At 42.4% G+C, this 72,089-nt stretch overlaps 1 pseudogene; it reads left to right on the top strand.

Annotated features, from left to right (window-relative positions):
- Positions 1-23,287: 23,287 nt before the first annotated feature.
- On the top strand, positions 23,288-23,639 carry LOC147449020 (uncharacterized; annotated as a pseudogene).
- The last annotated feature ends 48,450 nt before the right edge of the window (positions 23,640-72,089 follow it).

Genomic DNA, 72,089 nt, shown 5'->3' with positions numbered 1-72,089 from the left:
ATTTTAGCCTAAAATCAATTTTTTCCAAAATTGTCCGGGGAGGCACCGGGGGCTCGAGGCTGTGTGGGAGCAGGTTCCAGGACACTCCATATCAGCTTTAGCAGCTAGGGGGTGCCTTTTGTCCTTGTGGGACTCTTGGGAGAGTTTCCAAGCTTGCAACTAAGTGTGAGAGCCAATTAACCAAGCCAACTAGACACTTGGTGGGTAGGCAACTGGACTTGCCATGCTTAACTGGAGTAGCTCCCAGATGCAAATAGCAAGCAGGTTCGATTTTCAGCTTGAGGAGGCCTATTTAAAGGTGTGCTCACACACACACACACACACACACACACACACACACACACACACACACACACACACACACACACATGCTCACACACACACCCAGTACACACACACACACCTACACGCACCTTGGGGAGGTCCTTCCGGTACACACACAGTTTTTAAAGGAGAAGCAAGGAGGGAGGTGCTGCCAAAATTCTCATCTTGAGGATTCATTGGATCAGAAAAATCAGAGGATTCTCAGCCCCTAATCACGGTAATTATGGTTTAATTCATGCTCTTCTTAATTCTCTTCATTATTCTCCAAATTCCTCATCTACTATGCTTAATCTTTGCTATAATCCCCAATAGCTGCTCTCTAATTTTACTTAGCTATACTCCATTACATAATCATCATTCAATTAGCTAATTTATGCAGCCATTCATCATTCTCAATCAATGATTAATACATGATTATGATAGATTCTCTCTCTAGGCAGCATAGTTAATAAATTGTCAGTTGGTAATAATGTAGATTTGATGGAATTCATTCTTTTATCATTCAATAGTATTGTAATTAAATTAGACTCAATATTATCCCACATTAAGATGTGATTCAAGCTAAAAATTAAATCGTCATTAGGCCATTAGGAAGAGAATTTTCTATCACACATGCCTGCGGTAATTCTGCATCTTCAAATTGCTCTAGGAAGGTGATCGAGCTTGCTTACTTCATCTCTCTTGTAAACCAATTAGTAAAATTCTGAATTTCTTAATCATCTAAGCCAAGTGATTAACTTTAGAGCGGGTTCCCATGGGGCAAGTAAAGAATTACCCATAAAATTTCTAGGTCTTGAAGGAAAAATCTAACCCTCTTGCATAAGGAGGATTCTTTAATGATTCTAATCTGCCATTTGGTTTGTTATGATGCTCTCGAACCTTAGCTTTTTTCTTCAAGTTTATCATTTAAAGTAGTGAGTGTAAAATGGCCCCGGTTAAGAGAACTCGCTTTGGTGGTGCCCATGACCGCGAGGCGGGAACAAGCAATGTGAATGGAAAGGGAAAAGCTCCCATGGACGAACAAGCACCGGCCATCTCACGGGCCATTGACAAAGAAATGGAAGAGGTAGGTCATAATTTCATTCAAGTTGTTTAATTTAACATTGCACACATTCATCTAGGAATGAACATATCCCCAAACATGTTGGAGAAATCCGACGGAAACCTCGGCATTGAATTCATTTGTACATTAAAGTCTAAAGTAGGAAAGAAATGATTGATGGGTATGCTGTTTGCAATAGGAAAGAATGTGTGCTAGAAAAAAATTAGCTCGACATGTTCATTCTATTTCGAATGTTGAATCAGTCCTGACCCCCCTACTAATCACAGGGGGCAGAGTTCCTCATTAAGGGCTCTTGAATCCACGACTTGCTTTCTATACGGTGGATACCCACGACTTTCTTTCTATGCGGTGGGAACCAACGTCTTGCTTTCTATGCGGTGGGAATGTCCATGTCGTGCTTTCTATGCGGTAGACATACCTAGTTGTATGGACAGCTAGGCGACAACGGGAGGAGTAAACTCTCGCTGGAGGGGGGATGTTGTACCTCCAGAACATTGGAATTTTAATGAATAAGTTTGACTAGAATTTTTAGTAGAATATTGTCTTGGTGCCGCTTTGCAATACTGGTTGAAGGGCTGTCTTAACGAACAATGTGATTCGGAATCTAGTCAAGGAATATTTATGTTGAACAACCATTGTGTTAGTAATTAGGACACACAAGGAAGTGTGAGTGTGGGGGTGAAAAGTGGGGGCTTGGCTCAGGTTGCCAATTCCTATGATAAGGGTGGTCCCGATTGGGTTGGAACTCTCTGTCCCCATAGTGTTAAATCGATACTAGTAATACTCATTGCCCCTAGAGCGGTGAAGTCTCAAGTGTACGTGCCTCTGAAACATGGGGAAAAAGGTACTCGGGGTTTCTCTCCTCTTGGAAGGTGGGTCTTAGGATCGCTAGATATTTTAAGTACGCTTCCCCTGCGAGGTGGAGCTAGATCTCACTGCTAGTAGGCTCGAACTCGACTCACTTTATGATGAGAGATCGTCCGCTAGCTAAACCCTGAACCACTTTGCTTAATTCCGCTATAGATCTAGTGGTCACCATGTTCACCATCAGATTCGCCATTGATACGGCACCCAAAAATTTCTAGCTTCTCCCAAAGCATAAGAGGACTTCTCCGACAATTTTCCCCGAGGCATAACTTGCTGCTCCGGTCACTGAATGATGCACCGTGACACACGGCTCGAAGCACATCACCTTGGCTATCTCCAGAAATATAAAATTTTAGTATTTCTAATATCAGACCCCAAGTTGGCCGTGTTTCCCTTGTTGCATGCACTTGCAATCACCTTCTAAATTAAGATCGCTTGCTTGGGATGCTCATAACTTATGATGTACAAGTCTAATTCACAAGCTATAAGTCACAGCTGAAATTACTTATTAGAAACCATTTTTTGGATTCCCAAACAACCCAGAACATCAGCATTCAAGCTTGGAAAAATCACACCTTTGTACAAGACTTTTTACATAGTCACTTCCAAAACTTGCAGGGTTATGTACACATATATACATGAGGCTAGTGGGCAAGCTATTTGGCATGACTTAGTGACTTTATGCTCATCCAAAAAATGTCTGACAATGTATAGTCATAAACCACACAAAAATCAACAATGATTATACTTGAATGAAAGAGCAATAGATAAGGAACACATTACAAGTTTTGGAATCAAAATGTGATTACCAGAGCTCAATATATGTTAATTACAAGGTGCATGAGAGTAGCCAGTCACAGTGGTATGCTCTAAACTCAAAACTTTTGATAATGATAAGTGTCCCTTTTCCACTTTACAAAATAAGTTTTATACCTAGGGCTTGCTTGGCTAGTGGCCGATTTTACTAGGCTAAGAATCATTTATAGATTATACAACTTGGATGTACTCCAGATGATCTGAATAACATTAAATACTCTCATATAATTACAAAACTTTTTTTAAAGTAGTGGACATCAAAACATTGGGGCTCAAGATGAAGGGGTCAACTCGAAGGGTGCATGTCTGGTTTGACTACCAACAAGATGGTTTATGGTAGACGTGCAAGGGTGGAGACCCTGTACAGTCTAACTGTTTGGAAAAGGATTGTTTGTGCATCTCGGAAGTGCTATTGTGATTGGACTCATGTGTTATGTTTCTCATGGAAGTGTTGCTACAAAACTAAGATCACCTACATTGCTTAGCCTTGGACTAAAGGGTCGTTGACTTGGGGCTTTGCTGGATCGGGGGTGTTGCCTAGGTCTTCTTATTTTTGTTAAGCTCATCTACACGGTTAGTGAGTCGGGGGTTGAATGACCTATACGGCTAACGTGTCGGGGATCTTGCATTGGCTTGGCCTAAACACCCGGTGTTGGGCATCAAAGAGGCATGGAGTATAAGCTGGTATGGTTGGTGTTGATACGCTACCACCTGCTGGTATTTGGGATCCGTTTAGAGCTTGGGTTCATGGAGGGAGGCGAAGCGGCCTCACCTGTGTCTGGATCAGGTAGGATGGAGGTGTTCTGGCTTGCTCCCGGCGAAGTGAAATTCTCTCTGTCCGTAGTAGAGCAGAAGTGGATGGGTGGACCGGTCGATTCCTACACAGGGTCCAGTGGTCTGCTAGTTGTTTTGTCATAAACTTTTTGATGTTATGGTATACCCAGATTTTGTCATTGCATTAATACATTGTTGCATGTTCCATTTAGATGGGGATTTAAATATTCTTTCTTGTCATCTTCTCATGTCTCTATGAACTCGATTTCAACCTCCACCATATTCTCTCTCTCTCTCTCTCTCTCTCTCTCTCTCTCTCTCTCCCCTCGCAAAGTGGTGTACACATATATTCACCCTCCACAATGTTATATTTTTCTTGAGTACACTTTCATTCATAACACCTATCACAAAATCTAATATCTAATATCTAACCAACCCAAATGATTCTCTCATATTAATATGATCACTTAATGTGGGAGAATAAACGGGAACAAGGGTTAAGATATAGACATGTGCTTATAGATCTATCTCAACATGGGGCAGAGATGTTCTATCGAAGAGCAAGGCTAACCAATGGAGCATAAGAAATTAAGGTTAGCTTCATTGAAGACCTCCAATAATGTGTGTAAAAGGCCTTTTAACTTAGTTAAACTAGGGCTGTGACCTTGAGGCGCGGGAACCCGACCCAGCTCGAGGTGCTTGTCCTGCTTGTCATGCTTGATGACTGAGGTGCTTGATGATTGAGGTGCTTAATTATTGAGATGATTGAGGTGCTTGACATGCTTGAGATGCTAGGGTTTCACTTAAGATGAGAACCTAGCCCAAGCTTAAAGTTCTTAACGGTCAAGCTTGTGGTGGGAACTAGGCCTATGTATGAGGGGCTTGAGCTGTTAGAAAGTCAAATATTTAATCCCTACAAGGAGGGGATGATCCCTACATGAGGGGGGATGAGAGAGAACACCCACACACTCACACAAGGCATGCATAGTACAAAGAAAGCAAAAGGGACACTTGTCAAGTTCCTCCTCATGTTGCCCTCATGGTCTGCCTGAAGCGTATTGGCTGGCCACCCAAGGGGTCCAATAGTAATTTAGGAGATTTAATTAAATGATTTACCATTTATCTAGCCCTCTCTCTCAAAGGGGAAAGGGGGACACTTGTCTCAAGTCTACCCTTGCTGCTTGTAATGCTTCCTGCTTGTGATTGGCCAGGCCTGGAGGGGTCCAATGAGCTCCAAGCATGAGTTACAAGGGGGGGTTCACCCAAGAAATCTAGGGGATTGCTTAGGGGGTATACTCACCCACACATACTCACAAACACTCTCATTGTGTGCTATGCAAAGTGCAAGAGCTCCCTCTCCTTCTCCAAGAAAGTAGAGGTTAAGAACCTACACCAACACTCTTGGATATAGAGTGAAAATCCAACCAAGAGCCATGCTTCAATGCTTAAACTTTCCATATCCTTCTTCTTCATTACTATGCTATTATGTATGCTAGCAAAAAGAGTTATGATAAGTGAGGAACTAATTCTTTCTCCTACCAAATGTTTCTTCTTCCTCTTCCCTACCCTCATTCCGTGCTAGCTCTCTCCACCTTCGAAGGTGTTTGAGGTCTTGGGACTGAGGCTTGGGATAGTTAAAGCTTTCTTCAAGTTTATGTTATGTTTGTGATGCATGAATATTTCCATCTTCATTGCATAACCTAGGTCACAAGGAACACAAAGATTTTATTGTAACAAGTCTCTCTTAATGGGAGAAATCATAATACAAATGCCTATTGGAGGGGGGACCGGCTCCACATTAATCCGGTCCTCAACTGTTGTCATGTTCTCTAAATTCTCTCTCTTACAAAAGTATTTTTCATGCCAAGTTAACTAATTGCTGTGATTATCTTTCTATCTTCAATTATGTTCACCCGCTATGCTCACAAAGTCATTTCTCAAAAGTACTCTCATTTATTTCCGCTACTCTCAAATTAAATAGGCCAATTCCATTACATTGGTATCAGAGCATTTGGTTTCTCTTTTCTTGCTTAAGAAGAGAGGTCCTTAATTAGCTTATAAATGGTTGATGTTGTTAATTATATTAGGGTAAGTGGAACTGGGATCTATTATCGGTTTTGTTGAGCCCACTATGTGAGGGATGGTGCACACATCGGGAGATTTGGACTTAATAATGGAGTCTTTTAGACTTTCCTACGTCTTTACCATTATTTATCCATAAGAAGTCCAAAAGAAGCTAGCCGTCGGAAACTCTGTTATGTTAGACCTACTCCTCTACTCTCTATAATTAACCACTTCGATCCGTGGGTGTAGATACTTAAGAGCGTATTTTCAAAGGCTAAGAGGAGTGGCAACTAAGGTTTTGAATTGCCAAAGCATACACTAAGTACATACATAAATTTTCTTAATATGGCTGACAATAATCAAGAGAGTAGAATGAACATTGATAGCTTTGATTTTGCACATGAAGGTGCTAATGATGATGCTCCCATGTTTGTGAATTATCTCGTCACTAGGTTGCAGCAAGCTATGGGCAACCCTGCTTTGCAAGCCAAAGTTACTCAACAACTTCGTGCTTATGGAATTTCCCTTCCTCTCCAAGAGGAGAGATAGCTTAGGAGGCCTCTTGAAGAGACCCCCAAAAGAAGACTCTCTCCCATTCAAGAGGAGGAATCCAAAGAGCAAGAAATCAATGAAAGTTTAAGTTCCTATGAAGATGTGGCTCCACGAAGACGACGGTCTGGACGATCGCCCACTCCTCCCAAGAGGAAAAGATCAACACACAGTCCTTCTCCTCATCACTCTGAAAGGCAAGAGAGGAAACAAAGGAAGAAAAGGGCTAGGAAGAGGTCACCCTCTTCTCCTTCTTCTTCACCTTCCTCCTCTTCCGACGAAAGTTATGGCTATTCTCCTAGAAAATACAAGAGGGGAGGACATCGAAAATCATTTCCTGCATGGCGAAGGTCACAAAAGCTAAAGAAGTTCAAGGAGGGAGGAAAGAGTATCTCTTTTCTCACCCTTTGGTGCTACCGACAAAGTGTTGGCCTTCATCCAACAATTTGATGCGGCCTTTGGAGACGAGGGCTTCACAGAGTCCTCCAAGCTATGCCATGTAGCTATGAACTTCCAAAAATTAGCTCGTCAATGGTGGGCTAGCCTTCGTGGAAATGGTGAAGCCCCAAAGACATGCAAAACTCTACGAGTTTCCATCATGAAGCAATTCCTTGCAAGCGATGCAAAGGACAAATTTCTTACCGAATGGCACAGCTTGAAGCTCCTCTCCCATGATTCCATCCACAAATATGTAGACAAGTTTTGCGATTTACATCTCAAGGATACTGTCTTTCAAAAGATAGACTTTGCCGAGAAAAGGCAGCAATTCTGTGCAGGATTACCTGAAGAGATGGCCGAATACATCAACTCTCAACGGCTAGGTACTATTAGCAAAGTAATCCATCACACCATGGTTGATTCACGCATCAATTTCCATCAAGGGGCTAGACGTAATGTCAAGCCCCTGGAAAACAAAGACAAAAATGATGCAAATGGGAAAACCAATGTTCAAAATACTTCCCAAGTCAATTCCAACAACAACAACAACAATCGGTCCAAGGAGAAGGGAGTTTACAAATGTAAAAACAAACTCTCTCCTGAAGAGCTTGAAGCTTTTCACAAGGACCATAAGTGTTTCAAGTGTGGGGAGCAAGGACATGGCTATCGTTCTTGCCCCAAGAAGAATACTTGCAATGAGACTCCTAGGGCTTCCACCATCAAAGCTCCAAAAGAGGATGCTCATTGCAAAGGATCATCACTTTCCTATGCTTGGGGAAAGGTAAGAGAGCATGATGCCTTCATGCTTTTTGACCCTGGCTCTACTGTCAACTTCATATCAACCGAGTTGGCCACCAAGTTGGGCATTCAAGCTTTTGAGATGGGAGATATAATAGTGGCTGATGCAACTTTCAAGGGACAACAAGCCTCTGTTACTCCCTTGATTAGGAAGTTGAGGCTTCATGTACAAAGCTATGTCGACAAAGAAGACTTCTTCGTCTCTCCTCTCCAACATGAGGATGTTATCCTAGGGGCACCATGGTTTGATCGCATGGCTGCCAACATGAAGTTCCCTGAAAGGAAAATCTACTTCACCTATAGGGGAAAGAACATGTATATAGATTCTAGTGAGCATGGTTGCACTATTCCACTTGTAAATACTCTTGCTTTTGATAAGTCAACGAAGAGCTCAGTTTTTGCGTACATGATTTTTGTCAAAGAGTCTCTAAAAGATACTAATGTTTCATCAAATGTAAATGGTAGGAATCAAGAAGAGTTAGACTTGTCTAATTTTCTAAAAGGATTCCAAGATGTGTTCATCGATGATATCCCTCTGGACTTACCTCCAAAATGAGGGGATGATGACCATCGCATTGAGCTCCTTCCTAGAATCTCACCACCTAACAAGCCTCCTTATCGAGTCTCACAAGCTCAACAAGAGGAGATCATGAGGCAAGTACAAGAGCTGGTAGACAAAGGGATGGTGAGGCCTAGTGCCTCTCCCTCTTGTTCTCCAGTTCTTTTAGTGCAAAAGAAATATGGTACATACCGTATGTGTGTGGACTAAGGAGATCATGAGGCAAGAACAAGAGCTAGTAGACAAAGGGATGGTGAGGCCTAGTGCCTCTCCCTTTTGTTCTCCAGTTCTTTTAGTGCAAAAGAAATATGGTACATACCGTATGTGTGTGGACTATCGAGCACTAAGCCATATCACTATCAAAAACATATTTCTCGTACCTCGAGTAGAAGATCTATTTGATAAGATACAAGGCTCTACCTACTTCAGTAGGATTGACCTTAAGAGTGGCTTCATCAAATAAGGATAGTGGATGAAGATATCTTAAAGACCGCGTTTTGCACAACGTTTGGTCTTTATGAATATCTAGTCATGCCTTTTGGCTAGACTAATGCACCAACTACGTTCAATCATTTGATGGAGAAAATTTTTAGACCATACCTCAAATTCACTGGAGTGTTCTTTGATTATATCATCATCTACTCCAAGTCTTTGGAGGAACATAAGCAATATCTCCAAGTGATTTTTCAAGCATTGAGGGAGAATAAGCTTTTTCTCAACCAAAAGAAAAGTGAATTCTTCCTTCAAGAGATTCAATACCTATGTCATACTACCTCTAAAGATAGTATCCAAATGGATCCATCAAGTTAGAGGTAATAAAAGCATGGCCTAACCCAAGAAATCTACATGAGCTAAGAAGATTTGTTGGTATGTGCGCATACTATAGACGCTTCATAGCAAAATTCTCTCAAGTAGCAGGACCACTACACGACTTAACTAAGAAGAACGTTAAGTTTGTATGGAATGCTAAGGAGCAAAATGCTTTTGAAAATATCAAAGAGAAGCTTACTTCCCAACCAGTCCTCGTGCTTCCAGATCTCTCAAAGCCATTTGAGGTCCAATGTGATGCTTGTGGTGATTGTCTTGGAGCAGTTTTGCTTCAAGAAGGGCATGCCATAGCATATGAAACCCGAAGGCTCAATGTTGATGAACGAGTCTTGGGCATTTATGAGAAAGAGCTTTTAGCTGTTCTACATGCCCTAGACACATGGAAGCACTACCTATTGGGGACTCCCATTTATCCTATGAACCGACCACCAAAGTCTCAAGTATTTCATGACGCAAACCAAGCTTTCCGACAAACAAATGAGGTGGGCAAATTTTCTTTCCCAATTAAATTTCCATATTGCTCACATAATTGGTAAGCACAATCAAGTGGCCGATGCACTTTCATGACGACCCAAAGTTAATGCGGTGTCTATAGCTACTCACAATGATCTATCCTCTATGATAGATGAGTATGCTACTGACCCTGAATTTAGAGACATAATGTCAGCCCTTGCTTTGGGGAAGAAAGAGGAACCATTCACCTTGCAGGATGGTTATCTTCTCCACGGAAATAGGCTATGTGTTACCCATTCCCTTCATGAGAAAGTTATGTATGAATCCCATGCTCCTCCATATGCAGGGCATAGAGGTATTTAACCTACTCTCCGAGGAGTAGAGACGTACTTCTATTGGCCTACCATGAAAGTGGACATACAAGAGTATGTTTCAAAATGTGTAGTATGCCAAAAGACCAAGTATGATAGAGGGAAGCAACTTGGATTACTCCAACCATTGCCTATCCCAAACTCACCATGGGAGAGTATATCCATGAATTTCATCTTTGGATTACCCAAGTCTATCCATGGAAATACAGGAATATGGACAATAGTTGACAGGTCCCGGGGCAGTCACTTATCAAAAGCCTCCTATATCACGTGCGTTCAAGAGGTTATTAATAATACCTCAATATACATACTATATTTACACTACGTGTCTATTTAAAAAAACCCCACCCCCCTCTATATGTATACATTTTGATACATTTTTATCTTTTAATAATCCTCTCCGTTTAGCTCATGTGATAGCATACACATTCTAAAAAGTGACCGCCCCGGGTGACAGGTTTAGCAAGCAAGCGCATTTTATTCCTGTCAGAAAGACTATCAAGGCACATCAAATGGAAACTCCATTCATATCTCAGATTTTCAAGCACCATGGATTACCCACATCCATCGTGTCAGATAGAGATCCTAGAATGACTAGTAATTTCTGGAAAGGTCTCTTTGAAAATCTAGGAACAAGATTGAATTTCTCTTCGGCCTATCACCCACAAACGGATGGCCAAAGTGAGATAGTAATTTTCAAGCACCATGGATTACCCACATCCATCGTGTCAGATAGAGATCCTAGAATGACTAGTAATTTCTGGAAAGGTCTCTTTGAAAATCTAGGAACAAGATTGAATTTCTCTTCGGCCTATCACCCACAAACGGATGGCCAAAGTGAGATAGCTAATCTTACGATACTCGATCTACTCAAGACTTATGTTATCAAAGTAGATCAATGCTCACAATGGGAAATGTACTTACCACTTGTAGAGTATGTCTACAATAATATTGTACATACTTCTATGGGAAAAGCACATTTTGAGATCATTGATGGAAGACCTAAAAGTCCCTTGCTCCTCAAATTACATGGGAAGAGCTTTGCCGCCGATGAGTATAGCCATGACCTACGAGAATCTTTTCAAAAGATTAAGGAGGCTATATCCATCTCTCAACAAAGGCAAAAAGCTGTTGCTGATAAGCACAGAAGATCCTTAATGTTCAAAGAAAATGATTGGGTCTTACTCAAGTTTCGTAAGGCTCAATTAAGGCAAACGACGGACAAAAATCCTACGGGCCATAAAAAGTATTATGCTAAACTAGCAAAAAGATACTATGGTCCTTTCCAAATCTTGAAGCCCACCCATGAGACGGCTTATCAACTCAAGTTGCCCAACCATTGGCTCATACACAATGCCTTTCATGTAAGCCTACTTAAGCCCTACAAAGGAGAGCCACCAATTGAACCAATTATTGAAGACCCTCCCGAAGTTGAAGACCAAGAAGAGGTGCTACAACCTGAAGCTGTCCTTCGGCATGAAGACAAGGTACTACGACATGGTAAGATTATCCGACAGTATCTTATTAAGTTCAAAATTATCCTTTTGAAGATGCTAGATGGATGCAAGGAATAGAGATTAAGGATAGTATGAACCTTGTCAATGCTTACAATGCTACATTAGAGTAAGCAAATGTATAAATTTCTTTTAAATGACTCATGTTTTTGTTTTATAAGACTAGTCCTCTTTTTAATTGTGCACAAATTTAACTATTATGCATGCTTAGAATCATGTTTGTGATGATGACGTCTCTCGAACACCAAGTAGAATTTGTCATTCTACGTTGGGAGAATGAAATGGACTAAAGAGCAGACATGCTTGCGGCAGCTATGTCTCCCAAGCACCAAATGGATTAGTCATCCATTTTGGAAAGATGTCATAGGGTAAAAAGGGATCCTCTACCCGCTAAGTAAAATTGACTAATGACTAAAGCTTTATCTCTTCTACCTCATAGTCGAAGACGACTATGATTTCAAGAGAGACGTAATGTCATAAAATCTAATATCTAATATCTAACCAACCCAAATGATTCTCTCATATTAAACTGATCACTTAATGTGGAAGAGTAAACAGGAACAAGGGTTAAGATATAGACATATGCTTATAGATCTATCTCAACATGGAGCAAATGGTAAAGGGGCCCAAATCAGAGATGGTCTATCAAACAGCAAGGCTAACCAATGGAGCATAAGACCTTAGGGTTAGCTTCATTGAAGACCTCCAATATTGTGTGCAAAAGTCCTTTGACCTTAGGTAAGCTAGGGTTGACCTTGAGGCGCAGGGACCCGAAGACCTTAGGGTTAGCTTCATTCAAGACCTCCAATAATGTGTGTAAAAGTCCTTTGACCTTAGGTAATCTAGGGTTGATCTTGAGGCGCGGGAACCCGACCCAGCTCGAGGTGCTTGTCCCGCTTGTCATGCTTGATGAATAAGGTGCTTGAGGTGCTTGATGATTGAGGTGCTTGAGATGCTTGAGGTGCTTAATTATTGAGATGCTTGAGGTGCTTGACATGCTTGAGATGCTAGGGTTGCACTTAAGGTGAGAACCTAGCCCAAGCTTAAAGTGCTTAATAGCCAAGCTTGTGGTGGGAACTGGGCCTATATATGAGGGTCTTGAGATGTCAAAAAGTCAAATATTCAATCTCTACAAGGAGGGGGTGAGCGCTACATGAGGGGGGATGAGAGAGAACACCCACACACTCACACAAGGTATGCATGGTACAAAGAAAGCAAAAGGGACACTTGTCAAGTTCCTCCTCGTGTTGCCCTCATGGTGTGCCTGAAGCCTATTGGTTGGCCACCCAAGGGGTCCAATAATAATTTAGGATATTTAATTAAATGATTTAGCATTTATCTAGCCCTCTCTCTCAAAGGGGAAAGGGGGACACTTGTCTCAAGGCTACCCTTGTTGCTTGTAATGCCTCTTGCTTGTGATTGGCTAGGCCTAGAGGGGTCCAATGAGCTTCAAGCATGAGCTACAAGGGGGGGTCTACCCAAGAGATCTAGGGGGTTTCTTAGGGGGTATACTCACCCACACACACTCACAAACACTCTCATTGTGTGCTATGCAAAGTGCAAGAGCTCCCTCTCCTTCTCCAAGCAAGTAGAGGTTGAGAGCCTACACCAACACTCTTGGATATGGAGTGAAAATCCAACCAAGAGCCATTATTCAATGCTTAAGCTTTCCATGTCCTTCTTCTTCATTACTATGCTATTATGTATGCTAGCAACAAGAGTTATGATAAGTGAGGAACTAATTCTTTCTCCTACGAAATGTTTCTTCTTCCTCTTCCCTACCCTCATTCCTTGCTAGATCTCTCCACCTTCGAAGGTGTTTGAGGTCTTGGGACCGAGGCTTGGGATAGTTAAAGATTTCTTCAAGTTTATGTTATGTTTGTGATGCATGAAGATTTCCATCTTCATTGCATCACCTAGGTCACAAGGAACACAAAGATTGTATTGTAACAAGTATCTCTTAATGGGAGAAATCATAATACAAATGCCTATTGAAGGGGGGATCGGCTCCACATTAATCCGGTCCTCAACTGTTGTCATGTTCTCTAAATTCTCTCTCTTGCAAAAGTATTGTTCATGCCAAGTTAACTAATTGCTATGATTATGTTGGTATCTTTAATTATGTTCACCCGCTATGCTCACAAAGTCATCTCTCAAAAGTACTCTCATTAATTTCCGCTACTCTCAAATTAAATAGGCCAATTCCATTACAATACCCATTCAAGGGTAGCACTAGTTGGAAGGTACATCTGGATGCAATCCGGCTCATGGCCTAAACTCCATGCTTGGTCGGGCATTGAGAACTCCTCGCCTATGCAAATGCTTCCGCAACTCTAATGTATATTGAAAATTGTATATTTTGTGCATAGACCCTTGGGGAGGGGTATCTCTCAAGAGGTCTAGGCATACAGGTGATGATATGTAGGTAAAAGTGGTGTGTGGTGCCATGCTAATAGCTGTGCTGATGAAAACGGTGGTGGAATGTGCCATGGTGGTGCAACAAGTGCAAAATTTTGTTAGAAGAGATAGAGCATCCGTGCCTATAGAGGAAAATATGAGGATGATGCAATACAAAACGAGTTTCTCTCTTCCTTGGCAGAGCATGATGCAGTGGTAGAAGAGGTTCTTGAATAGCAAGTGATTGACGTTGAAGAGTAGGTGGTGTTGATCAACTCTTAAGGGTTGGTTGAAGAGGAAGGACTCGATGATGCTAGAATTGAGTGTGTGGCCAAGGAGGAGGCTGTGTTGCCAAAGATGGTGGAGATTCTGATGCAGCAGACATATCCAATGGTGGAGAAAGGAGAATCCTAGAATGTGGCTTTGCTTCCATTGAAGGTATCTATGCTATGGTTGATGAAAATGATGGTCGATACAGCTATGAGGTGGATGGTTCAATAGATGGAGGGGTCTATGGTTGAGACCTCCATTTTATTTGGCATGGGCAGGTATGTGCAGGCTAGCAGAAGCATGGTAAAGGGTTGGAGCAACCAGAAAGATCACGAGCAGACAGGTTGCAGCGAATATGTATGGCTAATGCGGCTTATAGGCCAAGAAGGGCTCCATAAGGGACTAATTTGGGTAGCAAGTGAAGGAGGTTCAAGGTGCAGTCTTTGGGTCCAAAAGTGTAGAGCTTGAGGTGCTGAAGGAGCAGGTCCATACGGCTCATCAAGCATAGCTATGGAGACCAAGATATTAGTGGTTGAAGGTACGGTGCATTGCAGATTCTTGCCGGAGAGGGTAGTTGGGGACAGGTGGCAAGAGTGGATGTTAGTGTATAGGCATGTAGTGCTCAATTTATAGATCCTATCCCTCTTTTCACATTGCAGATCAGAGCTATAGATTGCAGTTTATGGGCCCGTTGAAGTTTTGTTGGGGGCTAGGTTGGTGCCCCCACCTGATCGCACTACCAGAAGGTGTGCCATCTGGAGGTTTTTGGATCTTGAAGAGGTTCACAAGTGTGGTGGGAACTATATGAAGTCAATAGGAAGCCATGGCTCTCCATTCTGAGTCTCGAGCGCCTAGTTATGGCTTGTCAACTTCTGAAGCAATCGCCCAAAAGATGGTTGCAGGTGTTTTTTTGGAGTTTTGGTCACATTGGCTAGCGGGCCCATTGAAGCCAATAGGCACCCAATACAAGGGACTGCAGAGCTGGGAAGAAACGGTTTTGAAAGAGCTTTTGCAGCTTGGCAAATGAATATGGAAAAGGGTTCCCGTGGCGGTGGCAGTGGAGCAAGAGAAAGAGAGAGAGAGAAGTTCCAAAGCTGGCCAAGAGGCCTATCTCGCCACAAGGGCCAAGGTGGAGAAATAAAGAGTTCAAAGAGGGCAAGTGCAAGCCGAGTTGGGCAAAGAGAGTTGTGCACCATGCAAGGGTTGCCAAAAAATAAAATGTGCGCAATGCAAGGAAAATGCTAAAAGGAACTCAAAGAGAACTGCACGAGGAAGAGAACTCACATTTTTTTCTTTTTTTGGGTTTAGTTGCCCCTAAAAAAGGATGTAAATGTTAATTGGCAAGGGATTGATTGTACACGATTGTCTATCCAAGAGGACCATTCATTGTTGTCTCTTAGCCTCATTCCCCCTTCTCTTCTCTGCTTGTGTGCGTGTGTTTTTGGGTGTGTGTCGGTGTGTGCCCCCCCGAATTTGTTCCTCCAAAGGGAGTTAGAGAGAGGCTATGTGGTTGTGGAAGGCTGTGAATTGAGTAGAGCAGAGTGATCGGGTTTGTTTGGTGTATTGCAAGGTGTGTGTGCGTATGGTCATGTGGAGGTGGTGGTTTGCTTGCGGGTAGTGCCGAATTTTGAAGGTGAACTCTAGTGGATTGGGGTGTTGTGTATACCCTGGGCTATAATGAGGCATTGTGGTGTGTACAAGTGTGTTCCTCTTTCCCCCTCTCCATCGGATTGGGGAATTGTTGATGAAGGATTTAGGTGGGTATTAATGCATGGGCCTAAAGTGCTCACTTTGTGGAGTGCATCGGTCTTTTCAAATTGGCAATCAAAGCTTTGGCTATCAAGATATTTGGCAGCTTAAGTTTCCTTGGGGGCAAGTTCCGTGCCAGGTCCGTGACCTGCTGATGTGCCATTTGGGATTTTTACAGTTCAGCAGGGTTTTTATGCATTCAATGTAGCCTGAGAAGTCTAAAGGAATTTACGGCCCGTGAGACAAGTCCGGGTTGATGAGGTTATATTTCTTGAGGCCGGTGTGACCCAGGGATTTAATATTTACGTAATTACCAAAACAATTGTGTGATCACAAGTTCTTGTTGACATATTTACATAATCACAGTTATCATGATCACAAACAAGCCAGTTCAAAGCGACCTGGAAACCCACAAAAATATCAGCCCAAAAAAGGACTCGTGACTCTGTAACCTTAGGTCAATTCACAAGGATATAATTGTACCCGATGCTCGAATACACTGCCGAGGGATTTGCCTAGTTAAAATGCCAAAATAAGAAGAGATTTACTATATACAGTTTAGGCCTATCGAGCTTTTTCATTCTCGCGACAGGCCCGCCGGGAAAAAGAAAAATCTTGGTTGGCGTACCGGCTCTATTGGTTTCACCATCAAGGTCACCTTAACAATTAACATAATTGCATCTTTTTTATGTGTAATTACTTGCATTATTAACGTGATTACAGGATCGTGATCACATCACTGAAATCTCTACCTGTGTCAATTGCCTTCCGGCAAAAACATCACCTATTATAAACACCTTATTGGAGAGTTTGGACATTTCCTAATTCCCACTTTTGAATTGGGGTGAAGTTTTGACCATGAGAACATAAGTTGTTGCCATTTTTTGTCACAGATGTGATGATTTCTCTATGCATAAAAGTCTACTATTATTATTCATAAGTAGTGGACCTACCCAACAAGAAGGAAATGCAGTAATATAAAGTGAACAAATAAAAAATCTCAAATTCTCACACATATCATGGTCCTCGTGTTTGTTTTAGATTTCATGTATGCAAATCCAACCTTCTCCTTGGTTAGCTCCCATGCTATAGCACACTGATAAGTTTACATTAAAAAATTGAAGCCTTTACGAGAAAATTGTACCGTAGACCATTTACTTGGAATATCACATGCTATATAATGCATACTAAGTCTTGAAGATGTACGCATACCACTACCTACAAATTTGGGTGACAAACTCCTTTGTACTAGGTCTCGATTCTAGAAGGTAGACTTTGATAGCCACAAGAGCAACTTATCATAGTAGTTGGTGTTCAACGATCAAATATAAAAAGGGTACTTAACCAATCAAGTTGATAAATGTTTAGTTTATACAATTTCTATATGACCTTACTTCAGTATATATGTGATGACTAAAGCTGTATGGTATTACATAATAAAGAGTTTCAAAGAACAACTTGAACACAAAGTATCTAGAAGCTTTTTTATACTTATATTATGAGATGCTAGGGTGCCACTCATAATGAAAGTGATCCATCTTAAATCAAAATCTATGTGAACTCATGTTGCTTCAATTTTTCATATGATTTTTCATTTCAATAAACACTTACATAAAGCTACAATCTTTAGGTGCATGGAGATAATGTCAAGATAAAACACTATTTTAACATTTTTCCAAGCTCGCATGAATATTTTTCAAAATAAAGAAGCATAAGGCATGTTAGACTTAAAGCTAAATGTGATCTTACATTGTTTCAATAGATTGAGTCTTATCACAATGAAGAATGTGACTAGCATCAAACCAATGTTTGTTTACACATAGGGCAATACCTTGACATATAGCATTGCTATAAAACTTGAATTCCCAAAACTTTTTGGTCTTCTTTGATGACTAAGAGATGTTAAACATGCCATATTTTTAAACCTTCTATTACCTTCCCCTCAAAAGGACCCCTTGTCTTCTCCACAAATATATGGTCACCAAAAAAAGGCTTAATACATGATAGTGCTTGTTTGATGTCAAACTTTGAGTTGAAGGACACGTAAATCACTCTTGAAAGCCAAGATACACTTTTACAATAAAAGGCACAACGAGTAGATTTTCTCCATTACAATGGTAGTGTTTAGAAACACCAAGACAATATCCTTTAAATATCCAAAGAAGTGAGTTCCTAAAACATTAGTTTCTTTCTTTGAAGTGAGTTCCTAAAACATTCATTTCTTTCTGTTGTAAATGTATACATGACATGTATTTGTGCTTCAGTGTTTGACTCAATCATAGCTTCAGATGTGCCTATTTCATTCAAAAACATTCACATTGTTTTGGTAGTCTTTACTCAGTTCTAAAAGAAACATGTTTCCTCAAATCCACATACAAATGTAGATTAGTGTAACTTATATTTCAAGGTAGGACATAGACCTCTCAACATATTATAGTTTTTAAAAACACCAATGACTTTTATCATTTACTTGGACTCAAGATATACATAGTACTCTAGTTTTAAACAATGTTGTTAACTAGTAAGTTTTATAAAAATTACAAATAGTGCCCTTCAATGCTTTCTCCAAGGAGAGGTAGAGAATAGGATGGAAATTTGGAGGAATCATATTGTAGTAATGTATTAAAAATACTTTGAAAAGACTTATATCCCATATCGTTGCTATAAATAGAGGTAGAGAGAGGGAGGCATAAACAAAGAAGGTTTGAAAATTCAAGTAGTTATATAACAAAAATGTGTTAATAACATACAAGAAACCTCTTAGATACCATATTATCAATCTAAAAGAGCTTGGAGAAATACTCTCAAATAAGAAAATCACTAAGTTGAGAGGATTATGAAATCATTAAAGTCAGTACAGATTTGATCATTCTATCATTGTGCCATTATGTTTAGGACATACTCAAGATTTCACAAGAACTTGATTTTAATTTTTGCAAGTCATTTCTCTATGACCAGTGCACACATATCTCATCTACATAATTTATACATCTTATGAAGCATCATTCTATCAAATGTCCAAAAATTGAGTCTTTGAATAACAGGGTTATGAATTCTCTCATCACAAGTGCAATACAATTGAAGGGGGGCCAAAGGAGGGAGACGGGGCGTGGGGGGAGAGGGGGGGATCGGGGGGACAAGGTAAACTGCACATAACTTTCATCTTCATGCTCAAAACAACATACCACCATAGATTTTCCTTGGATGGGCCAAATTATCTTCTAGAAATCCTTTCAATTTGGTTCTTTGGTCAACTCTTGCAATCTCAAAATTAGTAAAGTAATTGTGATAAGTTTTAAGGGGGGTACTGGGAAGCTTGGGTGCTCAAACCTAGTTTTCTCTTGGGGGTAGCTTGAAAAGGTTCCCATTGATGGGCATCTTTATGTCGTATTATCTCATGGGGTGTAAGAAGACTTTAGCTTTTGATTACAAGGACAAAACTTGAGAGTATAAGCTTAAATTTTCTAAATTGCTAAGCATCCTAAAATTGTACGATGCAAATTGAGCATGTCATATTGATTAAGTGTTGGTCCTAGGAAGCCTATAAATTGAACCTCATGGCCAACATGTGGCTCTCCCAGTGCAGAGGGGAGAGTGGCGGGTGGGGAGAGAGAGAGAGAGAGAGAGAGAGAGAGAGAGAGAGAGAGAGAGAGAGAGAGAGAGAATTCTCTTAGCATGTATAGCCTTTGGTATTTGTCCATGTGGACAAACATCCTCTTTTTTCCATTGAAAGCGTACATGAACTATTTGAAGCTAATACTTGATTTCACTATCTCTACAATTGACAACATAGCATATGTATAGATTCTAAATGAGCATCATGGTTTTATTAACAATGAGTGAACTTAAATTCCCACAAAGAGCTAAAGAGTGAGGTGGAGACGGAAACACACACACGCACGCACACACACAGAGGACCAAAGCCAAAATCACTTAGGGAGAGCTGGGAGAAGTTAGAACCTTCATTATCAAAGTTTTGACCATGTGGAAAAAATTATGGGAGAGAGAGAGAGAGAGAGAGAGAGAGAGAGAGAGAGAGAGAGAGAGAGAGAGAGAGAGAGAGAGAGAGAGAGAGAGAGAGAGAGAGAGAGAGAGAGAGAGAGTGCCCATGGTGTAAGGTGAATATTTTGGTATCCATTTATAACCGTGAAAGGAGAGAGAGAGAGAGAGAGAGAGAGAGAGAGAGAGAGAGAGAGAGAGAGAGAGAGAGAGGATTAGACTCTCTCACTTAGAGAGAGGAGAAACATCCCAACTAGAAATTTGACAAAGGGAACAAAAGTGAGGGTTGGAGGGTGAGATAGATAACCAGGGGGGGAGAGAAGATATAGAGAGAGTGTTAGAAGTCGATTAAATTTACACGCTTGCAGTTGATGAGTTTGTAAGTATTGATGTAGGTAGTTCCATTTATGGAGATGGAAAGGCCATGTCAGAAAGGTTTTAAAAGTGAGGTAAGAGAGAGAGAGAGAGAGAGAGAACCAATTTCAAGATTTTCACAAAGTTCTGACTGCACATACAAAACTGAGGGATGGAAGGAGCGAGATACACTACCAAGATCACTAACTTAGTGAGACCAGTGCGGAGAAGCATTCTCACTAAAGTTTTGACCATGTGTGTGAAGATGTGGAATAGAAAGAGAGAGGGAGAGTAAAACCAAAATGGGGAAGCCATTGACAAAGAGATATAGAGAAACACACAGAGAGAGAGAGAGAGAGAGAGAGAGAGAGAGAGAGAGAGAGAGAGAGAGAGAGAGAGAGAGAGAGAGAGAGAGAGAGAGAGAGAGAGAGAGAGAGAGAGAGATAGTGCTATTAACATCCTCAGAAGTCAAATATGACCTATGGGACCAAATGAACATGTTACATGGTGTGAGTGGAGGTCATAAGTGACTCTCGATTCTCAAAAATGGTTGAAATGAGCATTGCAATAGAGAGTTCACATTGTGGTTGGGAGAGGAAGGTATGTAGGGAGAGCTCATGACTAAATATATGGGGAAACAAGGACCTAATGTGGTCAAAAGCTGAGCACTCAAGTAGTGTGTGCTACTCACTCTCTCCCACTTGACGTGGGCATAAGGTACAAAGTCGATGAGGCTCCTTGCCACTACCCCAATGTCGTGTCTGGCAGCATAGAGAATGGGAGCTAAGACGAATGGAGGCAATGGTGCGGATTGCACTCAATGGGATGGGCTCAAGGATGTAGGGATGGGTTCGGTTACCGCGTTCGGAGAAGAAGAGAGATTTGTAGTTTGAAGAAATGTGTGTGGTGTAATGGCTGAAGCGAGAACATCTGGATTTCTCCCAAGCTGCGATACATCGGTGTTGTAAGAAGGCCTCATTAACTTGAGAGTCGATCGACGCATCCTTGACCAAGTGACATGCATCCCATATTTCAAACCATTTCTTGATTTCAAGCATCCACCCCAAACTTAGTATTTTGCTCTTGCATGTCTTTTGGACCTTTTGACTTGCTTCATATGCGATTCTAGGAAGTCAATACAAAGGGCTAAGTTGTGTCTTAAGCATGTACTCCACAACCCTTTGCATGCCCAAGACCTCAATGGGAAGTAACTCGGACTCAAGAAGTAAGAGCATGTAGGGTGTTTGTGTCTTGACTTGGAGAAAGTTGGTGAAAAAACGTTTTTTGGACATTCTCAAACTCTTTCCAAGTAGACTTCCCAATGCTACCAACCCACACCTCCACTCCATAAAGAAGCACCGGTGTCACCAATGTGTCAAAGAGGTACTTTTTGAGAGCCCAACACTTGATCCCTCCAGCATTTCACATATTCTCAAATGCATAATAAGCCCTCTTTCCGGCTTCCAAGCAACGCATTGCGTAATCCTTCCTATTTATGTTTGTATGGAACCTCAAGGCCAAGGTACTTGAAGCTATCTACCACTTCAAGTTGCTCATTGTTGTACACATTGCATGGATTTTCGTCATTGAGGGTCTTAAAAAGCATAACGTGGATCAATTCACAATCAGCCTCCTATGTAGGAAAAAGCGTTCCAAGACACTCATAAGCTTTTGTGGATCTTCTAGGTGTGTGCCAAGAGCACTACATCATTGGTATAATGCAAAAGCATGATCATCGCATTTCCAATCTTAACCTCTTTTATGCCTTCTTGTTGCATAAAATCAAGAACCATGCATTCCAATTCATCAATGAGTAGCCCAAAGAGGGTTGGCAAAAGTGGGCATCCTTGTTTTACACCAATGGTGCTTGCAAAAAAAATATGAAATTCCATCTCCCATATGTAGTCGACATATTCACTTTTTGGTAGATGTGAAGGACTGCATGCATAAATTCTCTCGGCACTTGAAAGCTTTGCATACGTTGTGACGTGTTTTGGTGAAATGGTGCGGACCACCCCAAATTCTTTGAGATATTTTTTTCAATGCTTTTGAAGGCCTTATATGTAAATAAAGCATGCTTGTACAAAGTGTACAAAGGCGGTGTGTGCCAGCTGTCTCTACGCATGCTGGCCAGTTGTGCGGGGTACATAGTTTTGCTGTTTTTGTGCATAGAAGTGTCGAGACTTCAAAGTGTGATTTAGCGCTTTAAAAATATGAAAAAATAACTGAGTTTTTATCAGCTTGAGGTCATGAGTGAGTGCGGGATTTGACAGAGGAAGATCTAGCAGCAAGAAGCCCTGATTGCTGCGAGGGATAGAGGCGTTTGGGAGTAGAGCATCCTGTCTTGCTAGTCGAGGGCCCGATGTGGTGAGTTGAGAGTGTGTCTCTCCTCAAAGGGCTGATGAAATTGGGTGCTTAGCTTTGCATATTGACCTCTCTTCATCTTGTTTTGAGGTATGGTGGCTATGGTGTGTGCAGCTCCTTGTGGTGCAGCTAGTCGAGGGTAAACTATGTGCTGCAATGCCTTGCTTGTACATATATCAAAGGGAAAGGTTTCCCCCAAGTTTTCCATCACTTTTTTTTTTTTTTCTGAACTTTGTGGGTTTTCAAATTAAGCTTGATTTGAGTGGGTTTTGGTCAAGCTATGTGTATATATGGGAGCGCCTATGGAAGCCCTACTAGCACATGGAAGGGCGTTTGAAAAGAAGTGAAGCTCTTTGAATTATGGTCAAAAGTGCAGAGATTTCCATGGTCTTTTTCTCACTTTTTTCCTTGATTTTATTGCTTCCTTGGTGTCTTTGAGTGCAATGGAGTGTAGTGGGAGTTGTAGCGGTTTAGAAGGAAGCTAGTCGGAGCTAGTCGAGGCTAGTCGAGGTTGAGTGTGTGTGAAATTGAGAAAATTAGTGAGAGAAGATCAGCCCATATTATCTTGAGGAATCTATTCTCTTCATCCTCTTTTCTTTGTGGTGGTTTGAGGTGTTGTAGAGGCCAGCCCCGGAATCCCACACATAAACTGGTGCCCCCACTGAGGAGATGAGAATCCTTCTAACAGGGTTTTGATCTACATATTGGCATCCATTTGAAGATCAACTCAAGGCCTATGGCGGGAGATGGGTATAAAGTCTTCAAGGGTGGGAAAGGAGAAGATGTGGACAAGTTCATCCGAAGGATCGAATTGATTGCATTGAAGAGCAATAGGGACGATGGTGCATTCAAGGTACGTTTGGTGAGTTTGCTACTTGAAGGTGAAGCACGTGAATGGTATGAAGATAGGCTTGGAGGTGATATAAAGGGAGATTGGAATATTCTTTCTCATGCCTTGAGAGAAGAGTTTGAGAAGGAGGATGATCCTGAGTATTTGTGGAGAGAGTTAAGCAAGCTGCAACAAGGAGAACATGAAGACATCAATGTGCACATAAACAGGTTTGAAGCTTGTTGGAGAAAGATCATAAAGGGACTTGAAGGGAATCAAATGCCCCCTGATTTCTTGAAGAAAGATAGGTTTGTGGTTGTCTTACATCAAATCATTAGAGACAAGGTGGAGCTCAAGGACCCAGGGACCTACAATGAGGCAGTAAAGGTTGCTAGAGAGCAATGGAGAAAGAAGGTGAGAAGGCATGAAATGGCAAATAGGGAAAGAGAAGAAAATGTACATCAAATGGATGGTTGTGTATCAACAAATAATGTGGTCGAGCCTTTGCCTTTGGATATGCATGTTGAAAGGGAAATCCATGTAGAAGCTCCAAGAGTGGACAATAGAGGATAGGAATCCTTTCACCAAGACATTCAAAGATTGACAGAGCAAATAGGAAACCTCAACCTTGCTATGCAAGCTATCCAACAACAAGTAAGAATACCTCAAGGAGAACGGCCTCAAAGGAATAGAGGTGATAATGTGATGTGTTACAATTGTGGGGAGAGAGGGCATATATCGCGCAATTGCAATCAACCAAGGAGAAAGCCAGGAGGTATATATCCTATCATACAAAGACAAATAGGTAATGAAGGCAATGTAAATGGAAACGTGCAACCTCTCCAAGGTCAAGGACTTGCACAACAACAGGGACAAAATCAAGCCCAAGCACCTCCACAATTTAACGTAGGAATTTTGGAGGCAGTTGAGGAGGGAGATGAAGATGATGAGGTTGATGTCTTTGCAAATAAGAGAACAAGGGCACAAAAATCAGGGAGTGAAGGCCTTTTCAAAGAGGAAAGAGCAAGGACAAAGCCAAGGAGAGATGTAGATAAAGGCAAGGCACCTATGGAAGAGGCTGAAAGTAGTAAGCAGGCAAAGGTAAGGGCAAGAAGAAGGAAGATAGGCATGGATGATTTTCAGCTTGGGAAGGGTCAATCAGCATACAATATCTTAGAAGACTTGAATAACAAGAGGGCCGACATATCATATGGGCAACTCTTGCATTTGAGCTCAAGTATGAGAAGGCACTGGCATAAACTAGCTAGTGTTGGAAGGGTGAAGGTAAAGACACGCGATGCACATGTAGTGCAGCTTCATAAAGTTACTCATGTTTTGCCTGTGGTTGATGCTTGGATACATGGAAGGAGGGTGAATAAGGTGTACATGGATGGTGGAGCCCAAGTGTGCGTTATGATAGAGGAAACAATGCAGCAATTGGGATTGCAGCTCACAGGCAAATCCTTGTTCAGTGTGAAGATGGAAAATAGTAGTAGAGTGAAATGCTTGGGAGTTATTCATGACTTGGAGCATAATGTTTTGGGTCAAAGGGCTGTCATGGACATTCATGTGATGCCTGCAAAGCTTGGGGCATATCCAGTTATATTGGGTAGACCTTGGTTGATTGCTATGAGGTCACGGCAGGACTGGTACAAGGGATGTATTGACCTCTTTGTGGACAGGCCTAAAGAGAAGAGGATTAGATATGATATGAAAACATGTAAGTTACTGGAAATTGATGATGAACCAGCTATGCATCAAGATTTATCGCCATCCACTTATGACATGTGTGACAGTTCTTCTAGTGCATCCTCTACATGTACTGACGATGAGGTTTATGATCAAAGTCTTCTTGATCTTGATGTAGATCTTTGTGGGATACATGTATATGATGAAAATTGTGATAAAGGGGATGCTATGAGATCAGAATATGACCACGGGGCTGATCATGAGCCGAATGTACCAAAAGATGAATTAATGGATATGCTTGCAGGTGACCTGACTAGTCGAGAGAGAGAAGCATATGATGCATTGTTTGATAAGTATCCCAAGTTGTTTGCCAAATATTATGATCAAATGAGGGGAACAAAGAGTGTTGTTCATGAAATAAAGCTTAAAGAAGGTGCAAAGCCTATTGCTCAAAAGCTAAGGAGATTGGGCACCATTCAACGAAAGGTATTGGAGATAGAGGTGAGTAGGCTTTTGCAAGCTGGTTTTATCTACCTCGTGGATGATGCAGAATGGGTTTCCCCTGTGGTTATAGTTCCAAAAAAGGGAAATAAATGGAGAATATATGTGGACTATAAGCCATTGAATGCTGCAACAAAGCGGCATCACTATCCCCTTCCCTTTCAGGATGAGATTTTGGACACTGTTGCAGGTCATGAGAGATATTCGGTATGTGATGGGTATTTTCAAATTGGGATTGCATATGAAGATCAAAAGAAGACCAGCTTTTTGACCCCATGGTGAGTGTTTTGATATAGGGTGATTCCCTTTGGCTTGATGAATTCTTATGCGAGCTTCCAAAGTTGGATGGACAAAGTCTTGGGGCCTTACCTTGGAAGCTTTGTAAAAGTTTTTATGGATGATTTTTGTGTTTACAGTGATAGAATGCTTCATGTGAAAAATATTGATATGGTGTTTAAAAGGATTGATGATGATGGGGGTCAACTCAATCCTTTGAAATGTAAAATTGCAAGAGCTAGAGTGATACTTCTTGGCCATGAGGTAAGTGAGAATGGGATAGCTCCAGATCCTGCAAAAGTGGAATGTTTGCTTATGATGGAGAGTCCTAAAAGTACAAAGGAATTGATGAGTTTTGTACAAAAGTTAAGGTACTTGTCAAGGTATTTTTGTATGCTTGCTGAATATGTGCACCCTTTGCAAGAAGCAACACAAAAAGACCCTTTTCTTTGGACTAAGCATGAGCAAACAGCTTTTGAGGATGTCAAGAAAAATCTATCTACATTACCTTTGATGATGACTCCTTGTTGGGATGAAATGTTTTACTTGAGCTTGAGCGTGGGTGAGCATGCTATTGGTGCAGTATTGATGCAAAAAGGAAAAAAGCAATCTTATATGAGGCCGGTTTACTACATAAGCAAAGTGAAGAATGATGCACAAAAATCTTGGCATGAGATCGAGCAATTGGTTTGGGCATTGGTATATGCAACAAAAAGGCTGAAATCTTATCTTATTTGTAAGCCTTTTGTGGTGTTAACATCATGTAGTTTATTGCCTCATGCACTAAGGTATCCTGGGGATAGTCCTAAATTGCAAAAGTGGATACTTAGCTTGCAGCAATTTGACATGAGCTTTACTAAGGAGGATAGTGTGAGAGAAAATATGGCGGATATGCTCAATTTTAAAGAGATTCATGCAAGGAGTGAGTTGAAGAAAGATTTGGAAAAGAAGATAGCACCAAGCCCAACTATGCATGCGGAGCTTCAGGATGTAGAGGGTACCTTATACTTTGACGGGGCTTTCAAAAGGATCATTAATAAGGGCACTATTGGTTATGTATTTGTGGATAAAAATGGCATTGAGTGCTGGTTTGGAAGCCAAGAAGTGGATGTAAAGAGTAATAATGAGGCTGAGTATGCAAGCCTCTGTTTGGGCTTGGAAGAATGTGTCAAAAGACATGTAAGGAGGCTTTTAATCAAAGGTGATTCTATGTTGATTGTGCGGCAAGTTCAAGGTACCTGGAAGGTAAACCAAGAAGGCATGAAGGGCTGGTTTTTCAAAGTGAGGAAGTTGTTAAAGTCTTTTACTTCCTTTCAAATATGGCATGTACCACGAAATATGAATGTAAGGGCTCATGAGTTGGCGGAACAGGTGTTCACAAAGGATGTGCATGTGGTGATAATTAGAGAGCCAAGGTATCTTGGAAGGGAATCCCTCCATGAGGAAGAACATGTGTTGCAAATGGGTTTTGCAAGAAAGGGATTGCCTTCTCAACAAAGGCATGCAATCACACGAAGAACTATGAGGTATGTCTTGATTGGAGAGCAAATGTTCACAAGGGGGCTGATGGCGTCATGAGAAGAGTTCTCTACCATGATGAAATTTTTGATTGCTTGAAAGCATGTCATGAGGAAGGATGTGGAGGCCATTTTGGAGTGGATATTACAAGAAGGAAAGTATTGAATGCTCAACTTATGTGGCCAAGTATGAATAGGGATGTTGTGCATTGGTGTAGAAGCTGTCACGAGTGCCAAATATATCAAAAGAGAAATCTGATGCGCGAGCCTTTGAGACACATTGTAAGCTATGGGCCTTTTGAGAAGTGGGGTGTGGATGTAATTGGTCCTCTTCCAGGCACTAGAAATGGGAAGCACTACATACTTAGTGCAGTGGATTATATGACAAGATGGCCAGAAGCAAAGGCCAGTAGAGGGGCTACAAGCAAAGATGTATGCAGCTTTATCTTTGATTGTATATGTTGTAGATTTGGAGTGCCGTTGGAGCTTGTGAGTGATCAAGGGAAAGAGTTTAGGAATGATCTTATCACTGAATTGGTGGAGAAATTGGAGATCAAACATAGGTATGCTACTCCTTATCATCCACAATGCAATGGGTTGGTGGAGGCATTTAATGGAGTTTTACAGAAGATATTGTTCAAGCTTGTGGAAGAGCATCCAAAAGATTGGGATATGTATTTGGAGAGGGCATTGTGGGCATGTAGAGTGACTCAAAAATCATCCACGGGGTTCACTCCATTTCATTTGGTATATGGAGAAGAGTGTATTATGCCGATTAATGTGATGCTTCCTTCATTGGAGTTCATTTTGAAGCATAGTTTGGTTGAGGAGGAGCATGTAAAAGAGAGACTGGCATCTATGCATAGCCTCTTGTTGGATAGAGAAAGTGCCATTAGGTACTATGAAGACTTGGGAAGAAGAATGGCTTATGTATTCAATGAAAAGATAAAGGAAAAAGGACTATGTGAAGGCATGTTGGTTATGAGGTATAATAGTGCTTTGGACAATACCTTTCAAACAAAATTCAAGGCAAAGTGGGAAGGTCCTTTTGTGGTGCATAAGGTGTATGATAATGGAAGCTATCAGCTCAAGGAATGTGGTGCACTTCATAATGCACAAAGAGTGCTTGAGGAGATTCTTGTCCGAGATGTCGTCTCTTGGAATGCACTCATTGTACGAGACCCCAACTTGGCCATGAAATTCTGGATTTTTTTCAATTGATGATGCCAAGCGAGGGTATCTCTCTCTAAAGATGCAATGAGCAAGGCAATGCCAAGAAAGCACAATATCTGCTCCACAAGAAAACATTTTAGCTTCATGTCCAAGATTTGGTCTCTTGGAATGCATTGATTGTGGGATATGCCCAACTTGGCCAAAAGTTCTTGGCTCCAGAGGGCGGATGTCGAGCGAGGGTCTCTCTCTAGATGCAATTAGCAAAGCAGCACCAAGAAAGAAGCAATATCCGGTACAGAAGAAAACATAGGTGGAAGAGTGCACTCCCTTGGTCAACATGTATGCCAAATCCAATGCACTTCATAAACCACAAAAAGTGCTTGAGGAGCTTCTTGTCCGAGATGTCGTCTCTTGGAATGCACTCATTGTGCGATACCCCAACTTGGCCAGGAAATTCTGGGTTGTTTTCGACTAACGATGCTAATCAAAAGTATCTCTCTCTAGAGATGCAATCAGCAGGGTAGTGCCAAGAAAGTGCAATATCTTCTCCACAAGAAAACATTGAGGGGAAGAGCGCATTGCCTTGATCGACATGTATGCCAAACGGGCTGCACCTCATAAAGCACAAAAAGTGCTTGAGGAGCTTCTCGTCTGGGATGTCGTCTCTTGGAATGCACTGATTGTGGGATACGCCAAACATGGCCAAAAGTTATTGGCTCTTTTGGACGGATGTCGAACAAGGGTCTCTCTCTAGATGCAATTAGCAAAGCAGCACCAAGAGAGAAGCAATATCTGATACATGAACTGTGTGAGAGGGAGAATCTTTGCAAATGGTGAATCTGATATAGTATCTGTGTAAAAGAGTAAGAACCTGAAACTGAACTGATCTAAAGTGAAATGGGATGAAATGAAATGGTGAGATGCTGGAATCAAGAGCCTATCCTATGATATCCAACATCGGTCTTTGGTTCAACTCATAAATGTCCTCCTCTGTGAGTACTCTGACTAGGCATCTCCCATGTTGTGCTAGAAGAGTCGGGACCCTTTGATGCAGCTTCTACCGATGTCTCGATGACCCTCATAGTCATGGGCGCCTGGATCTCCCAAGATTAGTGGCCCTATCAGTCAGTGTACCTCTGGTACAGGTGGACTCTAAGGGTTTGTTGTGATGCCTGCTCATTTGAATGCCACGTATGTAGTCTAAAGAAATCAATGATCTCCCTCTGTAAGTGTCTCCTACTGTCTAGTCTCCTCGAGAGGCTCTCCCTACATCTGTGTTTCTCCAATAAAAATAGGCAAAGGCATCTCTGATCGTGGTATCTCATAACTTTGTTTAGTGGTCCAAAACCCTCTCTGAATAGGCAGTCGAAGCAAGGGGTTTGAGGGTAAGAGGGACCATGCCACCGCCGAAGGCGGCGCCGTTTTACTAGTCTCTTTAATTTCTCTTCCAATGTGGTCTTGTTTTGACACATACAGATTCGTGTCCCTCGTTATCTTTCTTTATGTCTGTGGTTAATTACATGTGCATATCAGTGTTCCTCATGATGGGGTGGTTTTCCTCATCGTTTGACAAGGATGTTGTGAGAGAGCGAGAGAGAGAGAGAGAGAGAGAGAGAGAGAGAGAGAGAGAGAGAGAGAGAGAGAGAGAGAGAGAGAGAGAGACAGAGAGAGATGTGTATTTTCCACATGAACACGACGGAGGCAAGGTGCTAATCAATGGGTAGGGAGGTAGAGAGGTGTAAATCGAGAGGAACCACCCAATGAGGAGATGCATCAAAGATATGAAGGAGCTGGGCAGGCAGGTAAAAATATATGTTTAATGTGGTTTTCTAGGCCAAGAAGGATTTAAAGGGGGCCAATTGGGATGACAGATCCAGGTGATTAAAGGACTAGAATTGTGCCTTGGAATGTGATCTTTGAAGTTCTTTATGAGCCAATCTAGATGGCCCCTCAAATGGATCTATGGTGTGAAGGATATTAAAGTTCAAAGATGGAAGTCTTTGCAGAACCTCGACGGACAGGGCAAGTAGACACTGATGGTCAGAGATAATTTTAGTGCATAGGCTTGAAGTGCTCAAGATATGGAGCATGCCGGTCTTTTCGGATTGTCAATCGAAGCTCAAATGGACAAGTTGTGGCTAGTTGAAGGGTTTGTCGAGGGCTAGTTCTGTGCCAAGTTGACCGCCTCGGTAGGCATTTAGTTTGAAGATTTTTTAGCCTTGCCAGAGATCTAAGTGGTAGGGTACATTGTGTGGAGTCAACAAGATTTCGTGGCTCGTCATTCAAAGCCACGATTACCAAGGAGATGGTGTCTGATGACTTTTCCTCGTTTTTAGTGCCTTTGTTGGTAGTCCCGAGAAGGTCGGAATGTGGCAGGAGTATTACGGCTTGAGGTCGGAAAGGAAGGCTCCTAGTTGAGATTTACAGTTTGGATGTGGAGTTTGTGAGCAAGAAAGTGTGGCTCTCCAAAGTAAAAGGAACATTTTGATTTTTGTAAAACTTTAGACGCGGTGTTTTTACCACCACCATGGGGGTTCTTGAGGGTTGGAAACCGTGGCAATTCCACATGGTAGAGGGGATTGAACCCACATGCAAAGACATAAGCTAGTATCTCAATGCATATAAAGTGGGCCGTGAGCCCTTTGTAGCGTAGAGAGAGAGAGAGAGCACTTGCTCACGAGCCATGGTGATAGCGGTGCTCGATGCTGTGTATGGTGGTGCACGACCTTGTCGGCCATCGTCGGGGACGCATACAATAGCTTTGTGGTAGATGGTGGCGGTGATCCTTGTTGGACGGCAAACAACAGTGGCACCTTCTTGCCTTTATTGTTGTTGCTACTGCTGCAGCCTATTGCAGCTCATCCACGCTTTGTCACAAGAATAGCTTTGTTGTTGGATCTCTTCTCTAAAAAAGAGATTTGGCATACACAACATCGTGCAATATGCATGGAATTGGCACAAAAGTATTTCTCACATAAAATGCTCTCGAGGAAGGTCTTACCTCCGGATAGATTATCACCTCCGTACATTGTTGTGCAAAATTCAAGGATATATATGTGCAAATATATGATTTGGGGTTTTACAATCTTAGAATTGGATATTTCATTTAAATCCTTATGCTTGGCGGTGTCAGGAGTTTTTTTGAGCAAGGGATTGCGCATATGTACATACACATGCATGGTGCATCGAATAAAGGATTACCCAATTTCCATAGCCAGGCGGTTACGTGGGGCCCACGTGTGTACAGGTAGGACAGGGTGTACATAGTGCATCGATTTTCACTATTACCAGTACCACTGTGTTTTTTCTACAATAATGAGGATTTTATAGCGCGTAAAACTTCTCGAGGAAGCTATCCGCGGGCCGACGACATGAGGTAAGCAGGTGCGTCAGATGGCATCTAGTGGCGTCAGGAGGGCGAACGAGGTCAATATTTGCACGCGGATGAGGACGGACACAACGTGGGTGTTTTCTTGTGAGAGTTATGCAGAAAGGTCATCATTAGGACCACTTTTTGGGGCCACTTAACGTGGTGGCGAGATGCATTATTGGAAAAAGCTGAGTGCCAGGTGTGCGAATGATGCAAAAAGGTGACAACTATGCACTGCGAGGTCAGTTTATGGCCTGTTCGGGGTCGGTTTGAGGTCATCTAAAAGGCCAAGGGTGCCCAAGTAATAAAGCTAAGTGTGGGAACTGAAAAAGAAGAGAGAAGACCAGAAAAAACGTGGAGAAGAGAGGAGGAACAGCCACAGCTGTGTTTTTGCTCATTTTGGAGCCTGTTTTGGCCGTAAACTGCTCATCCGAGGTCGGATTTGAGCACTTTGACATTGTAGACTGGGGTTTTGGGCCGTTCCGGACACGATGGCACTGTCCATTTTGCCAAATTCCTCACTCTTTTCCTGCTGTTTTTCTGTGTAAGTTTCTCCTATGAGCGAAGTTTCTGCTCTAGTTTGTGATTGTATCTGGTATCTTTTACCCATATTGTGTGAGTTGTTTGCCCCATTGGTGTTGGCCCAAGCTCATTTGTATCTAAACATCAGAAATTCTCCTCTTTTGAGCTGAGTTTTTTGGGGGTGTGTGTGTGTGTGTGTGTGTGTGTCTGTGTGGAGTGGACAAGTGGATAGTCTCTCTCCTCTCACTCCAGAGGTGTGTTCCCTGTCTCGGCCAGGTGTGTTGTGTAAGCCGAGTGGTGCCCCATAGTGTGTGTGTGTATCTTCCCAAGAGTGTGTGTCGGGTCGTTATAGAGGCGCTCTGTGTGTTTTCATCCCGCTCACATTCTTTTGGCGCCCCCACTGAGGATCTTCTTCGAGTACCTTCTGCTTCGAGCTTCGAGATTCGGGATTACAGGTTACAGATTGGAGATTACAGGTTACAGGTTACAGGTTACAGGTTACAGGGACAGGGACAGGTACAGGTACAGGTACAGGTACAGGTGATTCACACAGGTACAGGTAGCTGGAGTACAGTGATATACTAGCAGTGATGTCACTTGCAGTTGTTGTGGGCATGCATCACTTGGCGCCTATTTGAGCGCATTGTCTGCTGGATTGTACGTTACTTGTGGAAACTGCCATTGTACGCATTTGTGGAGCCATACTTGGTTGTATTTGGCAGTCCCAGCCATTTGTGAGACTTGGTCTGGAAGATAGTCATTTCTGAGACTTGACTATATGCGATTTGCATTAGCCTTCGTGTGAGGGTCGATAGCGTGAGGTTTTTATTGAGCTGGGGGATTCTCAAATGTGGAGATCCTTTCGGTGATACAGGTAGCTGGAGAACCCTTTTTGTGACCTCGCCATAGGCTATGTACTAGTGATTCCTACTTGATGCTCGGGTTCTATTGTTGACAGTTTATGCATACATAGACAGTGTATATTTTGGGTTCCTACTGCTCTACTTCTGGGGAAACTCTGTCAAAATTTTTCCACGTTATGATGGCTGGTTTTTTGGTATTTTGAGCCATTTATGCTGTTATGCTGCTGAAATTTTGGCAAAATCAGAGGTTGAGTCAGGTGTGCCTTCTTGGGAGCTTCATGGTTGGCTTTAATGGATGATCAAAATGGCCCTCAGTTCACTCCTTTTCATTTAACTCAAAGGATTCAGATTAATGTTCATGTGTCCAGGAAGATCTTTTTCCAGCAGCGCATAGTCTTTATGTTTGGGCCAAGAAGATTGAGAGAGATCCTGGAATGTCCTTTGTCTGTTGTCATTCCGATGATCAACTATGAAAACTCATTTGATGTGCATGTGTTTGTCCTTATCTATAGTTGAGCTCCATTGAAGTTTCTGGGGATTGGGTAGTGAAAAGTTTTGCGTTCTTGCACGTGTGTTCAAAGGGGTTCTCAGAGCATTAAACTTGGGTAGCCATGGCTTTCTCTTATCCGGAATTTCATGGAAGAAGTGGTGAAGATGCGGAAGACTTTCTGGAGCAAGTCGAAGTGGCATGCATAACCAACAATATGTGTGATGAGGAGAAGATTTTGAGACTATTTGGATTGCTTTTGAAAGATGAGGCCCGTGTTTGGTTCATGGATCTGGAAGCTAAAGAAGCAGTGGCTTCTTCTTATGGTTTGAGTCTTGACAAGTTTATAGAAGCTTTTTTAGAGCGTTTCCAGGTTTTTGAAGATGCAAATGCAGTATGGAATGAGCTCAATGCTCTTAAGCAAGGTTCTTGTCAAGGTGTTGATGCCTATGTACACGGTTTTACAGATTTATGGACTCGTTGGTGTGTTTCTCTTAAGGATGAGACCCCCCCTTGTTCATTGAAGAAAAGTTCTTTTGTTGATGGTTTGTTACCTTGGTTGCGGTTCGAAGTTGAGTTGAAGAGGCCCGAGTCTTTTGAAGATGCGGTATGCATTGCAAAGCACAAGGAATGGAAGTTTAAGCGTCTTGAGGAATATGGTATCAGTACAGGTATGCATGTGCAAGATGGATTTGACATGGAAGATGAAGTTAAGCCTAAGCAGGTGAAAAGTAGCCTATCCTATGATGTTTCTCGTTTCTTCCCAAGGTCTATTGTGAAGCGTAAAGAGGTCTTGCAGGTTGACAGGTTTCTGGAAGAGCCTAAAAAGGTGAGTAATTCTTTGGATACAGGATTGAAAAGTCTTGAAGAGGATGCATTGGCTACTTGTGTACCTTGTGATTCTGGGTGTGAGTGTGAGGTTGAGGTTATTGATGATGACCACGTATCTTTGGATACTAGTTCCTTGGAAATTAGGGAAGAGGGCAAGGTTGAGAGCCATTTTGTGGATTTATTGGATGTGGAGCTTGTTTTGAAGCCATATTTTGATGTATGTGCAGTGATTGACCCAATTTGTGAGCATGATTGTGGTTTAGAGCAGAGATCTGTATTCTTGGAGACTGATGAACCCATGCTAGAAGCTATGGATAGTGGTGAGAGCCATGATTATGATGTTGATGAAGTTATGTGTGATGATGAGTATGCTTATGATGATGAGAAGGGGTTTGGCATATATGAGTCCAATCTCAGCTATGTGGATGCCTATGCTAGGGATATGTGTGCTGCGGGGATACTTTTGTGCTTTGGATATCAACAACTTTACCTTCACACAATGCTTTTAGCTAATTGGGTGCATGATTTGCAGGTTGTTGCTATGGCTGGTGAAGCCAAGATGCCAGGTGATGAGTCACTTGAGTTGTCTCTATCGGTTGGGTTGAATGTGGCATGTAATATTTATGTTTTTGGAACTCCAGACAAGGCGGATGTGTTAGTTGGATATGCCTATGGTGCATTTTGGTTGATTGTTGACAAATGTAGGTGTGGTGTTATGACGCTTCTTGTGAATCAGGCGATATGCCTTTGGCCTTTTGATCCAGGTGGAATGAGCATCTACTAGTGCTGCTGCTGAGCATGAATGCTCTAGCAGGCTAGGGGGTGGGCAAATTATGTCAGGAGTTTTTTTGAGCAAGGGATTGCGCATATGTACATACACATGCATGGTGCATCGAATAAAGGATTACCCAATTTCCATAGCCAGGTGGTTACGTGGGGCCCACGTGTGTACAGGTAGGACAGGGTGTACATAGTGCATCGATTTTCACTATTACCAGTACCACTGTGTTTTTTCTACAATAATGAGGAGTTTATAGCGCGTAAAACTTCTCGAGGAAGCTATCTGCGGGCCGACGACATGAGGTAAGCAGGTGCGTCAGATGGCATCTAGTGGCGTCAGGAGGGCGAACGAGGTCAATATTTGCACGCGGATGAGGACGGACTCAACGTGGGTGTTTTCTTGTGAGAGTTATGCAGAAAGGTCATCATTAGGACCACTTTTTGGGGCCACTTAACGTGGTGGCGAGATGCATTATTGGAAAAATCTGAGTGCCAGGTGTGCGAATGATGCAAAAAGGTGACAACTATGCACTGCGAGGTCAGTTTATGGCCTGTTCGGGGTCGGTTTGAGGTCATCTAAAAGGCCAAGGGTTCCCAAGTAATAAATCTAAGTGTGGGAACTGAAAAAGAAGAGAGAAGACCAGAAAAAACGTGGAGAAGAGAAGAGGAACAGCCGCAGCTGTGTTTTTGCTCATTTTGGAGCCTGTTTTGGCCGTAAACTGCTCATCCGAGGTCGGATTTGAGCACTTTGACATTGTAGACTGAGGTTTTGGGCCGTTCCGGACACGATGGCACTGTCCATTTTGCCAAATTCCTCACTCTTTTCCTGCTGTTTTTCTGTGTAAGTTTCTCCTATGAGCGAAGTTTCTGCTCTAGTTTGTGATTGTATCTGGTATCTTTTACCCATATTGTGTGAGCTGTTTGCCCCATTGGTGTTGGCCCAAGCTCATTTGTATCTAAACATCAGAAATTCTCCTCTTTTGAGCTGAGTTTTTTGGGTGTGTGTGTGTGTGTGTGTCTGTGTGGAGTGGGCAAGTGGATAGTCTCTCTCCTCTCACTCCAGAGGTGTGTTCCCTGTCTCGGCCAAGTGTGTTGTGTAAGCCGAGTGGTGCCCCATAGTGTGTGTGTGTATCTTCCCAAGAGTGTGTGTCGGGTCGTTATAGAGGCGCTCTGTGTGCTTTCATCCCGCTCACAGCGGCAGTCGTCGATGTGTGATTTTCTCCCTCTAGTCTCGGCAAAGGCTTTCGGAAAAGAGGACCCCCTTTTGGCAAGGCTTCAACAAAGTAATTTTTTGACCAAATTTTCAAGCTTTAAACGGGTAAAATGTTCATTAACCTCTTGTGAAGAGTTGCTTCAGAAAACAAATTTTTTTGGAGAATGACTTCACAAATGGATCTTATCAAGCTCGCACTTGCAGTTTTTTTGTAAAATTGGGCAAGACACTGCCGTACAAAGAGTCTCTCTATCAGTAAGACCAAGTCCCATGCATTTTTTTTTTCATGAGCACTTGCATCATGGAAGAGAAAGGAATCATAAAATTTAAAGGGGAGGGTTTCCATACCTGGCAAATTAAACTAAGGGGATACTTAATGAAGAAAACATTATGGGCCGTAGTAAAAACAGCTCTCAGTGATCACGAAGGCACACAATCTAGGGCTTCTACTGCACTTAATCAAGAAAAATATGAATAGGCACTTGGCATCATAATTACTGCACTCCATGATAAGTACGTACACTATTGTCTATTGAGTGTGAGTCTCTCTCTTTTCTCTCTCTCTCTCTCTCTCTCTCTCTCTCTCTACTATGTATAGCCATAGTTTTAAACCACCTTTAGCTCATTGTATCAATTCACCCACTGAAGCCGTACAACATCGTGTTGTTGGGAATGGGTGGTGTGTGCAATGAGCTCAAGGTGGTTTGAAGCTTGGAACAACCATGAATATACACAGTAGAGGGAAAGAGAGAGAGAAAAGAGAGAGACTCACACTCAATAGACCATACTGTACATTCAATATATTTACAACATATATTATAATTCATACACAAAAGGAAGGGGCATATGTACAAAAGGTTTCGCAGACAGTATCCAAAAGCTCATATCTCCAGGTGCCTTTTGAAAAGGCTACACACATATATGTAATATGTGTCACATCAAAAAATTAAACTAGGTGTCGAAGGAGTTCCCATGCCCACATTTCAACCCTCCCCTTGGGCATGTCATACATGATGAAGACCCAACTATCCACACAAGATGACACTATCCACACAGGATGACAAGACCAATCTTTGTCTTATGAGCAATGGGGATGGCCACTAAAACAAAGAGATGATCTTATGAAATTCAAATTGAAAAATGTGCGGAAATACAAAAGAGCTTCGAATAATGGCCATCACATGTGTGGGAACACATTTTTAATATGGCCGTGAGACAAGGCATGTGCGTGAATAAGAGCTTAAAAAATTGCATTTCAACTCTTTGCCAAAAGTTTTGATTGCAGGCAGTGGGGCTCGTAAATGCCGAAACATGAAGCAAGTGATGACGATTCTTGTGCAGGGAATGCGGGATTGGCAAGGTAGCCGAGTAGTGGACAGGAACGAGCAAGGCCTTGGACCGCATGATTGTGTGATTTCCTTTGAAGGACATAAAAATAGAGTTCTTGAGTCGTAGATCTTGGTATAAGAGCCAGCTAATCTTCAAGGTACATCTGTAATGAAACCTTCATCCTCAGTTTCTTCTTCTTGGACTATATGTATTGCTCCTCTCACTGGCTTCTTGCCTTTGTTGTTACTGTTGCCGCTCCTATCTTGAACTTTTGAATAGCACCTAGAAGTAGGATGCCCTTTCTTTCCACAAGTGCTACAAAATTTATTGATATAGCAGTCTTTAGCTATATGACCCATTTTACCACAGTCATATCATTTTTGAACGTTGGAAGATGATATAAAATCTATGGATGATTCACCTTCTCTTGCTATGAAGCCCCATTTGTCGGTGTAGGTGGATTTTTCAACTTCCTTTCTTCTGCCTGAACTGAGCTCACCACATCTTGAAGTGCTAGAGTTGGCTCCTTTTATTCAAGAATTGTGACTATATGGTCGTAGTTGGAAGGAAGTTTACTAAGAGGGACTGCAACTTTGTCGTCTTCTTCTACTTTGCATTGGATGTAGGTCAATTGTGTAATCATGCTTTTAAGCCTATTGATCAAACTGGCTATGTCTTCCCCCTCGATCATAGTGAGTTTATAAAGTTTCCTTTTCAAATTAACTTTACTTCGTTTTTCTTTATCTCCAAAATTCTCCTCCAGAAATTACCAGGGCTTGTATGCATGTGTGCACTCATCTATAAAATGAAGATAATTATCATGGAGTGCAGTAATTATGATGCCAAGTGCCTGTTCATCTTTTTCTTGATTAAGTGCAGTAGAAGCCCTGTTTTGTGTGCCTTCGTGATCACTAAGAGCTGTTTTTACTACGGCCCATAATGTTTTCTTCATTAAGTATCCCCTTAGTTTGATTTTCTAGGTATGAAAACCCTCCCCATTAAATTTTACGATTCCTTTCTCTTCCATGATGCAAGTGCTCTTAAAAAAAAAAATGCATGGGACTTGGTCTTACCGATAGAGAGACTCTCCCTACATTAGTGTCTTGCCCAATTTTACAAAAGTGGAACTCAAAAATCATTGGAAATGGCCGCCTGTAACACGGTTAATGGCATCCTTGGTGGCATTGACGGTGTCAGGAGTTTTTTTGAGCAAGGAATTGCGCATATATACATATCCATGCATGGTGCATCGAATAAAGGATTGCCCATTTTCCATAGCCAGGTGGTTACGTGGGGCCCACGTGTGTACATGTAAGACATGGTGTACATAGTGCAACGATTTTCACTATTACTAGTACCAGTGTGTTTTTTTTATAATAATTAGGAGTTGGTAGTGCGTAAAACTTCTAGAGGAAGCTATCCGCGGGCCGACGACATGAGGTAAGCAGGTGCGTCAGATGGCATCTAGTGGCGTCAGGAGGGCGAACGAGGTCAATATTTGCACGCGGATGAGGACGGACACAACGTGGGTGTTTTCTTGTGAGATTTATGCAGAAAGGTCATCATTAGAACCACTTTTTGGGGCCACTTCACGTGGTTGCGAGACGCATTATTGAAAAGAAATGAGTGCCAGGTGTGCGGATGATGCAAAAAGGTGACAACTATGCACTGCGAGGTCAGTTTTTGGCCTGTTTGGGGTCCGTTTGAGGTTGTCTAGAAGGCAAAGGGTGCCCAACTAATAAAGCTAAGTGTGGGAACTGAAAAAACAGAGAGAAGACCAGAAAAAACGTGGAGAAGAGAGAAGGAACAGCCGCAACTGTGTTTTTGGGGTTTATGGAGCCTGTTTTGGCCGTAAACTGCTCATCTAAGGTCGGATTTGAGCACTTTGACATTGTAGACTGGGGTTTTGGGCCGTTCCGGACGCAATGGCGCTGTCCATTTTGCCAAATTCCTCCCTCTTTTTCTGCTATTTTGGCTGTGTAAGTTTCTCCTATGAGCGAAGTTTTTGCTCCAGTTTGTGATTGTATCTGGCTTATTTTACCCATACTGTGTGAGCTATTTGCCCCATTGGTGTTGGCCCAAGCTCATTTGTATCTAAACATCAGAAATTATCCTCTTTTGAGCTGAGTTTTTTGTATGTGTGTGTGTGTGTGTGTGTCTGTGTGGAGTGGGCAAGTGGATAGTCTCTCTCCTCTCATTCCAGAGGTGTGTTCCCTGTCTCGGCTAGGTGTGTTGTCTAAGCCGAGAAGTGCCCCATAGTGTGTGTGTGTATCTTCCGAAAAGTGTGTGTCGGGTCGTTATAGAGGCGCTATGTGTGTTTTTATCCCGCTCACGTTCTTTTGGAGCCCCCCACGGAGGATCTTCTTCGAGTACCTTCTGCTTCGAGCTTCAAGCTTCGAGATTCGGGATTGTAGGTTGCAGACTACAGGTTACATGTTACAAGGACAGGTACAGGTACAGGTACAGGTAGCTGGAGTACAGTGATATACTAGCAGTGATGTCACTTGCAGTTGTTGTGGGTATGCATCACTTGGCGCCTATTTGAGCGCATTGTCTGCTGGATTGTACGTTACTTGTGGAAACTGCCATTGTACGCATTTGTGGAGCCATACATGGTTGTATTTGGAAGTCCCAGCCATTTCTGAGACTTGGTCTGGAAGATAGTCATTTCTGAGACTTGACTATACGCGATTTTCATTAGCCTTCGTGTGAGGGTCGATAGTGTGAGGTTTTTATTGAGCTGGGGGATTCTCAAATGTGGAGATCCTTTCGGTGATACAGGTAGCTGGAGCACCCTTTTTGTGACCTCGCCATAGGCTATGTACTAGTGAGTCCTTCTTGATGCTCGGGTTCTATTGTTGACAGTTTATGCATACATATACAGTCTATATTTTGGGTTCCTACTGCTCTATTTCTGGGGAAACTCTGCCAAAATTTTTCCACGTTATGATGGCTGGTTTTTTGGTATTTTGAGCCATTTATGCTGTTATGCTGCTGAAATTTTGGCAAAATTAGAGGTTAAGTCAAGTGTGCCTTCTTGGGAGCTTCATGGTTGGCTTTAATGGATGATTAAAATGGCCCTCAATTCACTCGATTTCATTTAACTCAAAGCATGTAGATAAATGTTCATGTGTCCAGGAAGATTTTTTTCTAGCAGCGCATAATCTTTATGTTCGGGCCAAGAAGATTAAGAGAGATCCTGGAATGTCCTTTGCCTGTTGTAATTCCGATGATCAACTATGAAAACTCATTTGATGTGCATGTGTTTTTCCTTATCTAAAGTTGAGCTCCATTGAAGTGTCTGAGGATTGGGTAGTCAAAAGTTTTGGGTTCTTGCACGTGTGTTCAAAGGGGTTCTCAAAGCATTGAAACTTGGGTAGCCATGGCTTTCTCTTATCCGGAGTTTCATGGAAGAAGTGATGAAGATGTGGAAGATTTTTTGGAAAAGATGGAGGTTGCCTACATTAGCAACCAGATTCATGACCCTGCGCAGATGTTACGTCTTCTTCAAATTTGTTTGAAGAGTGATGCACGAGTCTGGTCCAAAACATTTGAAGAGGAGTTGCGTGCAGTGGATCCACCTGTAAGATTGAGTTGGGACAATCTAAGGCATGGGTTGGAAGTGGAGTTTGTGAAGATAGAAGATCCTGACAAAGTGTGGCAAGAAGTACAAGGTTTGGTGCAAAAGGAAGGTGATCCAGTAGATGCATACATACGTAAGTTCTCATTGGCATGGGAGCGGATGTGCAAGGCCTTAGCACCACAGGTACCCCCGCCTGACATGATGAAGAAGGATAGGTTCTTGGCTGGTCTTTGGGAGAATATACGTTGGAGAGTGGAGCTAAAGAAGCCTAGGACATATGAAGATGCACTAGAGGTAGCAAGGAACAGAGAGTGGAAGTTGAGGAAAATGAGCTAGTTAGGGGTGGAGTCTTTGCCAATGAGGTCTGAATTTCAACCTATAGAGTCTTTACAAGGTCGCATGTCAGCGGTTCATCATGAACCAGTGGTTCCTGTTACTACTCAAGTTATGCCAGCAGTGGTTACTACATCGGTGCAAGATGATGGGCTAAGGCAAGACATGAGGCAAGTGGTAGATTTGATGAAGAATCTCAGCTTAAACATGCTAGGTCAAGGGGGAAATAATCGAGGTCGAGGGGGAAATAATCGAGGTCGAGGGAGGTTTGCAAATCAGCCAGGAAGTGAAGAACGGCCTAGGAATGGTGTTGGACAAAGCAATGGTAGGTTTTGGAGGCAGACGCCCACATGTTACAATTGTGGAGAGTTGGGTCACATCAGCCCGCAATGTGATAAGACACCAAGGATGGGGGGAGACATGTATCCATTGCCAAGAAAGGTGCTAACTAGGTCAAATGATTATGGCATCGAAATTAAGGGAGACGAAGGAACCAGTGGACAGACCCAGGAGGAAAAGGGAAAGACAAAAGTGCTAAGTGTAGTCACCTTGGAGAAGGCATCAAAGCTAGAGGATACATTAGTAATGCCTATTGGGAAGAGGACCACAGAGGATAAGGAAGGAAGAAGTGCCCCAGGTCCTAGTAAGAAGAAAGGAAAGAGCCATGAAGGCGAGGATGTCAAAAGCCAAGAGGAAAAGGAGAGCTCGTCGAAAGTTTCATGTTTCAGATTTTCCACTAGGGGATGGGCAATTAAGCTATGACTTGAAGGAGGATCTAATGAGCAGGAAGGCAGATGTTACTTTTGGGCAACTTATAGAGATAGTGCCTAAGCTAAAGCGACAATGGAAGAGGATGGTTAACCCAATGGAGAAAGAGCCAGAGAGAGGTTCAGTAAAGGTGTTGGCAATGGATGAGCTACCAGACATTTGTCCAATAGTAGATGTGTGGCATAAAAGGAAAAATTTGGGACAAGGTTATGTGGATGGAGGAGCCCAAATATGCATTATAACACACTCATGCGTTGAGAAGATGGGTCTCACAGTGGTTGGGGTGTCAGGTTTCCGGATTAGATTGGCAAACCATCAAAAAGTAAAATGCTTGGGTGTTGTAAAGAGCTTAGAAGTGGAGGCATATGATGAAAAGGTAGTGGTTGATTTTCATGTGATGCCAGCAGGGTTGGAAACATATCCTATTATACTGGGTAGACCATGGTTACGTGCAGTGGGAGCTGTTCAAGATTGGCGACATGGTACTATTAGCCTCTATGGAAAGACAGGTACCAAGAAGCTTTATAATATGGACACAAGCAAACGATTAGAGGAGCTTTATGAAGATGAGGATGAGTCTAGTGATGAAGACTCTTCCACGGTGACAGATGAGGACAGTGATAGCACTACCAGCATTGATGAGGATGCTGATGTTGCATTTCTTTTAATGGACAAAGAAATGCAAGAGTTTGGTTTAGTTGTATTTGCGAATGAGGTTGAAGATGAAAGTGAAGGGCCTTATGAAGTGATTGAAGGGCTAATGCAAACCAAGGTTGAGTTTTCAAAGAAGCAGGAATTGATGACAGAAATGATCAGTGGAGACCTCTCAGCTATGGAGAAGGATATATATTTGCACATGCTGGCTAGTTTTCCTGATTTGTTCATTACTTCATATGAAGAGATCAGAGGGTTCAAGGGCAAAGATATGCATATAGAGTTGAAAGAAGGTGCTAAGCCGGTGCAGAAAAGGCTAAGAAGGATGGGTCAAGAGCAAATGGAAGCCTTGCGGGTAGAGGTGGACAAGTTATTGAAGGGAGGGTTCATAGTTCCAGTGGAGACCACAGAATGGGTGAGTCTAGTTGTAGTCAGTCCAAAGAAGGATGGGAAGTGGAGAATTTGTGTGGATTTTAAACCCTTAAACGCAGCCACTAAGAAGAACCCATATCCTCTTCCATTCATCGACCAGATCTTGGATTCATTAGCAGGTTATGAGAGGTACAATGTGTGTGATGGTTTTTCAGGCTAGTTTCAATTGAAGATTTCTCTTAAAGACGGCACAAAGACCACTTTTATTACGCCATGGGGCTGCTATTGCTACATAGTATTGCCATTTGGGTTGTCAAATGGACCTTCCTTTTATCAAGAGAGAGCAAATTGGGTGTTGGAACCATTCATTGGTAGTTGTGTAAAAGCTTTTATGGATGACTTCTGTGTTTATAGCAGTAGGGCTGAACACCATGAGAAGCTGCAGATGGTATTGGCTCGATATGATGAATGTGGAGGACAACTAAATCCAAAGAAATGTCATCTAGCACAGCCAAGGGTGAAGCTATTGGGCCACATGGTGTCAGAAAATGGCATTGAGGCTGATCCAGACAAGGTTAAGTCTATTATTCTTCTTCCATCACCTACGAGTACGAAGCAATTGGCAACCTTTATACACAAAGTGAAGTACATGGCAAGGTTTATTCCATTGTCTTCTCAGATTCTTTATCCATTACAACAAGTGGCAAAGCATGATCCATTGCAATGGGATGACAAGTGTGAAGAAGTGTTTCAAGAGGTGAAAGAGGTGTTAGGGGGGTTGTCAGCCATGCAAGCTCCTGATTGGGAGAAAGTATTTTATGTAAATCCATCAGTAGGAGATGATGCCATTGGAGCCATGCTATTGCAAAAGGGGAAGGGCAGCCATTATATGAGGCCAGTGTATTGTGCAAGCCGAGTGAAGTTGGTAGCGGAGAGAAAGTTCTCAGAAGTAGAGCTAGTGATGGCCAGTGTAATATTTGCTTGTCGACGATTTTGTCATTACTTGCTACCACGGCCTTTTGTTTTCTTGACGAGTTATTCCTTTTTGCCACAGTTAATTAATGGTACTAACATGTCAAATGTGGAAGAAATGGGTAATTGAGCTGCAAGAGTTTGAGTTCTCTTTTCTAGTGGAAGATAGTACAAGGGCTACCCTAGCTGATTTGTTGACCTACAAGGAGAATCCCCTTATTGTTAAGGAAGAGGTGGTGAGAAAGGTAGTTGAAGAAGTGCCACAGATTAGCAATGCACATGTGTTGTTCTTTGATGGTTCATACAAAAAGAGCCATGATGCAGCTTCAGGGGGTATAGCACTTTATGATCCAGAGGGGAAGCTAGTATGCAAGAGAGGGTTCAAATTGGATGCTCATAGTAACAATGAGGCTGAATATGCTACTCTGGAAGCCGGATTACACATTTGTTTGAAGCATGGGGTTCGAAGGTTGAGCATAAAAGGTGATGCCTTGTTAGTGGTGAAGCAAGTGTTGGGTGTGTGGAAGAGCAAGAACACCTCATTGAAGGAAATGTGCTTCAAAATTAAAGTCCTGTTAAAAAATTTCGAAGCATGGAGCATCAAACACATTGCACGTGCTCTAAATGGAGAGGCACATGAAGCAGCTCAAGGCATGATTGGGGAGCTATTTGTGTTGAGGACCACTTTACCTCTTTATCATGGCCGGGAAAGTTTGGCTCAAGAAGAGGAGTTTTTGCTAACAGGAATCATTCCAAAGGAGATTCAGAAGTCTAAGAAGTATGGCTTTGTGCGTAGAGCATATAGGTACAAATTGATTGGTGATGTCTTATACATGAAAGGGGCTGATCTAGTGTTGAGACGTGTACCTTGGTAGGAGGAGCTTTACAGAGTGTTGGAAGAGAATCATGAAGGCGCATGTGGTGGCCATTTTGCTCTAAAGATCACCTTGCATAAGATTTTGCAAGAGGGGTATGTATGGCCTAGTTTGCACAAGGATGTTCACCATTGGTGTAGGTCTTGCAATAGGTGTCAAGCATTTGGGAAGAGAGTGTTGAAGCCAGAGCTACGAAAAACCATTATGGCGTTTGATGTGTTTGAAAAGTGGGGGATTGATGCAATAGGCCCGTTACCTATCACAAGAAGGGGCAAAAGCTATATCTTGACGGTAGTGGACTATCTCTCTAGATGGGCAGAGACTATAGCAGTAAAACAGATCACTGCAAAGGATGTGGCAAAATTTGTGTATGATGAAATATGTTGCAAGTTTGGGGTGCCATTGGAGATACTTTCAGATAAGGGGCCTGACTTTAGAGCTAAACTGCTAGATTTTTTATGTGCAAAGATGAAGATTAGGCACTAGCATACCACTCCTTATTACCTACAGTGTAATGGCTTAAATGAAAGATTCAATGGTGAGTTGGTACAGATTCTTTCGAAAGTGACAGAGCACCAAGGAAAGAATTGGGATTTGGAATTGCCTAGTGCATTATGGGCTTACCGTACTTCGGTGAAGACAGGTACAGGGTTTACTCCATTTCATTTGGTGTATGGAAAGGAAGCACTATTGCTTGTGGAGGTAGAGTTCCCTGCGGTCAAGATGTTAGAGAAGTTGCTTGGGCCGCCTAGTGATGCATTCAAAGAGAGGCTCTTGCAGTTACAAGAGATCCAGTTGGATAGGATGAGCGCATTGGAGCATTATGGCTAGATGCAGGATAAGGCTTTGGCAAAGATAAATGAAAAGGTCAAAAGTAAGGGTATCAAGAAACATGACTTGGTTTTGCGCTACAACAGTAAGCTGGACAACACCTTCCAAAAGAAGTTTCAAATTAAGTGGGAAGGCCCTTTCAAGGTAGTGGAGTGTTTTCCAAATGGCACATATCAAGTGGCTAACCTGGATGGTGTTCTACATAATTCAAGGGTAAATGGATTGCGCCTTAAATTGTATCATGCTAGATTGATGATGGTTGAGCAAGATGAGCTGTCTGTAGATCAAGCAGTGTTGGTGAGGGATGAGGAGACCTGTGATGCGGCAAGTCTCATATCTCTCTTTGCTGCTGCTGATCGTGAATGATCTAGCAGGCTAGGGGATGGGCAAATTATGTCAGGAGTTTTTTTGAGCAAGGAATTGCGCATATGTACATATCCATGCATGGTGCATCGAATAAAGGATTGCTCATTTTCCATAGCCAGGTGGTTACGTGGGGCCCACGTGTGTACAGTTAAGACATGGTGTACATACTGCAACGATTTTCACTATTACTAGTACCAGTGTGTTTTTTTTATAATAATGAGGAGTTGGTAGTGCGTAAAACTTCTCGAGGAAGCTATCTGCGGGCCGAAGACATGAGGTAAGCAGTTGCGTCAGATGGAATCTAATGGCGTCAGGAGGACGAACGGGGTCAATATTTGCACGCGGATGAGGACGGACACAACGTGGGTGTTTTCTTGTGAGAGTTATGCAGAAAGATCATCATTAGGACCAAGTTTTGGGGCCACTTCACGTGGTTTCGAGACGCATTATTGAAAAGAAATGAGTGCCAGGTGTGTGGATGATGCAAAAAGGTGACAACTATGCACTGTGAGGTCAGGTTTTGGCCTGTTCGGGGTCCGTTTGAGGTCATCTAAAAGGCCAAGGGTGCCCAACTAATAAAGCTAAGTGTGGGAACTGAAAAAACAGAGAGAAGACCAGAAAAAACATGGAGAAGAGAGGAGGAACAGCTGCAACTGTGTTTTTGGGGTTTTTGGAGCCTGTTTTGGTCGTAAACTGCTCATCCGAGGTCGGATTTGAGCACTTTGACATTGTAGACTGGGGTTTTGGGCCATTCTGGACACGATGGCGCTGTCCATTTTCTCAAATTACTCCCTCTTTTTCTGCTGTTTTGGCTGTGTAAGTTTCTCCTATGAGCGAAGTTTTTGCTCCAGTTTGTGATTGTATCTGGCTTATTTTACCCATACTGTGTGAGCTATTTGCCCCATTGGTGTTGGCCCAAGATCATTTGTATCTAAACATCAGAAATTATCCTCTTTTGAGCTGTGTTTTTTGGGTGTGTGTGTGTGTGTGTGTCTGTGTGGAGTGGGCAATTGGATAGTCTCTCTCCTCTCACTCCAGAGGTGTGTTCCCTATCTCGTCCAGGTGTGTTGTCTAAGCCGAGTGGTGCCCCATAGTGTGTGTGTGTATCTTCCCAAGAGTGTGTGTCGGGTTGTTATAGAGGCGCTGTGTGTGTTTTCATCCCGCTCACAACGGCCCCGTGAATGTCAACAGTCACTTGGTCCTTGGTAGCCACGAGAGAGTCCTGCACATAGCGAATAGCAGGGCCGAGCCTCTTCAGATACAAACTGCAGTGCAATTTGGTGTAGAGTGCAAACCCCCCCCCCCCCCCCCCCACCACCACCCACACACACACACACACACAATCATACAGTCCAAGGCCCACAGTCCAAGGCCCCGCTCATTTCTGTCCACTACTCGACTACCCTGCCAATCCCGCATTCCTTGCCCAAGAATCGTCGTCACCTACTACATGTTTTGGCATCTACGTGCCCCACCGCCTGCAGTCACAACTTTTGGTAGAGAGTTGAAATGCAATTTTTAAAGCTCTTATTCACACACAAGCCTTGTCTCACGGCCATATTAAAAATGTGTTCTCACACATGTGACGGCCATTATCCGAAGTTCTTCTGTATTCCCGTACATTTGTCAATTTGAGCTTCATAAGATCATCTCTTTGTTTTAGCGGCCATCCCCACTGCTCATAGGACAAAGATAGGTCCCTCATTACGACTCGAGAACTCTATTTTTATGTCCTTAAAAGAAAATCACACATCGACGACCGTCACCCAAGCATAAGGATTTAAATGAAATATCCAATTCTAAAATTTTAAAATCCCACATCATATATTTGCACATATATATCCTTGAATTTTACAGAACAATGTATGGAGGTGATAATCATGCACATAATTATAATGAAATGTATGTGTTATCCATCATATATGGATTTAATACTTTGTGCATGTTGCATGTGAGAGGACTAGACACTGCCCCACTTATATCTGGAGGTAAGACCTTCCTCGAGATCATTTTATGTGAGAAATACTTTTGTGCCAATTCCATGCACATTGCACGATGTTGTGTATGCCAAATCTCTTTTTTAAAGAAGAGATCCAACAACAAATCTATTCTTGTGACAAAGCGTGGACGAGCTGCAAGGCTGCAACAACAGTAACAACAATAAAGGCAAGAAGCCAATGAAAGGATCATCTCATATAGTCAAAGAGGAAGAAGCTGAGGACAAAGGGGAAGTTTCTTTTGTTACAGACACTATCTACACAATTTCTCTAGCTTTATTCAAAACAAAGAGAGTTGCACATGCGCAAGAAGCAAGACGGACAACCTGGTGCTCTGATACCTGTGAATTCAACTAGTGTATCTTTAAGGCACACAAACCAGGGCTTCTACTGCACTTAATCAAGAAAAAGACAAAAAGGCACTTGTCATCATAATTACTGCACTCCATGTTAATTATGTACATTTTATAGATGAGTGCACACATGCATACGAGGCCTGGAAAGTTCTGGAGGAGAATTGTGGAGGTACAACAAAATGAAGTAAAGTTAGCTTGAAAAGGTAACTTTACAAACTCACTATGATCGAGGGGGAAGACATAGCCAGTTTGGTCAATAGGCTTAAAAGCATGATTACACAATTGACTTACATCCAATGCAAAGTAGAAGAATACAACAACATTGCAGTCCTTCTTAGTGCACATCCTTCCAACTACGACCATATAGTCACAATTCTTGAAGAAAAGGAGCCAACTCAAGCACTTCAAGATGTGGTAAGCTCACTTCAGGCAGAAGAAAGAAAGTAGAAAAATCCACCTACACCGACAAAATGGGGATTTTATAGCAATTTGTGCATGATCATCACCTCCATACATTGTTGTGAAAAATTCAAGGATATATATGTGCAAATATATGATGTGGGGTTTTACAATCTTAGAATTTGATATTTCATTTAAATCCTTATGCTTGGGCGATGGTCGTCGATGTGTGATTTTCTTTGAAGGACGTAAAAATAGAGTTCTTGAGTCATAATGAGGGACCTATCTTTGCCTTATGAGCAGTGGGGATAGCCGCTAAAACAAAGAGATGATCTTATGAAGCTCAAATTGACAAATGTGCAAAAATACATAAGAACTTTGGATAATGGCCGTCACATGTGTGGGACACATTTTTAATATGTCCGTGAGACAGGGCCTGGGTGTGAATAAGAGTTCAAAAAATTGTGTTTCAACTCTCTACCAAAAGTTCTGACTGCAGGCGGTGGGGCCCGTAAATGCCAAAACATGAAGCAGGTGATGACGATTCTTGTGTAGGGAATGTGGGATTGGCAAGGTAGCCGAGTAGTGGATAGGAACGAGCGGGGCCTTGGACTGTATGATTGTGTGTGTGTGTGGGGTTCACTTTACACCATACAATTGCACTACAGTTTGCAGTTGAAGAGGCTCAGCGCTGCTGTTCGCTATGTGCAGGACTTTGTCGTGGCTGCCAAGGACCAAATGATTGTTTCCGTTCACGGGGCCGTCAATGCCACCAAGGATTCCATCAACCGTGTTACAGGCGGCCATGGCCAATGAATTTTTGAGTTTTGTGTGCACACGTATGTGTATTGCCGAGCAGTCGAGCTGTTTTGTGTACAATTGAGGGATGCCGGGTTGGCGCGCCCTATTTTGTTGCCCCCTAGAGGCCTTCTATGCTCCACTAAACCGCTCTCTGGCTCACTCTGCAGCTCTCTTTCCACAGACTCCAAACCTCCCACACCCTTCTTGTTTGAGCTTCACAGCTTACTGCGCGGGCTCACAATACACATAGAATTGATCTCTGATAAAAAAATTGTGCAAATTGTTTGGAAGCTCTCTTGCATGCAGAGCTCATGCGAACCACCTGTTATACCACAAAACTCAAATTACCTACTATATTGTTCACTGTTTCACAATTTCTCCAGCCTTATTCAAAACTGAGAGAGTTGCACATGCGCAAGAAGCAAGAAGCACAACTCGTATCAGAGCACCAGGTTGTCCTTCTTGCTTCTTGCGCGTGTGAAACTCTCTCAGTTTTGAATAATGCTAGAAAAATTTTGCAAACAGTGAACAATATAGTAGGTAAATTACGTTTTGTGGTATAGCAGGTGGTTTGCATGAGCTCTACATGCATGAGAGCTTCCAAAAAATTTGCACAATTTTTTTATCAGAGACCAATTCTATGTGTATTGTGAGCCCGCGCAGTAAGCTATAAAGCTCAAACAAGAAGGGTGTGGGAGGTTTGAAGCCAGTGAGAGGAGTATCACATATAGTCCAAGAAGAAGAAACTGAGGATGAAGGGGAAGTTTCTTTCATTACGTATGTACTTTGAAGATCCGTTTCTACTCTCTCTAGTTCAAGGGGAAGTATTTTTCATCCTGTGTGGATAGATCTTGTCATCCTGTGTGGATAGTGTCATCCTCTGTGGATAGTTGGGTCTTCATTATGTATGACATGCCCAAGGGGAGGGTTGAAAGGTGGGCATGGGAACTCCTTTGACTCTTGGTTCAATTTTTGATGTGACACATATTACATATATGTGTGTAGCCTTTTGAAAAGGAACCTGGAGATATGAGCTGCCAGATATTGACTGTGAGAATTTTTTTACATAAACACTTATTTTTGTATATGAATCATAATATATCCTGTAAATATATTGTATGTACACTATGGTCTATTGAGTGTGAGTCTCTCTCTTTTCTCTCTCTCTCTCTCTCTCTCTCTCTCTCTCTCTCTCTCTCTACTGTGTGTAGTCATGGTTATTCCAAGCTTCAAACCACCTTGAGCTCATTGCACACACCACCCGTTCCCAACAACATGGGAACGGGTGAGCATGGGAACTCCTTCGACACCCATTTCAATTTTGTGATGTGACACATATTACATATATGTGTGTAGCCTTTTGAAAAGGCACCTGGAGATATGAGGTGCCGGATATTGGCTATGAGAACTTTTGTACATATACCCCTTCCTTTTGTATATTAATTATAATATATGTTGTAAATATACTGTATGTACACTATGTTCTATTGAGTGTAAGTCTCTCTCTTTTCTCTCTCTCTCTCTCTCTCTCTCTCTCTCTCTCTCTCTCTCTCTCTACTCTGTATAGCCATGGTTTTTCCAAGCTTCAAACCACCTTGAGATCATTGTATCAATTCACCCACCCAAGCCGTAGAACTCTTTGTGGCCCCTATAGAGACTCTGAGACTGCTCCTTTTGTACCTTAGAAGTAAGTCTTCAAGTGCCACAATTTAATTTGAGTTTTGTGGTATAACACGTGGTTTGCATGAGCTCTGCATGCATGATAGCTTCCAAACAATTTGCACATTTTTTCTATTAGAGATCAATTCTATGTGTATTGTGAGCCCGCGGAGTAAGCTGTGAAGCTCAAATAAGAAGGGTGTGGGAGGTTTGGACTCTGTGGGAGGAGAGCTACAGAGCGAGCTAGAGAACGGTTAAGTGGAGCATAGAAGGCCCCTAGGGGTACCGGAATAGGGTGCACCAACCCGGCATACCTCGATTTGTACACAACATACCTCAATAATAGCTCGTCTGCTCGGCAACACACACATGCACGCATGCGAAACTCAAACATTCATTGGCCACAACCACCTATAACACGATTGATGGAATCCTTGGTGGCATTGACGGCCCCGTGAACGGCACCAGTCACTTGGTCCTTGGCAGCCACGACAGAGTCCTGCCCATAGCGAACAACAGTTCCGAGCCTCTTCAATTGCAAACTGCAGTGCAATTGTGCAGTGTAGTGTGTACCCCCCCCCCCCCCCCCCCCCCCACACACACACACACACACAATCATACAGTCCAAGGCCTCGCTCATTCCAGTCCACTACTCGGCTACCCTGCCAATCTCGCATTCCTTGCAGAAGAATCGTCATCACCTACTTCACGTTTTGGCATTTACGGGCCCCACGGCCTGCTGTTAACCCTCACGGCTCACGGACACCCTATCACCTACGACGGATGTTGTATTATTTACTTGGTAGAATCAGGTATCGGCCTTGTCAATCCAATAGGAAAAGGGTAAGAGTAATCGTCAATGAGAGGTGCACTCTAACTGGAACATTCAAGGGATTAGTTGGCTAAGCATGGGCGCCCAAGTGTGAATGCGATGAGCTCATATAAAAGTCAACTAAACCTAAAATTCACTCATTCTCTCATTTGTGCAATTGAAGAGTGCTCTTGCTCCATATTATCTTCTTCTTCATCATCTCCTTGTGTGTATGTGTATGCGCGTGTGTGTGTGTGTGTGTGTGTGTGTGTGTGTGTGTGTGTGTGTGTGTGTGTGTGAGAGTGAGTGAGAGAGAGAGAGAGAGAGAGAGAGAGAGTGTGTGATCGAGCATTGCGGCGGCACGCTGGCGAGGAGGCGATTGAGCGCGGCGTAGCAGCGTCTCCCTCTTCTTCGCGATGAGTAATCCTCCACAAAGCAAGTGTAGAGCGGTGAGTGACATGCCATCGCCATCTTTGAGCCTACTAGTTTAGGCTTGTTGTGTGCTTGGATCCATTTGTGGCTCGCACACAGTGTATCGGCAAGTTCCTTGCATTGACACGTGCGACATACGCGCACATTTTTGGCTCCGCAGCCGGGGAATGCCATACACTAAGCTTGATTGGCACTCTATGCTTCTTTTGTGGTGCAATTTCAATTGTAGTAAAGGTAAGGAAGGAGGGTGTGTGTGTTGAGAAGAGGGATAGGTGTTGTACTGTGTATTTTTTTTGCATTGACACGTGCGACATACGCGCAAATTTTTGACGCCGTTGCCGGGGAATGCCATACACTAAGCTTGAATGGCACTCTGTGCTTCTTTTGTGGTGCAATTTCAATTGTAGGAAAGGTAAGGAAGGAGGGTGTGTGTTGAGAAGAGGGATTTGGTGTTGTAGTGTGTATTTTTTTTGTTAATGGAGTTTTCAAAGGTACTGTGTATTAAGGTGGTTAGTTTTCTGTGTACAATAAGTAGGAAGTAGATCTATGAGAGCTAATAGAGTGTGTTAATGTGTAATAGTAGATGTATTAGTTAGAAGTAGGTAGATAGAGTGTGTGTGTGTGCTCTCACACAGGCCGTGGCGACCTTATCCTTTAAAAAAAAAAGAAAAAATAATTAAATTAAAAAAAAATTAAATGTAGGACCGGGATTGGGAATATCTCCCAGACCCAAGCCCAAGCTCACACTTAGGCCTAGGCCTCAATCGCCTTTTAAACTTACGAATTTTAGCTTCACACGTAGCTAAAAATTGATTTTTTGAGGACCAATGGAACTTCAGATGCTCGAAAATTGTGTTGTAAAGCACACAGCGACCCTCTAAGTGATACGCTCGTTTCGAGCTATCACACACTTCAATCAAAAAATCAAACATTAAAACGTAAAAAACACGAGTGAAAATGGATGCTTAAAAAAGTTAAGCGATTAACCTTCCAGGTTCTTCGCCAACGCTTGTAGGGTGCCAAAGGCACATGCATCTGCGCTCTGGTCGTGTGCTAGAGACAGAGCAACTAGAGAGAATTTCGACTTACGCGAGTTCTCAATATCCACCTACTTTAGGTTCCGGGCCCTCGGCGGGGACCCAAGGTAGTACAAACCAAGAGCCGAACATAGCGGCTAGTGACTCTTCCTCTGACTACGACGTCATGGAGGGTTTCCCAATGCATAATCCCGATAGCTCAAGCCCAGACATGCATGCCATGGGCCCGCAGTCCGGGCCGAGAGTGCTTATCTGCCTAAAGGAAACCTTTAGTAGAGCCACTCGCTCCGAACATGGAGCTAATGATGTAAATGAGGGGGGTGGGGAAGTAAATTCTCCATTCATGACCAACGTAGACCCTATATCCTTAGAGAATGTGGATGTGAATACTTCATTCACTGCATCTCCTGACTCTTGAGAGTTATTTCCCTCCGAGGTCATATTACCCGATGGTAGAAGCCTTGCCGAAGTGCGAGAGGTTGAGCGATATATCCTTGCAGCGAGGGAAAAGGAAGTCGAGAGCTTACGTAAGGCGGAGCAACGAAGAGAGTTAAAAGCGAAAGCCCCTATGTCAATATCCTTGCTAAGAGAGCAATCGAGTGCTCCTGACTTAGCAACCGCTAAGGGAAAACCCCTAGAAAGCAACATTGCATCTAGCTTAAAGGACACCCCTAGCACCTCAATCCTAGATGGAGTGTTCCTAAATGAGAATTGGGAGTACGAACTACAAACAGAAACTCTGACCGACCTATACACAGGTCACACCTATCACGTGGGTTGGTTAGATGTCCTACAATCCACAATGGGTGCTACTAGTATGGAGGATCAACAACAAAGAGTTTGTGAGGTCATCCATAGGTTCACTGAGTTAGAGAGACAGAACAAGGGGATCAACATGCCTTCAACGGTTCTCATGAGATTCTTAGATACGGGAAAGGCTAAACAACCGACCTTATCGCAAATGGAGACCTTCGGTAAGTCCGATGGATCCTCCATATGTTGTTTCTCCAGGAGTCTCAGTGCAATCTGAGCCCACAAGTGATAGCTTCACCTTTCCAAGTCTAGCTCATCTTTCCCTTAATGACACCACGGCTACCATGCCTACCCCAATGATGGGCATGCCGAGAAACACGCCATGGACCTCATTTGTTAGTAACGCACCGCTACATGGTAGCTCAATGCCTGCAACAATACCTACAAGTGTGTACCGATCGTATGCACCTATGGGTCATCACACTCATGTAGTCTCTACCCCTCCCATTGTTTCAACAACCTATGCTCCACAACCACAATACCCAAGTTCTTATTTCCATGGGACTATACTGGCTAGCATTAGCATGTCACATCCGACGTCTGCTATGCCTAGGGCCACACATATGAACTTTGGACCACCACATGGCACAACATCGTACCCAACGTGGAACCCAAGGGCTTCCTATGCGCCAAGCCCAATGCCAATACCTACGTCACATGTAGTCTCTGGAGCACCTTCACCCACGGTGCCCGCTCACTTAGGTGACTTGGCAACATTTGCTCAAGCTATTGGTCGATCTATTGTTGAGAATATGCGTAACGCGCCTGATAGAGAGCCTAGAAGTAAGGCAGTACAAATAGCCAAGCTCACACAAAAATTTAGTGGAGACGGGGATGTGAGAAAGCATATCGAAGTGTTTGAAAAAATATGCGATTCTCTAGGAGAACACAATGACCTACATAAGAGCAATGCTTCAAGCCTAACCTTAAGTGGAAAGGCTGGGGATTGGTATAGAACCCTAAGGGTGGAAGAAAAAACGATTTACCCTACTCTTAGGAGACTGTTCTTAAAAGAATACATACAAGAGGGAGTACTTTGGGGTGTAGCGTCTCAGCTCCAGAAAGCCCAACGAGAGGAAGGAGAGTCCGTGAGAGACTTTAGTAGTCGCTTGAAGCATTTGAATTCTCGATGTAATCCAAATGAGCGCTTCAACAATAACCAATTTCTTGATAGATTCATTAGGAGATTACGACATTAGGATATCTACAATGGCCTAGTCATTAGAGGTATCACCACTTGGGAAGCAGTCACCACCAATGCGATCCAATTGGAGGATAATTTAATGATTCAAGGAGAAAGAGTGTCTGTTGAGCCTAAATCTATTATCTTGCAAGCATTAGGGCATCATCCAATGACCCTAAAGCCTATTGCTAAAGAGCCAAAGATATATGAGATGACTTTAGCAGATCTCACCAAGGCTATTCAAGAGAGTCTTAGAGACAATCGTGCTCCGCAAAACAATCATATGTATCCAAGAAGGGAGCAACAATGGTGCTCAGTATGCTATGGACCGCATAGTACCAGTGAATACCCTACTTTTAGAGTAAAATTCAATGGGAATTGCAATGCCTGTGGAAGGTGTATGGTCATCAAGCTAAGGATTGCATAGTATTTAAGTGCGCAATGGCCAATAGACCAACCTTAGCATGGGCAAACACACCTCGAGTGCCTGCATTGATGCCGGCCCCACCTATTGAACAAACAGCACAACACATGGTCCCTAGGGCCCAAAATAATGTTCAAACAACACCCTTACCACCTCCAATGCTAGGACGGCAACCGCCACATCCGAGAATCACTTCTGTGAATCAAGTGGATTGTGAGCCATCTATTGCTTGTTTGGAAGGCTGTGAGGAAGATATAGATCCTAATATTGCCTATGGGATGGATGTGCTTGAATAAAGTCGACAATACTACATGGAGGACTCTTGGGGACAAGTCAAACCTGTATATCAAGTAGCTGCTCTTGCGGCAAGAGGCCAAAATATCAATTACACTGCTAAGAGACCACCTCTTCATTGCTATGAGTGTGGAGGCCCACATCGTGTAGCCGAGTGTCCTATTAGGCTACAAAAGAACGCCACACTAATGCAAACCAATCAAGCGAGCACATCTACAATGCTGATACTCATGTGTAATCGATGTGGCATAGATCATTTGATTGCCCAATGTCCAAATAATCCAAATGCACCGAAGATCACGCCATTAAACTTGATTGAAGTTAACGAGGAGCCGTCACAAAGTACACTTGTGGTACCAGTAAACGTACTCACACGATCGATGCTCCAAAAAAAAAATTATATTCTTGAGGAAAGAGACATGGCATCAATTGCCCAATCTCAGAAAAAGAAGAAAACACGAAAAAAGAAATCGCAAAAAGAGTGAAGTCAGACCCCAGTTCAAAGAACAACATAGGGACTGGTGATGACCCCGTATATATGAACAACGCTGAAGAGGATTCTGATTCAGGTGAAACTATGGAGACCAAAAAGACCACTAAGATAGAAACCAACAAGGAAGATATTTATGAGCCACAATGGCCAGGATCCAAGAAGAAGATAGCAACTTATCCAAACCCTACAAAGGAGATTGAGCGCGTCAAGCAATTAAGGAGTTTGGTAGAAGATACCCAAAGGGATCTAGAACTAGCACCTAGGCAGATCCACCTTACAGACACCGTGGTCCCTACGCAACAAAAACCTCACCAGGACCATAGACCCTTAGCCATACCTAGTGTCATCCAAGAATAAAGTGACTTAAAGTCATGGGAAAGTGGACGTACTCACTTCTTGATGGAAAGAATGTTTACAGAGGAACTACTTGATCCTATCAAAGAAATAGAGATCCCATCTTCCCCACGTCAAGGGACTGAAGTACAAAAGGTGCCGTTAAACATTTCCAAATTGATGGATTTCATGTCTTCAGAAGTTAGAACCACCATCATGTCCAAACTATATAAAGATCTTGAGCTAGTCTCAGCTCTTCGAGCCTTCCTCAATGGAGAACTGAAGTTTGGGCTACCACAATTTGCACAGATGGATGGATCTGGGGAGATGCCAATAGAGGAGGAACACTTAGATCCGCAACCCAACCTAGATGAGAACCTTGTTATAGAAATACCTGTTAACAAGTTGGGACAATACTTTGAGAGTGATGAATCCACTGCGACCATACCAATCACTACTAAGGGATTAACCGTTGTAGGGATACCTTGATGGTGGCACTGGGGTAAGCATTGTGACTAAAAATTGATGGGAAACTATGGGAAGACCTCACCTTGCGACCACAACCATAGTAGTGAAGATGGCCAATGGGTCTATTGTTAAACCTATTGGGATGCTACAAGATCTCAAGATCAAGGTCTTTGGACATAAAATAAGGATTACCTTCATTGTTATGGATTTCTCCAAACACACTATGGCATCGGAGATGATCTTAGGACGTCCTTTCATGAGGGAAGCAAAAGTGGTACATGACTGGTCTAAAAACCATGTCTACTTGCAGTTCCAAGATTCTGTCATTCGAGTGGATCTTGTTACTGGTTGAGCACATCCTCTAGGAAACAGGTTTATAATTGATCATAGATCTGACACCACAGTTCACTCGGCCCCATTGTAGTATTGTTATATGTGTAAAGCGGACACTGATGTTGGGGAAGATTCTCCTTATATGGATGTACTACATGGGATGAATGAGTCGGACAATGTGGATTGGGTCCACCTAGCAGCAACCATAGACACTTGGGGAAATAGGGGGACAACCTGGGTAACACCTGAGGGGGATGAAATACCACCACTTGTACCCTTAAATATGCTAGAAGCAATGCATATAGCTTCTGATGATCTACAAGATGAAAGTTTGACTGGCATTGGAACCAATAGCGCCTCACAAGACTATAGCCCACATGATTTGGGGTCAGAATCATCAATTGAAATTGACTTTGAGGACAAAGAATCTGAGTTAAATCTTAGTGAAAATGTGGGGACAAACCATTGAGGGCCCAGTGATAACCTAGATGACAATCTATCCAAGGGAGCATAAGACACAAGTAGTGATTCATCTAGTGACTCTTCATTAGATATCGTCCATAATCGAGAATTAAACAAGAAAAGTAAGAGATATAAGAGGCGACGATATCGAGCAAATGTGTGTGCTATAATAAATGAAAAGAAATCTACCGCAGAATGGCTTAATTATATAGTGGCATGTGATGCTCATTGGAAGTTGGTAGATAACTGGGGTGAATACCTTCAAAGCGTTATGTGGTGTAGTCCACAACCCATTGACATCGCACAACTAGAGGCTACAGAGAAGCCAAAGTTGAGCCGTACTATAAGGAGATGACAAAATCGAGAGTTAACTCAACAACAAAAGAAATCGGAAGTGAAATCACAGTCCACAGAACAACAGAACTCCACAGACTTGCACCCTGCACCTGAACATTTCAAATCCTATACCACAGAGGAACGTAAGGTTGTGGAGCAATGGAGTCTATGACGGTTCAGCGATAGTTAAGGAAATAGAGTTAGCAGAACCTGGAGAAGAGTCCAAACCTGTTTTCATTGCCCAAGATCTGACAAAGACTGAGGAGTGTGTACTTAAAGAAATTCTCAAGGAATTCAGGGATATATTTGCCTGGACATATCATGATATGAAAGGTGTTCCACCTTTCGTGGTGCAACACACAATCTCCATGAATAGCATGGCTAAACCTGTTCAGTAACGACCCTACCCAATGAATCCTAAATATGCAAAAATCATTCAAGAAGAGATTGCAAAGCTTGTGGAATGCGGATTCATATACCCTATTGAGCACTCAGAATGGGTGTCTCCAATAGTGATTGTGCCAAAAAATAATGGGAAACTCAGAGTGTGCGTGGATCTCAAGAAGGTCAATGCCGCCACTAGGAGGGACCATTACCCCTTGCCATATTCAGAACATGTGCTTGAAAGAGTTGCAGGGAAGGAAGCTTATAGATTTTTAGATGGGTACTCTGGCTACAATCAAATCACAATTGCGCTCGAGCACCAAGCTAAAACAACCTTTATAACCGAATTTGGAGTGTTTGCATTTTGTGTTATGGCTTTTGGCTTCACCAATGCCCCTGCTACCTTTCAAAGATTAATAAACACTTCTTTTAGAGAATATTTGAGGGAGTTTTGTGAAGCTTTCTTAGATGAACTTTGTGTTTATTCCTCTTGGAAAGAACATCCATCATGCTTATGAAAAGTGTTTGAGGCATGTAGATTGTATAGCATCTCCTTAAACCCTTTGAAATTCCAATTTTGGGTTAAACATGGAGTCATTTTAGGGCATATAGTGTCCAAAAATGGGATTTCCACAGATGAGGGCAAAATTAAAGCCATTGCTGAATTGCCACCACCTACAAATTATAAAGGAGTTCAAAGGTTCATGGGCCATGTTGGTTATTACCGACGATTTATTTTAAACTTTGCTGAGATAGCTCGTTCTTTGTACAAGCTTCTTATTGAGTTCCAATGGACTGCAGAGTGTGACCATGCTTATGAGTCATTAAAAAAGACCTTGACTAGCGTTCCTATTCTACGAGTGCCCAATTGGAATGTAATTTTTCATGTGCATATTGATGCATCGAACTTTGCTATTGGGTGTGTTCTAGCTCAACCAGGAGAACATAAAATGGATTACCCCATTAGCTTTGCAAGTCGTCAATTGAATGATGCCGAGAGAAACTACACCACTACAGAGCGAGAAGGTTTAGGTATGATTTATGCAGTGAAGAAATTTTTCTACTACTTTCTGGCCAACAAGTTTGTGTTCTATGTTGATCATCAAGCCTTGTGTATCTAGTAAATAAACCTTGTTCCAAGGGAAGAATTACACAATGGTTGTTAATTCTCCTTGAGTTCGATTTTACCGTTGTGGTGAGACCTGGTAAAAGAAATGTCATGGCTGATCATTTGTCTCGCATACCCAATGGTGAAGCCCCTACTGGAGTCGATGATGAATTGCCTGATACTTCTCTCTTCCTAGTCGAAACCATACCCGAATGGAGTGACAAGATTGTGAACTTTCTAGTTAATGGTTTTCCACCCAAAGAGCTTCATAAAGACATAGCTCAAAAACTGTTAAAAGAATGTGAACCTTACTCTCTCATTGCAGGAACTCTCTACAGGCTAGGAAAGGATGATATTCTTAGACGTTGTGCCCGTGAGGATGAGTATTTATACATACTGCAAGAAGCCCACATGGGTATAGCCGGAGGACATTTCTCAGGGGAACTAACAGCTAGAAAGGTGTTGCAATCAGGCTATTGGTGGCCAACCTTATTTAAGGATGCATCACTTTTTGCAAAAGGATGTGATGAATGCCAACGTTACAAGATCACACAACGAAAGGATAGGATGCCCTTACACCCTGTTAAAGTGACTCAACCATTTGAAAAATGGGGTTTGGACTTTGTAGGCCCAATTAGTTCAGCAGCTCATAGCACTCAATCTCGATATATTATCGTTGCCACTGACTATGTGACAAAGTGGGCGGAAGCCAGGGCGACACGTAAGGCCGATGCAAGGTCAACAGCCAAGTTTCTCTTTGAGAACATTATTACAAGATTTGGTTGTCCCTTTGAGATTGTGAGTGACAATGGTACTCATTTTATAAATGGAGTAATAAAAGAACTCACTACCAACTTTATGATAGCTCACCATAAGTCCACACCTTATTATCCACAAGCAAACAGCCAGGCTGAGAGCACCAATAAGACCTTAATCTCTATCTTAACCAAAACGGTGGAAGCTCATCGCACAGATTGGGATTTAAAGTTTACATCATCTCTATGGGCTTATCGTACTGCGTACAAAGTTGCCATTAACTGCACACTATTCAAGATGGTGTATGGCCAAGAAGCGGTTATGCCATGGGAGTTTGTCGTTCCTAGTCTTCGAGTAGCTTCTCAAGAAGGTTGGGATGGTAACTCCTTAGTTGAGAGATTATATATCCTTGAAAGGCTAGATGAAGAGAGGCAATTAGCTATGCAAAATGCGCTTGTGGAGAAAGATAGGAGGAAGAAATGGTTTGACCGTCATCTAAAGAACAAAGATATCAATTTTGGTGATAAAGTCCTTATGTATGGAGTGCGTAACGAAAAGAAAAAGTTAAAATATGCGGGTAGAGTATGTGAGATCACCCCACAAGGAACCATTCGTGTGGAGACTCTTGATGGAGTTGAAACCATTGGATTCCTCAATGGGAGCAAATTTAAAAGATACTATGATCCTTTATGCCAAGAGGAGCTACATACCATCCATACAAAAAAGGCAGCCAAGGCACAAACAAAATTGAAGAAGATACAAGCTCAAGCTGAGGCTGAGTGACAAAAACGCATAAGACGAAAACGAGAGGCTAACCTTGGAGTGACACATGCATTCCACGTTGAAACCAATGAGGATTGGTTGGACTGTGACACACCTCTACGATACCCTATTGAGCTAAACAACACCTATGGAAAAGAGCTATATAACGCCTTATTGAACACGGGTGCTAAATATAATCTGCTATCATATGGGGTGTGGTGTCAGTTAGGGAAGCCACCTCTATCTGAGAGTATTATCCAAGTCAAGGGTGTCAACAAGAAAAAAACTGCGATTTTTGGAATCTTGTGCACTTCTATCAGTTATGACAATGGGGTTGTAGCTCAAGACTTTTTTGTCATGCCTGTTGGAACTATGGAGGGTAATATAAACCTAGGACGCACGTGGATGATAGCCACCAAATGCACTATTGATTGGGGGACAGGGGGTGTCACAACACAGAAACCAACTCTTAGCCTTGCCACGCAAGCCATAGTCCCTGAGATATTGCCTCTTAAGGAAATAAAACCCAAAACATTGCGTTTCCAAGAGGTTGAACCATATGTCCCCATAGCCCAAGTCTCTAGAGCTTCAACTGATGTAGCTGAAATAAAGCTTGAGACACACAAGACCCATCCCAATATAACAAATAAAACATACATGTGGGTCCCTAAAGCTTCTTTAGCGACCATAGCCAGTGCTAAAAGACACGAGCTTGGTAAGAGACGTCCCATTCACCCCAAGAAATGTAAAGAAATGTTGCGTTGGATTCCTAAAAAACTATTGGAAGCCCAAGGCTACTATGAAGGAAATGATCAAATTTGGGTGCGAAAACGTAAATTGTGCTCTTACTTGTCACCGGGCCCATGTGAGCTCAATCCTATGGCTCCAAAACAAATTGAAGATCGTGGAAAGGAAAAAATCACGGAATGAGACACACCCACTCCAGAGCTAGTTTGGGTACCAAAGAAAGAACGATTTGTTCCACCTAGCTCAGGAACAAGGAAATCAAATGAAGCTTCTTGCTCTTCATGTAGTTCCTATACGGAAATAGAAGCTTCGACACAACCTCCACCTACCATTGTACATATACATACAAGCAAGAAAGAGTTTGCACCTCCCATTGTAAGTTCACCACCTACAACAATGTTCCAAATAAAATCATGGGAGAGTACCTTACCACCCTTGCAACTAGATGAAATGCATAGGGCGGTCGAAAACTATTGGTTAAAGCCTTCACCCATAACAACTTGGAACAATTGGTTTCAAAAGGTGACAACATCATTCCAAAAGTTATGATCTACCCAAGGAAGGGGGGAGTGTTTGCTGACATCCATCATTCACTTGCTTCCCCCTCAACCTTCCTCCCTGACCTCTTAATCTCCAATCTTAGGGAATGTATATATAAAGCCTTATACTCACAAAAATAAAGATAAAAAAGTAAAAGAGCAAGAGCCATAACACAAAATCATAAAACCATATTATGCACAAGAACACGACCCTTGTAATATTTGCATTCTAACAATCATCTATTTGCGTGTACAGATATGGCTAGTACGCTAGATTCATCCACTCCTGCCTTGGGTGAGAGATACCCTTGTTACTTTTCACAAATGTTTCACATGGTCTTTCCGGTGCTTGCATGTGAATGGTATTTGGTAGGTACGCTAGCATGTGAGAGGAATTCCGAGGAGTTAGAATGGCTGATACGTCTCTTGACACGACTGACGCATACTTAGTAGAGAGCGTTTCTCCCATTGCACAGGCCTACCCTTTTGACCAAGATGACTATAGGCGTCTAGTGACCTTCTTAGTAAACATGGATACCTATGATGAAGAAGAAGATTTACATGACTACACGGATGGCACATATGGTCTCATGGATGATGACTTTGTTTATCTCGACAACGAGGAAAGGGGTTTAGCCTTAGGGTTTCCCCCCAATCTCTACAATATCCTATTCCATTGACTCTCTAGGGGGAGTGCAAATAATTAGGTTAGGGTTCCTTATGTTCTTTTTTGTTGTGTTCAATAAGTGTTTGTACCTTTTCCCACTAATGTGCCTCCTAGAGGTATTCTTTGTGTTTGCTAGTGTGTATAGGAGCGTGTTGCTATTGTTAGGATTTGGACCTTCATGGAATCTTTATCTCGAATTACTCTTCAAATCAAGCGCGACCATCAACACAAACAGGTGTTTCTTGTCCATTAGCATTTCCCCTTATCTTTTTTGCATCTATGTTTGTCTGCTTTGATTGTGATTGGTAGCATAATATTTAATGCCTTCGTTTAGTACCAAACATTAAATTCAATGTAATTTTTTGTCATAATCACTTGTCTAGGTTTCAAAATCAAGCAGTCCGTCTAAGCTAGTTTGACCAAGCTAGGTGTTAGAGATCTTCTCTTAATACCATGGGTAATGCCTTCCTAATTATCAATGGTTACTTAGCTTCTTAATCCGATTTACGCAGCATCGTGTGAAATGTACTAGGGCTTTTTAGTGGACGTAGTCCCTATTGACCTTTAGCTTAAGTATTATAAAGGGAGTTTACTAGTGTGATGAGCCTAGCGAGGTGTAACAGTGTTATATGACCCCCCAAAAGTAACAAAATTAAAATGCTAAAAACGAACAAACAAAAACAAATCAAAGTGCCACAATGTAAAATCTTAAGCTGGAAGAGAAATCTCAGCTTGATTTGGTACTTCACTCACATGTGTCGCCTATGGTACTAGAGCCCTAGAGGTTCCCAGTGTGGGCGCTTTTCCTTGAAAAGCAAAAAACCCAAGGCATACAAAATAAGCACACACATCAAAAGTAAATCAATGAGAAAAGACTTTTGGGGGGTCAAAGAAAAGGTAATCAGTTAGGCAATGATTTCATGAGAAATTCCTTTTATTGTAGCTTAACTACAAGGTCTTCTAGGTATAGCCTCTAGTCAGCCCTCGAACATGAAATACTTGACTCTCGCGATTAAACAACTTAATTGACCAGAGAAAATTACGAAGCTTACCCATGGTATTAATAATCGATCTCTAGTGCCTTTCGAACTTTAAATTAGCGACCTCAGACTTGTTTAATTTTTTACGTTTACATCTGTTTATGCATTTGATTATATTGCAATTTAATGTTTATTGCTGACAAATGGTTTAAAATTCTGTTACCAATCACATTGTCTGCCTACAACTGCATATGCTTTTTTATTCTATATGAGAATGCAATTACTGTGCCAATGTTGTTTGATTTTGCAGTGACTGAAGGAGGCTAAGGACATTCATCTCAAATGCTCTTCCACCTCGACGAACGAGATTCAACTCAATAGCTTTTGAGGACGGAATCTACATCAGGAAGGGGGGCATGTTAACCCTCACGGCTCATGGACACCCTATCACCTACGACGGATATTGTATTATTTACTTGGTAGAGTCAGGTACCGGGCTTGTCGGTCCAATAGGAAAAGGGTAAGAGTGATCGTCGATGAGAGGCGCACTTTAACTGGAACATTCAAGGGATTAGTTGGCTAAGCATGGTCGCCCAAGTGTGAATGGGGTGAGCTCATATAAAAGTCAACTAAACCTAAAATTCACTCATTCTCTCATTTGTGCAATTGAAGAGTGCTCTTGGTCCATCTCCATCTTCTTCTTCTTCATCTCCTCATGTGTGTGTGTATGTGTGTGTGTGTGTGTGTGTGTGTGTGTGTGTGTGTGAGAGAGAGAGAGAGAGAGAGAGAGATCTAACCTGGCGGCACGATGGCGACGAGGTGGTTGAGCGTGGTGTAGCGACGTCTCCCTCTTCTTCGTGGCGAGGAATCCTCCACGAAGCAAGCATAGAGCGGTGAGTGACACACCATCGTCATCTTTGAGCTTACTAGTTTAGGATTTTTGTGTGCTTGGAGCCATTTGTGGCTCGCACACGGTGTATCGGCAAGTTCCTTGCATTGACACGTGCGACATACGCGCACACCTGCAGTTAGAACTTTTGGCAGAGAGTTGAAACGCAATTTTTAAAGCTCTTATTCACTACAGGCCTTGTCTCATAGCCGTATTAAAAATGTGTTTCCACACATGTGATGGCAATTATCCAAAGTTCTTCTGTATTCCCACACATTTGTCAATTTGAGCTTCATAAGATCATCTCTTTGTTTTAGCGGCCATCCCCATTTCTCATAAGACAAAGATAGGTCCCTCATTACGAGTCGAGAACTCTATTTTTATGTCCTTCAAAGAAAATCACACATCAACGACCATCGCCCAAGCATAAGGATTTAAATGAAATATCCAATTCTAAGATTGTAAAACCCTACATCATATATTTGCACATATACATCCTTGATTTTTGAACAACAATGCATGAGGTGATAACCATTCACAAAATTATAATGAAATGTATGTGTTATCCATCATATATGGATTTAATACTTTGTGCATGCTGTATGTGAGGAGACTAGACACTGCCTCACTTATATCCGGAGGTAAGACCTTCCTCGAGAGCATTTTATGTGAGAAATACTTTTGTGCCAACTCCATGCACATTGCACGATGTTGTGTATGCCAACTCTCTTTTTTTAAGGAAGATATCTAACAAAAAAGCTATTCTTGTGACAAAGCGTGGACGAGCTACAACAGGCTGCAGCAGCAACAAAAATAAAGGCAAGAAGCCAATGAAAGGAGCATCTCATATAGTCGAAGAGGAAGAAGCTAAGGACGAAGGGGAAGTTTCTTTAGTTACAAATGTACTTTCTCTAGTTAAAGGGGAGGTATTTCCATCATCCTGTGTGGATAGGTCTTGTCATTCTGTGAAGATAGTGTCATCGTGTGTGGATAGTATCTTCCTGTGTGGATAGTTGGTACTTCATTATGTATGACATTCCCAAGGGGAGGGTTGAAAGGTGGGCATGGGAACTCCTTCGACACATAGTTCAATTTTTTAAAGTGACACATATTACATATTTGTGTGTAGCATTTTGAAAAGGTTCCTGGAGATATGAGCTGCCGAATATTGGCTGTGAAAACTTTTGTACATATACCCCTTCCTTTTGTATATGAATTATAATATATGGGGTAAATGTATTGTATGTACACTTTGGTCTATTGGCTCATTTCACACACCACCCATTACCAACAACGTTGTAGGGCTTGGGTGGGTGAATTGATACAATGAGCTCAAGGTGGTTTGAAATTTGGAAAAACCATGGCTACACACAATAGAGAGAGAGAGAGAGAGAGAGAGAGAGAGAGAGAGAGAGAGAGAGAGAGAGAGAGAGAGAGAGAGAGAGAGAGAGAGAGAAAAGAGAGAGACTCACACTCAATAGACCATAGTGTACATACAATATATTTACAACATATATTATGATTCATATACAAAAGGAAGTGTTTATGTACAAAAGTTCTCAAAATCAGTATCCGACAGCACATAGCTCCAGGTGCCATTTCAAAAGGCTACACACATATATGTAATATGTGTCACATAAAAAATTGAACTAGATGTCAAAGGAGTTCCCATGCCCACCTTTCAAAAGGTTGTTTTGAAGCTTGGAACAACCATGACTATACACAGTAGAGGGAGAGAGAGAGAAAATAGAGAGACTCACACTCAATAGACCATAGTGTACATACAATATATTTACAACATATATTATAATTCATATATAAAAGGGAGGGGTATATGTAGAAAAGGTTTCACAGCAGTATCTAGCAGCTCATACCTCCACATGCCTTTTCAAAAGTCTAAACACATATATGTAATATGTGTCACATCAAAAATTTGAACTAGGTGTCAAAGGAGTTTCCATGCCCACCTTTCAACCCTCCCCTTGGGCATGTCATACATAATGAAGATCCAACTATCCACATATGATGATACTATCCACACAAGATGACACTATCCACATAGGATGACAAGACCTATCCACACAGGATGATGAAAATACCTCCCCTTGAACTGTAGAAAGTATTAACGGATCTTCAAAGTACATCCGTAATGAAAGAAACTTTCCCTTCGTCCTCAGCTTCTTCCTCTTCGACTATATGATATGCTCCTTTCATTGGCTTCTTGCCTTTATTGTTGTTTCTATTGCCGCAGCGTGTTGCAGCTCGTCCACGCTTTGTCACAAGAATAGCTTTGTTGTTGGATCTCTTCTTTAAAAGAGAGATTTGGCAGACACAACATCGTGCAATGTGCATGGAATTGGCACAAAAGTATTTCTCACATAAAATGCTCTTGAGGAAGGTCTTACCTCTGAATATAAGTGGGGCTATGACTGTGGTAAAATGGGTCATATAGCTAAAGACTGCTATATCAATAAATTTTGTAGCACTTGGGGAAATAAAGGGCATCCTACTTCTTGGTGCTATTCAAAAGTTCAAGATAGCAACGGCAACAATAACAACAAAGGCAAGAATCTAGTGAGAGGAGTAGCACATATAGTCCAAGAAGAAGAAACTGCGGATGAAGGGGAAGTTTCTTTCATTACAAATGTACTTTGAAGATCCGTTGCTACCCTCTCTAGTTCAAGGGAGGTATTTTTCATCCTGTGTGGATAGATCTTGTCATCCTATGTGGATAGTGTCATCCTATGTGGATAGTTGGGTCTTCATTATGTATGACATGTTCAAGGGGAGGGTTGAAAGGTGGGAATGGGAACTCCTTCGACACCTAGTTCAATTCTTGATGTGACACATATTACATATATGTGTGTAGCCTTTTGAAAAGGCGCTTGGAGATATGAGCTGCCGGATATTGGCTGTGAGAACTTTTGTACATAAATGCTTCCTTTTGTATATGAATCCTAATATATGTTGTATATATATTGTATGTACTCTATGGTCTATTGAGTGTGAGTCTCTCTCTGATCTCTCTCTCTCTCTCTCTCTCTCTCTCTCTCTCTCTCTCTCTCTCTCTCTCTCTCTCTCTCTCTCTCTCTCTCTCTCTCTCTCTCTCTCTACTGTGTATAGCCATGGTTTTTTCAAGCTTCAAACCACCTTGAGCTCATTCTATGAATTCACCCACCCAAGCCCTACAACTCTTTGTGGCCCCTATAGATACTTTGAGACTGCTCCTTTTGTACCTTAGAAGCAAGTCTTCAAGTGCCACAATTGAATTTGAGTTTTGTGGTATAATAGGTGTTTCGCATGAGCTCTGCATGCATGAGAGTTTCCAAACAATTTGCACAATTTTTTTATCAGAGATCAATTCTATGTGTATTGTGAGCCCGCATAGTAAGCTGTGAAGCTCAAACAAAAAGGGTGTGGGAGGTTTGGAGTCTGTAGGAGGAGAGCTACAGAGCGAGCCGGAGAGCGGTTAAGTGGAGCATAGAAGGCCCCTAGGGGGAAGTGAAATAGGGCGCACCAACCTGATATCCCTCGATTGTACACAACATATCTCAATAGTAGCTCGTCTGCTTGGCAACACACATGCGTGCACACGGAACTCACAATATCATTGGCCATGGCCTCCTGTAACACGGTTGATGTCATCCTTGGTGGCATTGAAGGCCCCATGACTGACACCAGTCACTTGGTCCTTGGTAGCCATGACAAAGTCTTGCACATAGCAAACAGTAGCACCGAGCCTCTTCAACTGCAAAGTGCAGCACAATGGTGTGGTGTAGAATCATCATCACCTGCTTCACGTTTCGGCATTTAGGAGCCCCACCGCTTGCAGTCAGAACTTTTGGCAAAGAGTTGAAACACAATTTTTTAAGCTCTTCTTCACACACAGGCCTTGTCTCACGGCCATATTAAAAATGTGTTCCCACACATGTGACGACCATTATCCGAAGCTCTTCTGTATTCCCGCACATTTGTCAATTTGAGCTTCATAAGATCATCTCTTTGTTTTAGCGGCCATCCCCACTGCTCATAAGAGAAAGATAGGTCCCTCAATATGAATTGAGAAATTTATTTTTATGTCCTTTAAAGAAAATCACAGATCGACGACCGTCGCCCAAGCATAATGATTTAAATGAAATATCTAGTTTTAAGATTGTAAAACCCCACATCATATATTTGCACGTATATATCCTTGAGAGAGAGAGAGAGAGAGTGAGAGAGAGAGAGAGAGAGAGAGAGAGAGAGAGAGAGAGAGAGAGAGAGAGAGAGAGAGAGAGAGAGAGAGAGAGAGAGAGAGAGAGAGAGAGAGAGAGAGCAAGATTGAGCGCCCAGCACATGAGACAACCCCTAAAGAAACCTGCATCTACGAGTCCATCAACTCAGCTCGTCATGTAGGGGCGAGCTAATGGGCCGAGAGAGAGAGAGAGAGAGAGAGAGAGAGAGAGAGAGAGAGAGAGAGAGAGAGAGAGAGAGAGAGAGAGAGAGAGAGAGAGAGAGAGAGAGAGAGAGAGAGAGAGAGAGAGAGCACCCAACATGTGAAACAACCCCTCTTGGGCCATCGCTGGTCATGTTGAGTTGGACGTCCTCAAATCGCGGTGAGCTTGGTCAAATTAACTATTGAATTGCGGGTGCACTGACAGTCGTAGGTACCATCAAATGTGAAGTGCATGCTACCATCCCTCAACCTCCATTTCGGCAGCCATGTGGAGAAACAGGCCTTCGTTTTTGATATCGATGTGCTAAAGAGAGGGTGAAAAAGAGAAGCACCATCCGTGGTTGCAAGAATTTGCAGCCACTTGGATGGAGCCCCTACCTTTTTAATATAATACGCGTACGGCCGGCCACCTTCGACGGCCTCTCTCTCCCCTTCGCTTCCCCTCTGAGCTGTTTCTCTCCCTTTTTTGCTCCCCCACTTGTGGCTTATAGTCTTCATCTTGCAGAACATGACACCTGTAAAGGTAGAATCCCTCCGCCATATTATGTTAGTAGATATAATATAGATTGAGGTTATGTAAACGACGAGTTCTTTTGGGTGGAAAGTGTCGGAAAAAAACATTTAAAGACCTCTGTTTATTTCAACTGGTGAGGAGGCGGGTGGGTCTAGCATGTTTACAGACTTTTGATTATAGAGCTATGTTCGCTGGTCAGTGTAGTACCTCCAACAAGCACAAAACAATGTCAAATGATTGCATGAGATCTGGGGTTCCTCCCATAGTCAATCACGACCGTTGGGCCTGTCAAGTTTAAGAGCACCATGAAATGATGATGCCCTAACCTAATTGGCAACCATGTTTGCTTTGCTAGGTTTTCTTCCCATTATAATTTTCTAAGCGCCATTAGCCCCATAGGTTAAGGGTGAAATTCTTGATTCCTTTGGAGGCGTATTTCACCCTATATTTCCTAGTTTACCTACAAATTTTTTTTTGCACCACCCTACTCCAAAATCATACCTACTACTTGCTCTATTTCAAAACTACTAGGTGGAATCTCACAAAGATTCCAAAAATTAAACCACCCTCTCACCCCCCCCTTATCTAGCATCTGATGCCCGTCTACACGTCCCCATCTGTTACTCGTCTTCTCTTGGCCCTTGCACCTCAGCTCCCACTTGCAATATCATGCTGCTCAAGATTTTCTTTGCGCCCTTGTAGTCCCCTACCCAATATGACCTGCCCTACAACCTGTGAGAGCTGCGGCCTTTTTGGGGGATGGTAGAGATGTGTCCACTTGTTTCCTCCTTTTTCCTCCCCTCCTAGTCTCTCTTGGACATGCATGCATATATAGTATAAGTGTTTGCAGGAGAAGAGGAAAATCCATGACATTGGGCAGCCTCGTTTGGACCTCCATTCACCTACACCCACACACACACACACAAACACACACACACATACACGCACACTATCACTAACACAACGCTTGAGAAAAAGATGAGAGAGAGAGA

This window comes from Adiantum capillus-veneris, chromosome 10 (assembly GCF_014529385.1).
Source record: "Adiantum capillus-veneris isolate H3 chromosome 10, ASM1452938v2, whole genome shotgun sequence".
In the NCBI taxonomy this organism is placed as follows: domain Eukaryota; kingdom Viridiplantae; phylum Streptophyta; class Polypodiopsida; order Polypodiales; family Pteridaceae; genus Adiantum; species Adiantum capillus-veneris.
The sequence above is the reverse complement of the archived record's forward strand: the minus strand, read 5'-3'. Positions and strand labels throughout refer to the sequence as shown.